The 72089-nt window shown below is 41.3% G+C and overlaps 1 protein-coding gene across 2 annotated transcripts; it reads right to left on the reverse strand.

The window, feature by feature from the left end:
* Positions 1-30886: 30886 nt before the first annotated feature.
* LOC124622656 (glycine-rich cell wall structural protein 1.8-like) lies at positions 30887-54190 on the reverse strand. 2 transcript variants are annotated; one of them, XM_047148448.1, is made up of 2 exons: positions 54046-54190; positions 30887-31895 (listed from the first exon to the last, which is right to left on the reverse strand). In XM_047148448.1, the coding sequence occupies exons 1-2, from the start codon at positions 54145-54147 to the stop codon at positions 31614-31616; spliced, it is 384 nt and encodes a 127-aa protein (XP_047004404.1). In that variant the 5' UTR covers positions 54148-54190; the 3' UTR covers positions 30887-31613. The 2 variants fall into 2 exon arrangements, 1 of the variants encoding a protein (XP_047004404.1); XR_006980669.1 differs by lacking the exon at positions 30887-31895 and adding an exon at positions 37719-37826.
* Between the last annotated feature and the right edge of the window lie 17899 nt (positions 54191-72089).

A 72089-nucleotide genomic window follows, 5' to 3' on the forward strand; every position in this document is an offset into this window, starting at 1 on the left:
CCAGATACTGATTGCTGGGAATGTTCGTTCCTTCGGCTGGCTTCCCGCTACAAGGCAGTGGTACCAACTTCCCCCACGGACATTCCATGTTAAAGCTACGTGCCATGTAGCCTTAGTGTCCGGATAACCCTCGTATAAGCTTCGCTGTTACCGCGAATTGTAGACAACCAGAGCATAACAACATCACGTGACTAGCCCGGTTTGATTTCAGAACATGCGCAGTCCGTAGATCTACATAGTCCATGGGTATAATATCGTATATGTTAAGTTCAATTTAATGTTTATTAGATTGTATGTTTCCTTCATTCTTTTGTACTCTATATTACAGAATATGGACCAAAGATTATCCACATCTGTTCGAAACCGGTCATCACTTATGAATAAATTTTTTTTTATGTGATGAAGACTGTTCTATACAATATTTTATTATTAATGCATTACTATTGCTTCTGTTTCCAATATGTTTCCAAAGATAATTTATTACGCTGTATTTATTTGTTCTTACCACAGCCCTGTCTGACGATGATCTATCGAAATGCGTCAGTAAATTAATTTGCTATCAAGGCTTTTCACCAGTCTTTGTGTGCCAAAACTAATCGTAGGAAATGGAGATGCTACACTGAGTTTCGTTGATCATGTCGTCAGGATGTATGGGTCGTCCATGGAGGATGTAACAAATAAAATGCTCATTTGACCCGTATTTTACTTGCTGTCAGTCTGGGCCCACGTCATGTGGGACTGATAGATAAAACAGAGAAGATTAGAAGAAGACACCGATCGGGGTGGCGCAGTGGTCAGCGCACTGGACTCGCATCCGGGAGGGCAACGGTTCCACGTCCAGCCATTCTGATTTAGTTTTGATATCATTTTCCTTTGAAGGAAATCGGCCGGTTTCCTTCCCCTTTCATAAATCATTCCGAACCTTGGCTCCACCTCTAATAACATCGAAGTTGATGGGTCTTCCTTTCTTTTTACTTCCGAAGAAGACGTTGGAAGCAGAAGATGAAGAGTTAGAGAACGTGTATGAGGATGCAGAAAGAATAATTCTATACGTGGAGGGAGATGGAAATGTAATAGTCATGGAGGGTAGGAATGCGGTTACAGGGAAAGAATGGAAGAAAGGGCTCCGGTATAATGTGGGCTTGGTAGCAAGAATGAGAGAGGTGAAAGACTGAGTTCTGCAATAAATTTTTGAACGGTGTACCAAATAGTACTTTATTCAAGAGTCACAAGAGGAGGAGTAACGGTTGAAAAAGATTCCAGCTGGATTACATCATCTTCAGACACAGATTCCGAAATTAGATATTGGATTCTGTGGCGTACCCTGGTGCACATATAGACTAATATCATAATACAGTAATTATGAAGAATATGTTGAAGTTTAAGAGAATATTCCGGGAGAATTACCGTGGATGGAAATGGGATACGGAAGTACTGAGAAACGCTGGGACGCTTTTGAAGTTCACTACGAATGCGGATTCTGTGATGAGGAATAACAGAGTAGACAGTTCAAATGAAGAAGAGTGGGCATCTATAAAAACGGCAATCACAGATGAGGGACAGACAAAGACTGACACAAGGGAAGTAACTGCGAAGAAACATTGGGTAACAGAAGCAATGCTTTCACTGATCGAAGAAAGAAGGAAGTACAAAAGACCACAGGGAAAGACGGAAATACAGCAATATAAATAGGAAGTGCAGGGACGCCGAGGCTAAATCGCTGCAGGAAAAATGTGAAGAAATCGACAAAAGAAATGATCATCGGAAGGACAGACTCAGTATATATAAAAGTCAAAACTTCCTTTGGTGAAATTAAAAGCATGGGTGGTAATGTTAATAGCGCAATTAAAAATAATTACTTGGGGATCGCAGAGGAGAGAGCGGTTGGTGGATAGAATACACTGAAGGTCTCTATGAGGACAGTGTGATTGTTCGTCGCTAGTTTAATAGATTCTGCACATCAACATGAATAGTCGTTTTGTTGCCTCTTCCTCCAACGATATTTGATATTCTGATAGAATGTTTTCTATCCCTTCTGCGTTACTGCCCTCAAGTTTTCCAGAGCTCTTTTAAGTTCTTACCCAATACTGAATCCGGTATTACTTCCATACGGACTCTCATTTCGTCTTCTATCAAATCGTCAGGCAAGTTCAGACAGGAGAAGGGGAACTGAGAAAGGAAAGATAATCATTTCATGCGGGACTACTTCACAATGAAATATGTCTTATAACTAAGTCTTCGCTTGCTCAGTTCTCCTCTTCCTTTTTCACTAAACTTGTCTGAATATTTGGTACAAGAATAAATGGGAGTGCATACGAAAGACCTAGGGTGTCCAGTGTCAAAATTTAAAAGAGCTCAGAAAGGCTTGATTGCAAATAAGGCAGAAATGAATAGATAGCATTATATCACAATTTCAGAAGTCGTTGGGGGAAGAGCCAACCAAACGACTATTCTTATTAGTCTGCAGAATCTATGAGACTATCGACGTACCATCACACTTTGGTAAAAATATCATCACACAATTCCGAAGATAAGTTGGAGAACTATCGCACAGTCCGTTTAATAGCTCACGCATCCAAGCTGCTGATACGAGCAATATACAGATGAAAGGAAAAGAAAATTGATCCACTAGATGACGATCAGCTTAGGTTTTAGAAAGGTAAAGAAAGAGGATAGGCGTTTCTGATGTTGCCTGCGATAATAGAAGTAAGACTGCAGAAAAATGAAGACACGCTCGCAGAATTTATTTACGTATAAAAAGCTTTCGACAATGTAAAGTGGATTTATAAATTGTAGAGCACAGCACTCAGTCGTCCTTTTTTTGGAGGTAATATTTGGGAAATCCAGATTTCGGCTAGTGCCTAGCCATAATCAATGCACTAAACTCTAGTCACAATGCATGTCAGTTCCCTGTTGCTCGGGTTTCAGTCTCAGTTCTTTGAATACTTTATAAATCATATCACAGTCGCTGAGTGCATCGGCGTGCCTAATGGAAGGTAACCTAATTTAAAGTGGATCAAAATTTTCAAAACTCTGACGAAAACAGGAGTAAGCTATGGGGAAACAATGGTAACATTCGGTATGTACAAGAATCAAGAAGAAACAATACGACTGGATGGCCAACAAGTAAGTGTTCGGATTATAAAGGTTATAAGACAAGGATTCAGCGTTCCGCCCCTTACGTTCAGTCTACACATCGAGAAAGCGACGTTGGAAGTAAAAGAAATGTTCAAGAGTTCTGTTGAAATTCAGGGTGGAAGGCTTTCAGTAACGAGATTCGCTGATGACATTGTTACCCTCAGTAGAAGTGAACAAGAATTGCAGGACCTGTTGAATGGAATGAAAAGTCTTATAAGTACAGAATATTGGTTGAGAATAAAGCGGGAAAAGATGAAAGCGATGAAAAGCAGCAAAAATGAGGGTAAAGAGAATCTTAACATCAAATCTGGTGATCACAAAGTAGACAAAGTTACAGAATTCTGACACATTGTAAGCAAGATAACCCGTGACGGACGAAGCAAGGTGGGCGTAAAACTCTGACAAGCGCAGGCAAAGAGAGCATTCCTGGCCTAGAAAAGGACTACTGAAACTGAGGAAGAAATTTCTGAGGATGTAAGTTTGGAGCACAACATTGTAGGGCTGTGAATCATGGACAGTGGAAAATCCGGAGCAGATGAGAATCGAGGCGTTTGAAAGTAGGTGCTACAGAAGTAAGCTGAAAATCAGGTGGACTCACCGTAAACGGAATGAGAAAGTTTTTCACAGACTCGGTGAAGAGAGGAAGGTAAGAAAACCACTGACAAGAACAAGGGACAGGATGATAAGATACTTGTTAGGGCCTCGGAGAATAACTTCCATGATAATATTAGAAGGAGCTGCAGAGGCCAAACGCTGTAGGGGGGAAGACAGAGAGATGAATTCGTCCATCAATTAACTAATGACGTAGGTTGCAAGTACTACGCAAAGATAAAAGTTTGTGAAGAGGAGGAATAACGTTATAACTATCGAAAGAGAGTTAAGTACAGGTAGAAATTGATTATGCTGCTTCTTTCTCAGCTGGAAGGAGTATATAGTGTGAACCACGGACTCCTGAGATTCGTTAACTGCTTTTCATTTGACTTCTTGCCTCAGTTACCTCTATATCTGTACAGGACTACAAGTAGTGCACAACAGTGCAAATGTTGCAGTGTCTTTTGTTTCCTTTCGCTCAGGATATCTGCTGCTGACAGCCCTAATGCCCTCTTTAACTCGTTACAGTTTTGCCTTCAGTACTGCTCGGTTGTGTCAAGGGTTTTGTTTTTTGGCAGTATTAGTTGCACATTAACATTGATACGTAGCAGTGTATATTTTCGACTTTCAGCGAACTCGGGAGCTACACTACTGTGATTGCAAATCTCGTCTATAGTCACCTGCATTAGTATCGTGAGAACCTTGTGAAAACTAGTGATGAACATGGAGAGCAATTCGGTGGAACACGTCTATTACGTAAAACCGTTACCAAAGATGAAAAGATAGCGACTATGCACTTCGCGTATCGGTTCACTGAATGCGATGGAAGAGCGACACAGAGAGACTATACTCAGCCGTTCCCGCACCGACGGCAACCACATCATCGCACTTTCGCGAACGTTTGTTGTTACAGTATTCTGTGTTTTGCATTGTACGTTTTGGTTATTGCGTATTAAAGGCTTCCTTACAGATGTGAAGCCATTTTGACAGAAAGAAGGTTGAGCGTGATAGTAAACCGAATAAATCTTGATTACATTACTATACTGTAACGAGCCACCGGAGGCCGTGGGTCTGGTATACCAAAATACTAAGACAGTATCCAGTCGGGATATGCATTTTCACTACATAATGAGTGCGTATTTATATAGTGAGGGAGTGATAAGGAATGAGTTATCCAACCTTCTGTAACTGAAAACTGATTTACAACTAACCGTTCTTAAGCAAGTCTCCATGGATGTATCAATTATACAGAACATTCGATTTCACTCCAAGATAACCTTAAATGTGAAACATTTTCGCATGAAATGGTTATCTTTCCTGCTTCTCTTCTCCTCCTCTTCCTTTCTGAGCCATTTTCTCCCTTCACATGCTTTCTTATGCGCCTTACAGTCTCACTCCCTCTCTCCCCTTGCTGCCCTGCCTTCCTCCCTCTAACCCTCTAGGCCCTTCTGTCTCTCTTTTTTTTCCTTTCTCTCTATCCCTTTCACGCACGCGCACACGCACACACACAAACATGCATGCTCGCACGTGTAAAATGAAGGTTTCACAAGCTGCACCAGGCCGCTGGTATGACGACATCAGATGTGATATAATCTCTGGCTTTGGCCGCCACTGCTGTATGTGCTAAGCTATGCTGACATAGAGCTCCTGCCAGTAGCACGGCTTCAGTGTAGAACCTCATCTTCCCTAATGGCTCCAGAATGCTAGTGTGGTACACCCTTCAGCACGAATATTTTGCGGATTACAAATGGGACAGAAATGGAATTTCGTATGATACACTAATTTTTTGTGTTAATGTCAGCTTTTCATACGTTCGGTTGGTATTTAGATACAGTTGCGTGATATCAAGGAGAAGGGATGGATGTTATCAGGAATATTAAGCACATACCCAGGCACAAAAGACTAGAAACTATCTTTCATTGAGATCATCTTTCATTTGAGCTGTTCTGAGCAAAAGGGCAATTGCAATTTCGCCCTGTTATGAATGCAATCAGTTACTTCACACGATCTGCTGACGGCAACCGTAAGTGCTAGTGTAGCTGTTGCCCACATGAATGAAAGGTGAACACTGTGTATGCACACACAAGGTAACTTTGTAAAATTATTAGGCTATAAATACGCACTTGAAAACGCAGCATCGCTAGAATCAGTTGATTGTGTGAAGTAAGTAGCTGTGATCAAATTCTCCAAGATGGAAAATCGACTTTTCTTTTGATAGACTTATTTGATTTGTCGCCCTAGATAAATAAACTTGGTGTTATGAACTACTTTTGGTATGCTCACTGCGGATTAAAGTGGGTTCGCCTCAGTAAATTGTAGTTTGTTAGCAACATTAACATTTAACATTAACTTACACTGTCGATATAAAAGATACCGAAAGGATGTTCCACATTCAACGCTACCTTGGATTCCATCGCAAAAGATATATTTTTTCTTTAAAATTTTAAACCTTTTTACTGGCTGAGATCCAGCAACCGTACGTTACTTTGCTACAGGATGTATATATAGCCACATCGGTTGCACAAAATGTTTATCAAATAGACCATGGTTTCGACTGTACTAGGGCAATCTTCAGCAAAATAAAAATTTACATGCGTTACGTGTAATCACACCATGGGTAAAACTGTCTGAGCAAAAGTGCTCTTTTCAGTTTAAATTAAGCACTTTAGCTCAGACAGTTTTACCTATGATGTGATTACATGTAATCCATGAAATTTTTTTATTCTACTGAAGATTGCCCTAGTGCAGTCGAAACCACGGTCTATTTGACAAACATTTTGTGCAACCGATGTAGCTACATATTTTTTCTTTATTAAAAAAGTGATCAGATCAGTCACAAAAGTGTTACGTAGAAAATTCGGAAGTACATTAATACACGCGTGTGGCACCTCAAATATTAATTAGAAAATTGATGTATAGGTAATATTCTAATGAATATACTGAGAATTTCGATGAATAATATGATTCGTTCCAAAATGAAGGTAGCTTAAAGATATATGGCTGGTATCGTGTGTTCAGAAATATTATATATTGTAGTTGTAGCTTTCAAGTTTGAGTATTTGCAAACGTCAGTTTGTTTGATGTCCCAGATGTTGGCATTTAGCATTTCCATTTTCACTCTGTCTTGATAACACTTTTACGTAGCAGACATGTCTCAGCCAGATCGCTTTCCATGTACTTCAACTGCCTTCCTCAGTTTGCCATGAAACTGATCCAGCTGTCTACAGATGAAATTTGCCCTCGCAATCACGTTTCTCCCGAGATCATGGAAAGCTGAGAATATTCACTTGTATTTGTGTTGGTGGCTGCTTTTTGTTACCTGGCAAGTTTTTTAAAATAACTTCTTTGAAAGATAAATCCTTCCGTTGTGTTATCCATTTTCCTCATTAATTATTCGTCTAGTCCAACTAACATAATTTTCGATTCCATTGACCACCTCCATCTTGATATTATTGAATGACGAAACTGAAAATGCGGAAACTTGGTGAAAGAAGTCGCCATAAGAATGAGGTTTGGTGACTAAATAATAGTTATGTGAGGCACAACAATAATTATAATGACTCAGTTAACTGTTAATTCATTCTCTGCTTTCCAAGTTTCGCATCTGGGTCATCTGTTCTTCGTATAAGGAATACTTTATGAAGCCTCTCTGTTGGTGATAGAGCAAGGTGCAATTTCAGATCCGTACGAATTTTACATGTGTGTGTTAACATCTACATCATTCCTTTTATGTATGAAAGACCATAGTTCAATGACTTTAGGGGCATGACGCCCAACTGGTATTATTTTGTTAAACAGCCGTCCGAAGATCCTACCGACCAAGGCGATTGGTGGCAACAGTGCCGTCTTCTTTCCGCAAACGCATCAGTGCAGTTAGATTGTCGAACGAGGAACGTCGAAAGTATATTTTCCTTGCTCAGCATACTACTGGAAGGTAACGCATTTACTATACAACCAATCACAATGATTAAAGTCGATAGATTAAGGGTGAGTTGACAGTCCATAGATTACGGATTGTGTTGACACTGTGAATGGCGATAAATGTTTAAAACGTTTTAGTAAAAGAACTAAACCGATTTCAGTATGACTCTGGTACACGATGGGCCACTGAAAGAGGGGTACATTGGCCCTTACGGCCCACCTGTCATACTGCCTTTTTTTTAAGTATCGTTGTTAAATTCAATAAGTCTAACATAGTCAAAGTATAGTTCATATACACTGCGATTCGTGTGCAAGCAAATTGTGTCCTGCTTTGCTTTTAAACCGGTAACATCTATGTGATGGTCGACCATTTCTTCCCTAACAAGTAACTCGTGTTTAGTTACTCAGCAAAAAGATTGTAACACAGTAGTGGTAATCAGTATAAAGGCTTGGATATTTGTAGTAACATTAACGCTGTCGGCTGAAATACCTTAGCTGTGCACAGTGCATATGAAATAGTTTGAGATCCAGTATACTGAAAAATGCATTCAAATGGTATCGCATTAAATGTCAGTATAGTAATACATAAAACAAGTCATCAACGATTCAGGTGGTAGAAGGTGGAAATCAGTATAAAGACAGTCATCTCAATGTGGTTCTTAGTATGTGCGTACGTGCCTTTACTGCAGATAGGAAACAGACACTACTAGTGACAGTGCGAGTTGTATACATAGATCACAACCGTGACAATGCCACGCGGCAAACAGTTATCGTGAGATGAAATAGTAAGAATGGGTGCGGACGAGGGAATGGGCCGCGCTAATCGTCAAAACGCCAAGTCGTTGAACCGTTAAACTGCGGTAATTGATAAATTTGTTAGATTTGGCGCACTATGTGGACAGAAAGGAAAATGTGGTCCAAGTAGAAAATTATTTGAGGCATCGAAACGGTTCCTTTTAGGCAACGCAAGGGCCAAAAATGGTTATTCTTCTCAGCTCGTTTTCGCTTTACAATTGTCAGTAACTGCCTCACATGTGCAACGGATTGTGTCAAATGACAAACATCTTGCATTCAAGAAACAGATGCAGATACCTCCTTTAATATCCTAACATAAACAGTCTAGACAGGAGTTTGCTGAAAAATATATGTCCTGGGCTTCAAGATGTTATAAAGTGATCTTTAATGATGAGAATACGTTTGATTTAGATGAGCCAGATGGATTTCAGTATTACTGGTATGATCTGAGGACAGAGCAGCAGATAAGGAAGTGCCGAAATATTGGTGGCATCTTTCTGGATTAAAGGTAAATCGCTCATTCCTTGGCTGAACACTAGAATGAACTCTAACGTGTACACTGAGCTGCTAGAGGCAGAATTGATTAGAATGTATGAGGGTCTACGGGACGAAAGTCTAATGTTTCAACAGGATAAAACTTCAATGTCTATTTCTGCTACTACTAAAAAGTGGTTTAAAGATAACCTGCAGGTAGTCCGAATATGAACGTCATGGAAAACCTTCTTGGAGTACTTGGAAGACGTGTTTATCGCAACGGTAGGCCATTTGAGGTCGTATGTGAGCTGAAAACTGCTATAATGAAGAGTGGGTGATTAATTCACTACACGAACATCAAAGCCTTATAAAATCAATGCCTAAGAGAATTTTTGATGTAATTAGGAAGTTCAGAGGCTAGACAAAGCAATTACAGTGTACTATCACAATTTATACTAATTTCCAGCCTGGAAATGTAAACAACTTATTTTGTTACTCATGTTTGTGAGAAACTATTTAACTTCGTCATTATTGTTTCTGTTTTATGTCTACCTATTACTTTCATAATAATTTCGTTGCACGTTGCAGGCATTGTACTATTACTTTCTTAGGAACCCTGTCCTTGTACTGATTTCGACAAACGAACAATTTGAAATTTTTTGCTTTTGCAGTACTGCAGGACATATGTTTTCAAGTAACAAATCTGCATTTATCATCGAATTTGCTCATGTTTTTACTCATCGCCTTTTTATAAAGATGGTTCGAAATTATAAAAAGGAAACTGAAGGGGATTATGTTTATGAAGCAACTGCAGAATTGGATGCTACAGAAATGAAACCGCATGAAACATCAGATAGGGAAGTGAACAAACAGTTTAAAAGCCCTAGAAAATCTTTAGAGAAGTACTACAACAAATTCATAGATTTAGAATCTTCTGAAACAGCAACAAAATTCTAGGATTGATTTCGCTCCACAGAAAGTATTGTGGTAAAATATTTCATTGCTTTGTAGCGTTGTACTGACTGTTTTCGCTGTATTAATAGTAAAACCACATTTAATGGAAGTAATATACAAAACTAAGTTCTCTAATAAGTTTCTGAAACGTTCATACAAACTTCTTGTATTTTGAAAATAGGTAAAACAGATTTATTTTTCATGAATAGATATTAGTAAAGAGCGAAACACGAGCACACAATGTAACGTTACATGTGAGTCAGTAGGTGTCGAAACGAGAATATTATTGGAATAGCACAACTGAATTAATTAACACAACTTATACTAAAACAATGTTCCAGGGGACAAACCGAAACTCACAAGTAAAAGCCTGCAGTAAGATTGCATCGAATAGCCTACCTCTGAGCACCAGTTCACGACGGCGCCTCGTTTTTGCCGCTCGTCTAGCCAATCGAGTGGATCAGAAAAACCGGGAAAGTTCGGGATCCGTGGCATGCAGATTTGTTGGTCATCTATGGTCGTGCGAACTGAGATGTTGGAATGTAAATTGAGAGGCTGGTACAGTTGCCATCCGAGAGAAACAAACTTCTCTGATCTACATTCAAAAATGTGCATTCAAAAACGTACGTTCACGATTCCGTATCAGGCAGAAAGATAATCAGGATCTGGTAATGGAAAGACAATAGACTTCTGATCTCAAGAGAAATAAAGCTTCTAATGGTATTCTTCTTCCAGCCTTCCTCAGGTGTTCAAAATATGAGACAGAGCAATTTCAAAGAAACAGTTAAGTCACATGTAGTATACTAATACACTATAATAATAGCAATGCTACGAATGTGTTGGTTTTGTAGTGAAAAAAAAAACACGTATATTAAAGTAAGTGACAATAACTGAGTGAATTGAGAAAGATACCAAAAGAAACTACCAACGGAGATGAAAAAAAATATGCTTGTATCTGTGGTGTGGCGGCAAAGCTACGCTTGTGTCACAGGCAACTAGTATAAATTTCAACTCAAGAGAATAGTTTGCCATGGCTAAACTATTCATCTTGTTTACTGATTTAGACATAACAGTACAAATATACATAATTACGTGAAATAAATTATTGTCGTTAATCACAAATACTAACGGAAAACACATTAGAACAGGAATAGAAAGGAAAATAGGAAGTGGTTGGCAATCAGGATGGGCGCAGCTGAATGAGAATTTTAAGTAAAGATTGTTAAAGAAAAGACAGAATAATACATAATTAATCCTAGACCTGAGGTTCGAGAGAACATAAGTTAATATTGAGTCTTTGACAACAGTCAGAACGCATGCAATAATTAAATATTTAGTTTTCATCTGACCATTTAAAATATCACAGAGACACACATGGGATCACAGTTCCATCAATCTATGAATATCTCATTATGGCACTTCACTGGGTAAAGTGACCACACAAAAGGGTTCATAGACTGGGCAGACACCAATGAGTCCATATACTGTCTTGGATGGTGACTGTTGTGTATAGCTTCGCTGCTGAAATTCCCAAAAAGAAACATCCGCAGTTCAACAATGCAACACTGTCCTCCCACTCTGAAGTGTAGCCCGCTCATCAGTCGATCAATTTTATAATCAGTTCCTTTCGGTGACACTCATATGCCACAAAACTATTTTGTGTCCCTAAAAGATAACTCACCATTGATTCCTCAGATAAAATTACACTGGTTCCACTAGTAATATAATGTTTATCATTGATCATAAGTTGTCAGTTCCTGAATAATTCGCTTTGAAGTTCCCAACTACAATGATGAAGAACCCGGATAATAGAAAGAATTTGTGGTCGTTTAGACACCACTTCCGTTTTCATACGGCTGCACCACGCACAGATAGACGTTCTCATTGTCTCGCTCTACTGGGATTGCCCTAGGCTACCCATTGCTACCTAGCATCACATTAGATGGCGTTCCTACAGTTCACAGCATAAAGTCTCGTCAACATGAACCGGAACTGCAACAGACAGTAATAACAACGCTAAGTGACCACACTGGCACAAGGACTCTTCGTCACTATCAAATAAGAAAACATTTACGACATTAAGGTACAAACAAGATTTAAATATATGAAAGCATTTGGTAAGATAAAATGTTACATTACAAATTGCCATGCCTTCATCTAAATATTTTTGAAATTAAGGAATATACAGAATGTGAATGAAAGGATGCATCTCACACAACAGAGTTTAACAGTATTCTGTCAACTGGAAATACCGGGTGGCTATAATTACACTTCCCCTATTTAACACGTTATAACACGGAAATTAACTATCGTAGGAGTACCAGACTTGGTAACATTAATGTCCAGAGAATGGGGTGCATGATTTCCATGCGTCACAGCACCACTGTCCAGTTCCAAACATAGCCACCAAGTGCCATGAACAGCCGTCGTGATCCATAGTCTCACATACTGGACCAGTCGCAGTACTCTTATTGACATGTCAACATGAGCTTGGACAAAAGGAGCAGGTTATTACTGGTGAAGCTCTGTCATAACAGTAATGCTGAAGCTGCAGTTCGAGATTATGGCCGGCTGGAAGGATTACAGAAGGGTCCTCTGTCTCCACCTGCTGCCCCGAACATGATGAAGAAGTTCGAATCAACTGGAGAACTGGGCGTCACTCCGGGAAGTGGCCGACGGCCCATTGCACCACACGTTGTTGATGTAGTCGGTGTTGCGCAATTCCCGAGCGTCAGGCAGTGCCCTTGCTGTGTCACGACAGTTGAACATTCTGTGTCCACTCTACGGTAGGTGCTTCGGACCATTCTCAAATGGTAACCTTATAAGATCCACGTCGTACAGCAGCTTACACTACAGGACGCACAACGACGTGTTGATTCACTCTCCACTTTCTCGCAAGGATTGAAGTTGACGAGGGCTGGCTGGCTCTGCACCATCCTATGGGCAGACGAAACTCATTTTTCCCTGACGAGTAAGTTGAACACACATGCCAATTGTGGGGATATTCACCTCCAGTCTGTATGGTGAACGGGTCGCCATATGATGTGGCTTCACGACTACGTTCGTCAATGGCCCATTTTTTTTGAACAACTTGTCACTCAAGGACCAAAAACGTACAGTATGACTGGCCAGGATTACAGCGATATGCCTCGCCAGCACGTCATACCCGCCTTACAGTTTTCATGCAAGATTGGGCCCCAGCGCACATCACTCGTGAAGGTCACCTGCTTCGCTTAAACATATCTGGAAACGATGGAATTATCAGCCGATCGTTTCCAAATGCGTGGCTGGCACGATCACCTGATCTCACTTTCTGTGATTTGCAGCTGTGGCGCTTCCTGAAAGACAGTGTTTACCAGGGGAAGATTCACACATGTACTGATCTGGATCACTGCGTTTCAAGAGAGGTAGCCAACATACCTACGGACACGCTTCGTTCTGTTGAGCAGAATGTAATCGTGCCCTTTCAGATTCTACTGGACACTGATGCGTGCCGTAATGAGTCCCTTTTAAATGTCGTAATGCTACTGGTATGTAATGGTATGATGTGCCGTAGCAGCACATTAAAAGTGTTTCAGTTGAAGTGATTCTACATTATTTCTCTTGCCCATGTCCTAGACATTAATGCTACCAAGTTTAGTGCTCTTACAGTTATTCGTTTCCGTGTTACAACGTGTTAAATAGGGAAAGTTTAATTGTAATCTCCCCGTGTTACCAGATTTAGCTCTTTTTTACAAAAAAAAAATGTGCCTTATGATTGCACGATATTTCAGCATTAATTCTAACCTCTATCGTTAGCAAAAAACATGATGAATTAGGACAGGTCACGTGGATAGGATAGAGATTCACCAAAATTACAGTTTCCTAGTCATTCCTAAATACATGTCCATCATAATATACTGACTTTTCCATTTTCTTGTGTGCGGTACCAGCCTACACAAAAGTGGACTGCTGCTCGTACCCAGTTATCAATTGTTCTGCTGTGTACATTTACGTCATTCTTCTCCATGTAAGTACTCTTACACCTATACCATGTAACTACTAAGTACACCAGGTATATACCATATACCCATTTAGCTAGTACTCCAATACTTACTCCAGATCCTTATAAGATCTCCTCTTCCTCTCGCGGTTCACTTTCTACGCTAGTCTGATATCATTACTATGTCTGAGCGTCTTCAGGCTGTCTACATGTGACAAGCATTCACTAAATCCACTACCAACTGATTTCGCTCAAATGTCAGACACGCAACTGCCACCACTCTAAATATCTCCCTTGAATTAGAGATCAGAAACATAGCAAGAATTAAAACAGTTCTTCAGCTAAAAATAATAATGCATTACCGTGAACTGTTGTTGGCTGACGAAGAACAAGGAGAGTGTCGACGTAACTTTCTAATTTTGTTGGCCAATGTGAATGATGATTCCATCCCTTCCCCATTCTTCTCTCTTTCTCTTTCTCTTTGGCCTCGATACTACACCCTTATGCTCTGTCAATTTGGATCAGTGTATATTCCATATAGGCAGTCCCTCTATGATATTCTCCCTATTGCAGTTGAAATTATCACTCCTTTATGAAGAAACTTTCTTTACCATAGGTACTTACGCTGTTAATTTCGTACCATTCATTTCCACTTAGAAAGACAGCGCAATTCCATGTCCAGCAATTCAAACAACAACAAAATTCTCCACTCTCACAGAAGTGCAGCCCAACGTGCATGTCTGGCAGAAAAGAAAAAGAAAAGAAAAGGAAAAAATGGCTGTAAATCCTGCTTCTGCATCCACATCTAGTCACTAAAAGGCTTCTTTCAAACTTCCTTACATATGGCTTGATATACTCTCTATCACCAACGAAAATCCTTGGGAGAACTAGCTATATATGGCACTTGTCCGATATTAATGAAATAAGTCCAAATCTCTCACACTGGAGGAGATGCTAATCCGTAATAAAGCAGTTACACAAAGAAATGAAGAGAATTACATCCACAGAGCAGCAAAGAATGAGTATACATATTCACTTATTACTATTCGAAAGGCTCCACAACATTCTTCTACGCCATCATTATATTGGTTACTCTTTAAACTTCTTGACTTAGTGACATGCTGCACTCCTCACACGTTCGTCGTACGTGATTTCCAGCTTGGCAATATTGGGCTGTAATATTCTCCGCACCAAAAGTTGGCCACAATACACTTAAAAGAATTTATTGCAAGGCAAATTTGTTTTTCTTCGATAGTCGAAGCGATTACGTTCTGTACAGTTGCTGTATCCACTTTGTGTAACACACCCTGAGGCGTAGCTTTTATATTTCTAATCGTTAGCAACACAAAATTATAGCCGCATTGAGGACGGGGGCCAGAATATCATTTAGTATACCTTGTAGCTCAACATGACAGAGGCAAATAACATTCATATAATAATTTTTACATCAAAGGCTCCCTCTTCTTATAATTGTATATCAGGCCAGTCAGAAAACTGGATACCACCCTTGTTTGATGGCGGGATCCTACGCTACTGAAGATTGATCTCAGGGACGCTTTAGTTTTATTTAAAGAAATAAGCAATGAGAGAATGTGATGAGCATTTGGTCATTCGCCATCCAACAAATCATCACCAGCTCCCTTATTTGAAGCCCGAAATGCAAAGTTTAGAAACGCAATGAGCGATACGTGCATGAGAAGGATTTGAGTCTTAGAACTGAAGTAACTTAATCAGCAATGTACCAGGCATAACAAGTAATCATTCAAAAAATATAGCGTACAGAATGACTTACATGATGTGCACGAAAAACATCAGAAGGGAGTAAAAGGGAGTAACTGACCACTAGCAATCTGAAAACAGCAGAAGAGCGAGTTTTCTTATTTTTCCTGTGATAGACGTAACTACGGTCTACTGTACTTAGAAGATTCACACAGAGTAAACACTAGCACGCCTTCATAAATTATTACAGATTTTGTCTGTCTTCATCAAGATGAAAACTTAGAAAAGCATGAAATCAAAATACATGTCCTTTCTTAGAACGTACAAAATTTAAATTGACTTTAAAGGTAATATTCCGCAGCCCCCTTGAATCCTTGGAGCTATTCTGTGTCGTGACCGGGAAAAACTTCAATCATGCGGCAAAAACAGGGGGTTCTCGGATAGCTCTGGGAGACGGGTCATTCTAATCATAACAGGTGAATTAATAGTGCACCGTATTACATAAACGAATAAAAAGAATTACTTGAGATAGTACTTTGCCACAGGAAAACATAGAATATTTAGATGTGTTTACTGACCGTGATAGCATCACTTGATGCACCCAATCACAAGCTGTTCTCCTGAAGTTCAATTTTAACACAAGTACATGTTCTACTGAGATTTCCAGTAATACCACTAGATGATGTTGATTGCTGAAGCTCAGATCACACAGTGAGCTGCGTTATTACATGCTCGGGACTATATTAACTTCTGCGTGAGGGCGCTGCTCTGCTGCGAGGGAAGGAGTGGTCTCCAGTAGCGCCTCCCATATGTCGTTGTGGGTTGCAGCGAGACCCTCTCTAACGTCTATGGCATCGATATGTGCTGCTGACTTTGGTGCCATACCGCGTTCTCTGGACGATACCACACTCCAGATCGGAAATACAGTGCACAACAGAATTAAAGGACCACTTTTTTTTCGAACACCATAATTGTCTCCCATTACAACGTGTAATATCGAAATTAGGCTCAATGGTGCCTACAACCTTCCCCTGAAATGGCGAAAAAGATTGGTACCCTGCGACGGCACCCTCAGACTCGAAAACTCATCAAACAGGAAGGTGTCGACAAATGTGGAAAAAAGGCTAGACCTCAGAAGTTCATGTGACACGTAAAGTGGATTTATTATTGGCACCATATTTCACTACAATCCTGCTCACCGCTACGGCTGACATGGCACACGACAGAAATGTCGTCACAGCTCTTCTTACCTACGTTTCGCCCTTTCCTTTAACACTCCTGCAACGGGGGTATAACCGCGACGCGCATTGTTCAAACCATGCTGTTTTCTTACGGTTGGCTGCGGAAAACAGACAAACAACTGCTCAGCATCGAAATGAAAAGACTTCATTGCGTCAATGAAACAACTCCTAGCTTTGGGGCGTTAATTCCCACACATTTCGCCGCGCAGAGCGGCACGCCAGGAATTCCTCTCCTGTGCTAAACCCTTCATCTCAGAGAAGCACTTGCAACCTACGTCCTCACTTATTTGCTGTATGTTTTCCAATCTCTGTCTTCCTCTACAGGTTTTGCCCTCTACAGATCCCTTTGGTACCACGGAGGTCATTCCCTCATGTCTTAACAGGTGTCCTATCATCCTTTCCCTTCTCCTTCTCAGTGTTTTCCATATATTCCTTTCGTCTCCGATTCTGCGCAAAGCCTCCTCATTCTTTATCTTATCAGTCCACCTCATTTTCAACATTCGCATGTAACACCACGTCTCCAGTGCTTCGATTCTCTTCTGTTTCGGTTTTTCCACATTCCATGTTTGACTGCCATACAATGCTGTCCTCCAGACGTACATTCTCAGAAATTTCTTCATTATATTAAGGTCGATATTTGAAATTAGTAGAATTCTGTTGGCCAGGAATGCCCTTTTTGGCATTGCTAGTCTCCTTTTTAATGTCCTCCTTGCTCCGTCCGTCATTGGTTATTTTACTGCCTAGGTAGCAGAATTCCTTAACTTCATCTACTTCGTGACCATCAATCTTAACGTTAACTTTCTCGCTGTTCTCATTTCTACTACTTCTTCGATTTACTCTCAATCCATATTCTGTACCCATTAGGCTGTTCATTCCGTTCAGCAGACATGTAATTCTTCTTCACTTTCGCTCAGAATAGCAATGTCGTAACAATGACATCCTTTCACCTTGAATTTTAATTCCATTCCTAAACCTTTCTTTTTTTCCATAATTGTTTCCTCAATGTACAGGTTGAACAGAAGGAACGAGAGTCTGCATCCTTCTCTTACACCCTTTTTAATATGAACACTTCTTTCTTAGTCGTCCAATCTTATTATTCCCTCTCGGCTGTTGTACGTATTGTATATGACCCGTCGCTTCCTATACCTTACCCCAAATTTTCTCAGATTTTCGAAAACCTTGCACCATTTTACATTGTCGAGCGCTTTTTACAGGTCGATAAATCCTATGAACGTGTCTTGTTCTTTCTTTAGTGTTGCTTCCATTATTAACCGCAACGTCAGAATTGGCTCTCTCATGCCGTTAGCTTTCCCAAAGTCTAACAGATCGTCAACTAGCACATTATCAGTTTTCTTTTCCATTCTTCTGTATATTATTCTTGTAATCAAGTGTTAAGCTGATTTTGCGGTAATTATCGCAATTGTTTGCTCTTGACGTCTTCGCAGTTGTGTAGATGACGCTTTTCTAAAATTCAGATGGCGTGGCACCAGACTCTTACACTATGTGATCAAAAGTATCCTGACACCCCCAAAAAACATATGTTTTTCATATTAAGTGCATTGTGCTGTCACCTTCTGCCAGGTACTCCATATCAGCGACTCAGTAGTCATTAGACATTGTGAGAGAGCAGAATGGGGGGCTCCGCGGAACCCACAGACTTCGAACGTGGTTAGGTGATTGGCTGTCACTTGCGTCACACGTCCGTACGCGAGATTTCCTCACTCCTAAACATCCCTAGATCTACTGTTTCCGATGTCATAGTGAGGTGGAAACGTGAAGAGACATGTACAGCACAAAAGCGTACAGGCCGACATCGTCTGGTGCGGTCAACAAGGAGCGCAGACATTTGAAGAGGGTCGTCGTGCGTAATAGGCAGAGAAAACTTGAATTGCATCGTCGAGCGGCTGCTCATTAGCCATACATCACGCCGGTAAATGCCAAACGACGCCTCGATTGGTGTAAGGATCGTAAACATTGGACGATTGAACAGTGGAAAAACGTTGTGTGGAGTGACGAATCACGGCACAGAATATGGCGATGCGATGGCAGGATGTGGCTGTAGAGAATGCTAGTTGAATGTCATCTGCCAGCATGTGTAGTGCCAACAGTAGAATTCGGAGGCGGTGGTGTTATGGTGTTGTCGTGTTTTTCATGAAGGGGGCTTCCACCCGTTGCTGTTTTGCGTGGCACTACCACAGCACAGGCCTACATTAACGTTTTAAGCACCTTTTTGTTTCCCACTGTTGAACAGCAATTCGGGGATGCCGATTGTATCTTTCAACACGATCGAGCACCTATTCATAATGCACGGCATGTGGCGGAATGGTTACACGACATTAACATCCCGGCAATGCATTGGACTGCACAGAGTCCTGCCCTTAATCCTGTAGAACATCTTTGGGATGTTTTGGAACGCCGACTTCGTGCCAGGCCTCGCCGACCGAAATCGATACCTCTAGTCAGTGCAGCACACTGTGAAGAATGGGCTTGCCATTCCCCAAGAAGCCTTCCAGTACCTGATTAAACGTATGCATGCGATTGTGGAAGCTGTACAGCATACTGAATTCCGGGATTACCGATGGAGGGCGCCACGAACTTGTAAGTCATTTTCAGCCATGTGTCCGGATACTTTTGATGACAAAAAGCACATTCTACACACCAAAATGAATAGTCGTTTTGTTGCCAATTCCCGCAATTATTTTAAAAATTCTGATGGACTGTTATGTATCCCTTCTGCCTTATTTTATCTTAAGTTCTCCAAAGTTCTTTTAAATTCTGATTCTTATACTGTATCACCTAAATGAACTCCTGTTTCTTCTTCTACCACATCAGACAAATCTTCTCTTTAAAAAGAGGCGTTCAATGTATTCTTTCCACCTCTCCGCTCTCCCCTCTGCGTTTAACAGTGGAGTTCCTGTTACACTCTTAACTTTATCACCGTTCCTTTTAATGTCACCGAAGGTTGTTTTCACTTTCCTGTATGCTGATTCTGTCCTTCCGACAATAATTTCTCTTTCGATGTCTTCACATTTTTCTTCCAGCCATTTCGTCTTAGCTTCCCTGTGCTACCTATTTATTTCATTCCTCAGCGACTTATGTTTCTGTATTCCTGAGATTCCTGGAACATTTTTGTACTTCTTCCTTTCATCGATCAGTTGAAGTATTTCTTCTGTTACCCAAGGTTTCTTCGTAGTTAACTTCTTTGTACTTATGTTTTCCTTCCCAACTTCTGTGGTTGCCCTTTTTAGAGATGTCCATTCCTCTTCAACTTTACTGCCTACTGAGCTAGTCCTTTTTAATGCATCTATAGACTTAAAGAACTTCAATCGTATCAGGTCATTCCTTAGTACTTCTTTGCGTATTAATTCTTCCTGACTAATATATTAATCTTCAGTTTCTCTTCATCACTACTATATTGTGATCTATGTCTGCTCATGGGTACACCTTACAGTCCAGTATATGATTTCGAATCTCTGTCTGACCGTGATGTAATCTAACAGAAATCTTCCCATATCACTCGGCCTTTTCCAAGTATACATCCTCCTGCTGTGATTCTCGAACAGAGTATTCGCTATTACTTGCTGAAACTTGTTACAGAACTCAATTAGTCTTTCTCCTCCCTCATTTCTTGTACCAAGCCCATATTCTCATGTAACTTTTTCTTCTACTCCTTCTCCCACAACTGCATTCCAGTCACCTATGACTATTAGATTTTCATATCCCTTTACGTACTGTATTACCCTTTCAATATCCTCATACACATTCTCTAACTCTTCATCTTCAGCTTGCGACGTCGGCATGTATATCGTCGGTGTTGGTTTGTGTCGATTCTGGTAAGAACAAGCCTATCACTGAACTGTTCACAGTGACACACTTTCTGCCCTACCTACCTATTCGTGACGAATGCTACTCCCGTTATACCTTTTCATTCTGCTGTTGATATTACCCAATACTAATGTGAGCCGAAATCCTTGTATTCTTTTCACTTCCCTTTAGTGACCCCTACCATATCCAGGCTCAGCCTTTGCATCTGCCTTTTCAGATTTTCTAGTTTCCCTACCACGTTCGAGCTTCTGACATTCTACGCCCCGACTCGTAGAACGTTATACTTACGTTGATTAGGGACCGATGACCATGGCAGTCTGTTCCCTTTAATCCCCCAAACCAACCAACCAACTTACGTTGATTGTTGAATCTTTTTCTCATGGTAGCCTTCCCTTTGGCAGGCTCCCCGCGGAGGTCCGAATGGGGGACTATTCCGGAATCTTTTCCACTGGAGAGATCATCATGACACTTCTTCAATTACAGGCCACATGTCCTGTGGATACACGTTACGTGTCTTTATCGCAGTGGTCTCCATTGCCTTCTGCATCCTCATGCCGTTGATCATTGCTAATTCTACCGCGTTTAGGGAGTTTCCCATCCCTAGGACAATAGAGTGCCCTGAACATCTGTCCGCTCCTCCGCCCTCTTTGACAATGCCGTTGGCAGAGTGAGGGGTGACTTCTTTTCCCGGAAGTCTTCGGCTCTTGACAACCCTTATCACTGTTGACGCCTCACCTCGCAGGCGACTCAATCCTTCTCGACGGCTTCAAAGCTATTGAATGTGATCTCGTCAGTTTGGAGTGCAACTCAAAGCTGTGCGATCGCTTTCAATGTGGATGCAGCCCCACAATGTCCAGAGATAAGTGCTGAAACATCCGAGGCGTCAGCAGTGTCAAATGTTGTCAAGAGCGTCTTCCTTTTGCTCATCACACTGAGAATAGTGTTTCAACTTCGAATTGTGCTCTTATCAAGGTCCCGAGGTAGGAGGTTGTTTCATTGGCGCCCTGTGTGCGATCCCCTGAGGCCTTTTCGTTCCGGTTTTGAGAGGCGGTGTCTGAAATGATTTCCTCGACCGCCAACAAGAACACCGCGTGATTTTAGTAAATTTGGAAATTTGTGGTAAGTTCCTATGGGACCAAACTGCTAAGGTCATCGGTCCTAGGCTTACACACTACTTAATCAAATTCACTTCTGCAATGGACAACACACACACCCATGCCCGAGGGAGGACTCGAACCTCCGACAGGGGAAGTCTCCCGGACTGTGGCAAGACGCCTTACACCGTACGGCTAGTGATTTCAGTTCTGGGCGTCGCGGTTCTGATGTCAATCTTAGCAGCGTCAAAAGAAAGGGTGAAATGTGGCTGAAAGGGAGCTATGACAACGTTACGATCGTTTGACACTTCCACCGTGGCGTTCGGCAGAACGTTTGCGAATGTGGCAAAATTAAACCACATTACAAGCTAAATGGACTTCTTGGCTTTGACCCTTTTTCCGCATGTGTCGACACATTTGTGTTTGACGAGTCGTGGACCTGAGGATGCAATCGCAGGGTTCCAGACTTTTTCGCCATTAAAGAGGAAAGTTGTAGACTGCCTTGAGCCAAATTTCAAACAATTGCGTCACTTTCAAAAAGTGATCCCTTGATTCCGCTGCACAGTGTACGTCCCTTATAATAGAGAAGTTAAATTACATTTATAGTATTTACAGGATCAGTTTTGTGCTCACAGGTATCCTTTTTACCATCTACATGGCCGCATTTTTGGGTGTGTTACTCGTCAGTTGCGTGGTACTTATAAATGAAATTAATATTTTACCTATGATGATTGTATGGTGATCCTAGGTTACCATTGTTCTACTTTCGCAAGTTAGCAACATCCTCTGGTCTAACGACGCATCGAATAAAAGGCAAACAAAATCACATACGCGACGGTGGTGTGCACAAAATGGCGTGAAGATGAGAAAATACCCATCCCGACGTTAGAATGCAATATCTCTTGTTTAATACGTGGTCCGACATTATGTCTAGTGTTATTCACAAATAAATGATTAGTTAATTTATTATTCTGGAGGATCAAAGTAAATTCTCCAAACATATACAGTCAGTTCCTCAAGAAAGTGTACGCCCTAACATTAAACGTAACGTCCGCAGCGACATCTCTGGTAGTGTTCTCGAACCTGTGATCAGTGCGCTTTTGCATAGTTTATAGATAAATCCAACCCCCATTAACCATGGACCTTGCCGTAGGTGGGGAGGCTTGCGTGCCTCAGCATACAGATGGCCGTACCGTAGGTGCAACCACAATGGAGGGGTATCTGTTGAGAGGCCAGACAAACTTGTGGTTCCTGAAGAGGGGCAGCAGCCTTTTCAGTAGTTGCTGGGGCAACAGTCTGGATGCGGTTCTGGCGCTGCAGTCCGGAACCGCGGGACTGCTACGGTCGCAGGTTCGAATCCTGCCTCGGGCATGGGTGTGTGTGATGTCCTTAGGTTAGTTAGGTTTAAGTAGTTCTAAGTTCTAGGGGACTTATGACCTAAGATGTTGAGTCCCATAGTGCTCAGAGCCATTTGAACCATTTTTGAACAGTCTGGATGATTGACTGATCTGTCCTTGCAACACTAACCAAAACGGCCTTGCTGTGCTGGTACTGCGAACGGCTGAAAGCAAGGGGAAACTACAGCCGTATTTTTTCCCGAGGGCATGCAGCTTTACTGTATGGTTATATGATGATAGCGTCCTCTTGGGTAAAATATTCCGGAGGTAAAATAGTCCCCCATTCGGATGTCTGGGCGGGGACTACTCAAGAGGACGTCGTTATCAGGAGAAAGAAAACTGGCGTAGAGAGGATATAAAATGTAGACTGGCAATGGCAAGGAAAGCATTTCTGAAGAAGAGAAATTTGTTAACATCGAGTATAGGTTTAAGTGTCAGGAAGTCGTTTCTGAAAGTATTTGTATGATGTGTAGCCATGTATGGAAGTGAAACATGGACGATAAATAGTTTGGACAAGAAGAGAATAGAAGCTTTAGAAATGTGGTGCTACAGAAGAATGCTGAAGATTACATGGGTAGATCACATAACTAATGAGGAGGTATTGAACAGAATTGGGGAGAAGAGGAGTTTGTGGCACAACTTGACAAGAAGAAGGGACCGGTTGGTAGGACATGTCTGAGGCATCACGGGATCACAAATTTAGCATTGGATGGCAGCGTGGAGGGTAAAAATCGTAGAGGGAGACCAAGAGACGAATACACTAAGCAGATTCACAAGGACGTAGGTTGCAGTAAGTACTGGGAGATGAAGAAGCTTGCACAGGATGGAGTAGCATGGAGAGCTGCATCAAACCAGTCTCAGGACTGAAGACAACAACAACAACATAGATAAACAGTGTGAAAGTTGAATTTCTTTTTGTCGCTTGAAATTTGAACTAATTTCAAAATATCTGAAGCGTTACGAGGCAGTTTACCTTGTATATCATCCAAAGAGACTAAAATTTTCACATGGATCTGCTGCTAAAACTCTTAAAAAGTCAAAGGCATTCGTCACGAAGTTGGTCAAACGGTATTTAGAGGTTGTGGATGATTTACCGGAGAGAGGGCAAAGATACCAAGTCACAATCGATAATGGCAAAGTGCAACAATTGGATTAAGTTTTAGGTAATTGTGCAATTATTAATAACATGTATTTTCATGTGAACATATATTTATAATAGTGTCTTTTATTTCATACAGGTAACGGCGAACACTTTCTTGAGCTACTGACTACGTACAATACCATGAAACATAATTCAAGTAGCGTATCAAATTTTAAACATAATTTTGCCTTGGCCTCACCATAGCTTGGCACTAAAAGTATCCGTCTTGTGATATTTATGTATTTACAACGAGTAAACAGGCAAGACATGACTTGAGGTCACACCGTTATTTTATTGTTTCATAGCCTCTACTTGACCTGCATGTCATAGGTATTCTTTTGCTTCTCACATGAATGACATCTTTTTAATTACAGTTACTCGACAATTACAGACATGCACGTGTGGTGTTTTCTACTAAAATTCAGTAATATTTTACTCTCTATATTTGTCAGATGTTCAGTGCAATTAAAACAAATGTTTTTCCTTAATAAACAGTAGGATAGCTATCTACAAATCAGGCATTGTTACTTATTTACAATGAGTCTGTTCGCAGAAAATAAGTATATCGTCGTTTGCTAAATTTATTTTAGCCACACATAAAAAAACAGTTATTCACGTCATGCCAATATAGATTACTCAACGTAGACTTAGCTTAACATTATCAATCAATAAGTGGATGTACATAGTGATGTAAATTATTAATCACGAGTTGTTTGGTTTCGAGCAGTAATCAATATTCCTTCAAATCCAAACTCCCGAGATTCCCAGTGAAACATCTGTATTTCTCTTCTAACGATTTCCCTTAGAGCCCGTTTCCCCTTCGAGCCCACGAAACGGAATACGTCTAGTGACGATAAGTCTGGTAGGGGGTCAGTTCCATATCATACTTATACCCATTTATTATACCCAGTTTCTGGGGAAAGACATCTCCACGCTGAAGCTACGAGATGGGGGACCACTTCCATTATACCCAGTTTCTGGAAACAATCTCCACACTGAAACAACGAGTTAGCTAATTCCTTTCTCTCTTCTTCCGTTTAAGTTTCAGCTTCCATGGTTTTATTTTGTGTTATGCTGTTTTTCGTTTTAATTTTTAAGTTTTATGACACTATGATTCACAAAGGTACCACTTCCTCAGATCTTTTCCAACAAATTGTCTTGTAAATATTACAGTATAGCCTCAGAATTAACAGAAACAAATCTATATAAGCATTTTAACACACTGATATTTAATGAATATTTGTGTTGCTTTTTTCACTGAAAAAAATTACCCCAGTTAGTAAGTTTGTTATACATACTGCAAAAGTATTGCCAAAAATCATGCCTGCATCGTTTCTAGTGTGTGAGAAAACTACCCGAACAATGAAAAAGATTTTGTGAGAAAATTCCCTTCAAAACTGAACATTTTCTCCTTGCCATTCCCTGCATTAAACGCTCCAGAGCTGTACAAAGTGTCCTCCTTTTCTTCAAGGCCTCTCTTCCGGCCTCTTCTTTTCTGTCTCGTAGTCTTTGCTAGATCTTCAATTAATTTCTCAGCAGCAGTTATACGTTGTTTGTTAATTCTCTTCAAGATGTCTCGAGTGAATGCTCCAACCTTGATACGTATTCCCTGAAAGAACTTAGTTGCTACCATTAAATACATGACTGCATTATAAACCGATATTTTAACCATTTTGGCAGAGCAAAATGTTGTTTTATGTCAACTTTTCCACACAAGAGGGTTCCTAGACTTATTTGGACTCCTTTGGAATCTCAGGGTGGGACAGATATCTAAATGTTGAATTGATGATGTTCAGAATTGATTTAGGTGGACCATCCTTGTGAGTTTAAGGTATGCCATCCCTCTGGGCGTGCTTATAACGACACGAACGAATAAAGCAAAATGTGCACAGGCCGCTCATCTGTGGATAACATATGAAAATAGCGTGCCTACAATTTAATAAAGCATACTCACATTTCTGCCACATCTTTGCAAACAAAGGCATGATTAAAAACCAGAACAGAATTCGTTCAAAGTTATTCAAATAACGTAAGTAAATGCAAGTAACCACAGTTTGTAAGTAAGGATTGTGATTCCCTATTTGTTTCGAAGAAGACTATCCAACAATCAACCGTCAACAGATGACCTCAAAAGAAGCAGTGAGTTTGGGTTAAGCAAGTGCTCAGAAACTCTGACTGCATTAGCAATACCAAAAGTAATACTGAAGAGTCTCTTCGCTAAGTTGAGTGGCAGGATAAACATGTTGGGCATTTAATTTTTTATGCACTTAGGATGCACTTTAGATTAAGAAATTTCAGTGAAGTATATGCAATGATTTGTTCTACTGAAAAAATTTTTACGAGCGTCTTGCCTTAGGAAAATAAAAATTAATTAAAGCAAAGTAGTGTACTATGGAACCGCTACTCTCAGAAAAATGTGTTGTCAACTATGGATCCACACGCAAAATCTCCTAAAATAATGGAGTAGGCCAGGAAGAACTGTTTGATACTTGACTGTCACAAATTGCTAGGAAGGAACTGCGTTAAGAACAAAGTTAAATTCTTTGATGGGAACATAAAATAATCTTTAGAGGAAATGAGTGGATCAACAGTATGAATTTAGAAAACTCGGTTCATAAGCGGAATGCTATTATTTACTATTGAACGCGTAGCTAGTGTTGTGGCTGACTTGTTTAATCGCATGTTAATTGTCACTTTGATTACATGTGAATAAGTGAACATGAAAGTCTAACAGAAATAATTGTAATGACAAGCAAGTAGCAGCACTACAACACATCAACTTCTGGGTAACTAGAGACATATTTCGCACAGGTGATGTTTCAGCAATTTTTTAAAGTCCCGACATGTATTGGGGTATTCGTCTTCATCTTTGGTCTGTCAATTGGAGTTTTTCTGGCCAGAGGGTATCACTCGGATGCTCTCCTCTTAGATTCGTATGGAGCAACAGGTCACGTGTCCCGCTTAAGCGTCGTCAGTTTGGACGTGATTCTTTTTTTTTTTTTTTTTTTTTTCGCGGGGGCGCCTAGAGGGCAAACAGCTAACATAGACACACTAGTTTCTGGCTTGGTGGGAACCGCACATAGCCAGGGTAAGCTCTGCTGTCGTTCCGATGGTTGATCTGAACCAAAGCTGAAAAAATGAAGTTAGGTACCAATTGTTTTTTCTGGTCCTTAACGCTGATATTTCATTTGAATTCGTAGCACATTATTAATTTTTGGCAGTTTGCAAGTAAATTTTACCACAGTTTCTCGATGAGTCTTTGTGAACCTGCTCACACGTGGTCATTAGGAAAGTTCCGACACCCCTTTCTTAGTTTGGAATGAATTATCCATACATTAACTAACTTCTTGGGGTTCACTACATACTGTGATAAATTTCCTAGAGATTCATTGTGCATTCGAAAGACGTAGAACAATTACTTTATTGCAGTCAATAGCATTTGGAGGCAAGAGTTTACTTACTCAACAGTTTTAAAATTATTATCGGGGCTGTGAAGAATAATCACACCAAGATTTAATGTACATTGCGACATTGGTTTTTGTTCCTGTCGTGCTATCCCCATGTTGGTTGTACGAAGTGATTGCCCATTACGCTGCCAATAGATCACTTTTAACTCATTTTTCATGTCCGTCCAGAGCCAACGGGATGGTCAATGCAGATTTTTTTTTGTTTTACAGATGACAGTAGATTTGAGAGTCAGACATTTCTGCGATGTTTCCGTTCGTTCCGTCGTACACTGCTGCTAACTTGTAAGTGTTTTAAAATCCGATTTATATATGACGGGAAGTGCAAAATGGGTAAGCAAAAATGGCTAGAGGACGAATGTTAAGATTTTAAAGCATGTTTCACTAGGGAAAGACAGAAACCGCCTACTAGAAAATTAAAGAGACCGTTGCAGAAAAGAGAAGCAGCTGTCTAAATATCAAGAGCTCAAATGAAAAATCATTCTAAGCAAAAGGGGGAAACCTGAAAGCTAAAAGAAATATATAGAGGTTCTATACAAGGGAGATGAAATTGAAGGCAATATTATAGAAAGAGAATTGGACGTGCATGAAGAGAAAATGAGAGGTATGATACGGTGAGAAGAATGTGACAGAACTCTGAAAGATCTAACTCGAAACGGGACCCCAGGGTAGAGGAATTCCTTCAGAGTTAGCCCAGGGAGAGCCAGCCATGACAAATCTCTTCCATCTGGCGTGCAAGGTATATGAAACAGCCGAACTAGCATTAGACGCCAATAACAATGTAGTAATTGAAATTCCAAAGAACACAGTAGCTCCAATGTGTGAAAATCATCGAACTGTTCATTTAATAAGTCATGGTTGCAAAATAATAGCACGAATTCTTTCCAGAAGAATGGAAAAACTGGTTGAGGCCGACTCTGGGAAAGATCAGTTTGGATTCCAGAGAAATGTAGGAACACCTGAGGTAATACTGACACTAGAACTTATCTTAGAAGATAGAGTAAGGAAAGACAAACGTACGTTTATAGCAGTTGTAGACTTAGAGAAAGAATTTGACAATATTGACTCTGACGATAGCAGGAGTAATTTTCAGGGAGCGAAAGGCTGTTTGAAACTTGTACAGATACCAGACGGCAGTTATAAAAGTCGAAGGGCATGAAAAGGAAAGAGGGGTTGAGAAGAGAGTGAGACAGTGTTGTGGCCGATCCTCGATGTTGTTCAATATGTAACGAGCACAAGCAGTACCGGAAACCAAAGAAAAAAACTGGAGCAGGAATTAAAGATCAGGGAGAAGAACTAAAAACATTAAGGTTTGCCAACGACATTTCATTCTGCCGGAGACAGTGAAGGGCTTGGAACAGCAGTACAACGTAATGGACAGTGTTTTAAAAGGAGGCTATCATCAACGAAAGCAAAATACGGATAATTGAAGGTAGTCAAATTAAACGAGGTGATGCTAAGAGAATTAGATTAGTGAAGGAGACTTTTATTGTGGTAGATGAGATCTGTTATTTGGGCCACAAAATTACTGGTGATGGCCGAAGCAGAGAAGATACCGACATAGACTGACAATGCTAAGAAAAGCATTTCTGAAGAAAAGAAATTTCTTATCATCGAATATAGATTTAAGCGTTAGGAAGCCTTTTCGGAAGTTATGTGTCTGGAATGTAGCAAGCATGGAAGCGAAGCTTGGACGAAAAGTAGTTGAGACAAATGTTGAGGATTAAATAGATCGATCACGTAACTCATGAAGAGGTACTTAACATAACTGGGAGACAAAAATTTGTGTCACAACTTTGACCAAAAGAAGGGGTCGGTTGACGGGACACATCCGAAACATCAACGAATCACGAGTCTAGTATTGAAGGGAAGAGCAGGGGGAGAAATCATAGAGCGAGACCAAAACATGAATGTAGTAAGCAGAATCCGATGAATGTAAGTTGCAGTTGTCATTCGTAGATGAATTGGCTCGCACAGAAAGGACTAACACGGAGAGCTGCATCAAACCAAGTCTTTGGACTGAAAACCACAACAACAATAATAACAACAGTTGGATAATGCTTGCCCCCGACATCTTTGATGTTGCCATTTGCGAGGGCTTCTTCCTTTATCATCTGTTGCACAGTCTTACAATTTAAATTACGTACCTGAATGAGTGGCGAGCGTTGTGGCTCCCAGGAGGTACAGCCGGAACCGATGACAAATTTCGCCAGTTGATGCGCGGCCTCTTGCAACAATGCTCAATTTGACGTTATGGAAAGTATGTGCTCGGATTTATGACGTTACGTAAGACATATTCCTTCGGTTATGTGAGATGTAATTTTAGTAATACTTCGCTGTCACTATGATGGAGATGCATTTATTTTTTCTTATGTAGCAGGATAAATATTGTATTCTAAGAAATGAGATCCTTTATTAGCCTGTGCAGGAACTTAGTTGAACACGGGTATGGGCAGCAATCAACTGTGAGCTATTTGCTTAGACCCGTAACTAGGAGTTACATAGAAAACTCAATGACAATCCAAACTAAAATTTTCTAAAGGTTACTAAATTCAGCTTTCCGAAAACCACTACTGACTGGTCTTACAAGAAAGCGACAGCAAGGATGGAGAATATTTATTGAGAGAACATTTTTACATTCAGTGTGATTTCCTTTTTCTGCATTGTAAAATGAATAAATTTTCCTCCATTGTAGATGCAGATTTAAGACTGTCAGCAAAGACACCGTATCTGTGATCTATAAACGATGTTGTGTAACTAATAAGTGGTACGTTAGTCAAAGTGAGAACTGCGTTTTTGAACATTATGACAGTACTTGGCCAATAATCTGTTATTAATTTACAAAATCAATTGTGTGTGCAACAGAAATGCTTGCTATAGAATTCCAAAATAATTTTTTGGTGATATTTACCTACTTCTCTGTTTTTGAAGTTTTTAATAGTCAAACGCTGAAGCGTCTGTAAAATGCGGTAATGTGTGCCTAATATACTATTGACTTTCTATCTTCACTATTTCTAATACTGTAAACTTTGATAGAGGAAATGAATGTAGACACCATGATCTTATTTTTAAAGTTTATTAGTAACAGATAACAATTTAATAACAAACAACATTATTGTTAAGAGACCGTACTTAAATACTACTCCAGAAACGTCAACTAAATTTGAAAGTTACTTCAGTACTGCAAGAAGTGAAGCTAGATTTGTGGGGCCACTCTGGTGTAACATTTTCGATGAAACGCATTAATTCGTTGAGTTTGTGTAAATCAGGGACTAGAGCAAAAGATAAATAACGAGAAAATGTTGTCAGCTGCCAGCATTGGGAGGGATTTGGAAGAGATCCAAGCTTTGGTGTTATGCAAATTCACTTACATAAATATCAGAACGAGACCGTAGACCACGAAGAGAATAGCCCATTCTGAAACTAGACTTCCAAAAGGAGGAGAATAGAATGTTTGTGATAAATTTAATATGGAGCTTAATTGTCCGAATAGAGAGGAAGATGTGGTGGATTTTGTGTTGTTTTCTTAAGCTGAGATCGAATCCCACATTCTGGTTCTGTAGTAGCGCGTGTAGTTAGCTTTAAAAATTTCCGCAGCTGAACAAGTCCGAATTTGTTAGTTAACTTGGTGAACAGCGTCTCTAAGAGCTTAGAGTGTTTTACTGCTTCACAACTAGCATGCTGTGACAATAGCCGTCGATTCTCGTTGGAACCATATTTTAAAAGTGCTTTCCTAGTAAGTTGGCTGCTGTATAAGTTACAGGAAAGTCCACTGCCCCACGAGGTTATTTAGAGAAACACTCGGCGTGGAGTAGTACTGCGTGGCGCCGGTAGATGGCGGTAGGTGGCGCGAGGTGTCGCGGATCGCTAGCGACGCTCAGTAGTGGCCGCCTTCTCCGCCTGTGTAGTGACCGCCGTCGTCACCGCTGGAGTAGTAGTGCTCGCTGTAGTGGTGGCCACCGTCGCCGTCGCCGCCGGACTCGTAGTGACCGGCGCCGCCGTAGTGACCCTCGCTGCCGCCGCCGCTGCTGTAGTGGGCCGAGTGGCCGCCGCCGTAGTCGCCGCCGAGGGACTCGTAGTGCTCGCCGCCGTGGTCGTACGAATCGCCGCCGTCGATGGCGCGCAGGTAGTGCTCCGATCCGGCACCGTGGTGGTCACCCTGTGAGCATGCATGCACTGGCTAAGAGCGCTGTCGCCTCGTTATAGAAGCAACTGTAAATCTGTACTTGCAAGAACTGTCCGAGACAGAGAAACTGTGAGGTTAAGTCCGAAAACTCCACGCGTTTCAACTTAATATTCACACGGCTTGTGCTATTGACAATCATCAGTTTAAAATTGCCTGTTCATTTAATTTATCTTCAACGTCATCAAGTATACACCGGCCTGAAATATTCCTTTGTAGAACACCTAAAAAGAATGGTAAAGTTTTGCAAATGTCGAGAAAAAAAACAACTCTAAACGTTTTGTAATTGTCGATAATATATTGATAAAGGATCTCTTCACACTGATTATCAATGCAACGATGTCATCAATAACTCAACCTCTGACAACGTAAAATAAAATTTAAAAAGTGTGTTTGGGCATGTGTTGTTAACATTTCTGTCGCAGTTTCCTGTGAGCAACTCGGCGCTTAAATTTTTCCAATTAACTTCGTAGTCTCTTCCTGTTAAAATAATACTAAAATAAGACCTGAAGTTAAATGAATGAGAAGTTTCATCCCACAAAAAACAAGGCAAATGGGAAGAGACAGTCCAATAATGTATATAAATGATAGTAATGAAACAGCCACGATTAACTTAGGTAAGAGTCTAGTCTATATACAAAAGCATCATATTGAAGATGTATGTACACAAAGGCCACAGCAAGCTTCGTGTAAGCTCCAGGAACGAATCGAAAATTTTATATTTGATAGTGGAAATGCACTGAAAGGGACCTAAAAATAACGTTGAAAATATTGGCGAGGGAATATTTGTATCACCATTAGTTTGTTTGAGATAAGTTAATACATGCAGTAGAATATAATGTTAGAAAGGAATTAGCTTTCGAGAGTGATCTGGTAGATATTTTGCTGTGATTCATTTCCATCCCTAAAACTGTAGGTGTATTCAGGTGTATGTATTATTCTTGGATAATTTATTCAGCTGTTTAATTGATGGCATATAAATGTCATGATAGAGTTTGAAGTTAAACGATTTCGTTTTTAGATATGCGTGTGACAGATCAGATGGATCAATAAACCACACTATATAACAAACAAACTATATATATGATAGTTAAACGTGGTACAGAAAATGTTGTAATTAAATTTGTGGTTTGATATCTGACAGGTCAGCAACATGTTAGGATGAAAAATAATGCAATCTGACTCTGGACTCTGTAATATTGCGCTGGCATGACTTACGACCAAACACGGCAATAAGCAGAAAAACCCAACAGAGAGAGAATCACTTTGTATGTAACTAAGAAACGAAACCCCAGTAGCATCAGACTCATCTACGAAATCTAAAAACTGTAAAGATCCACATAGTGCCTCATACAGATCCCAACAAGAGTTATGGAAGATAATATATATTTTAATTGGACGTATCATATTGATTAAGAGTACCTGTCTATAAGCAGGTGTCGATACCAACAATTATTTACAAAACAACTGCACTGCGCTCAACATAAATCAGATGCCTCTTCGTTGAAAACAAACAATGAAAAATATTTATGATAACATTACATATAAATCTGTACAGCATTTGTTGTAGCACTTAGTGTACATCACGTTGATTGCTGTTATCCCAGTAACAAATGAAACAGATAATTCTCAGTTTTTGGATAAAATATTGTAAGGTATACTAGATAAATCACAACTAATTGCAGTTACTGTAGAATGTGTATGTGGGTTATTGTGAAAAGAATAATATAAATTCTAGTGTAAATAATGGCAGATTTTTCGGTCAATTGTTAATGACTTCAACAGAATATTTCGAATTATGAATTCTAGTCATACTGATTCTGTTTCGTACGTTTTATATTTTCTGACTGAACAGAATCTTTCTATATTCATGCGAAGCAAATATGCAAGTCTCATAACTGAGCAAAATGTAAATATGAGGCATCACAGATTGTTCTTTTGGCAAACTCCTACTGGAAATATTTTTGCAACGTCTTCCTGCAGCACATTGATGACGTGTGAGATGTGTCATACAAATGTGATACGTAATTGGAGATTGTGTCGCTGAGTTTGTGCTACAAGTGGTCTTACATCCCACCACTACATCCGTATGAAAACTGACCAAAAGTGTCAGCGATAGCACCGATTTAGCAATCATTTCCGGTATATACGACCGTGACCGCAAGAGTCGCTGCGGATCACGCTCCGTGTTATCACTGTTGGTCAACTGCAGCACGTTCTGGTGGCTGCATCTGCAGCTGGTATCTTGATGTTGAGGTTTCAGTGTGACGATTGGCAAATGCAGCTATAGCTTCTCTTCATGGACTAAATCTTCGAATCTGGAACTCTAATTGTGGAAGCTACTGTTTGCAATGATTCTGGCTTTGATTGTCGGTGTTTATCGGTTCTTGCTCGTCGTCGTAATGAGCATTCCGTTGTGTCAATCCCGATTTCCTTAAGCTACAATGTTATTTTCAGCTATCCGACAGAGACTGGCTACTGTACAAAAAATAGAAATCAGAGAAGGGAAGAGGTGGAACTGCAGGAGACAGAACAATCTGCCCGAAGGTAGTGTACAGCTTCAGAGGACGATCAAAACAACTTGGGAGCCTGGCACTGACATTTGATTGATGAATAATAACCAAAATGGACAAATGTCATGATATGATACGTAATTGGTAAGAGATTAAGGATGAAGCCCTGGATTTGAGTTCACATTCTGTTCGTCAAAACGCTTACAGAGGTATTCCTGATATTCATCTCAGCCAGCGAGGTGATGAAAACTTCTCCATGCGCCAGAAATCTAGGCAGGTATTTCCACATTAAAGTGCACTAGATAATGGTTTTGACGACTTATGTTGTCTCGGGAAAGAATCACTACTTCGTTAACCGCAGGTTGTGTTTCTGTCCCTACTTGAGTATGGGTAGCGTTTTAAGCTCGTCAATACTTTTTAGCGTGTACATGAAAACTGATATCGTAGGAAACTTTAAATTCAGTATATACTTACAAAGGATGAGAGAGATTCCTATACAATACTAATCCACCACACACTAGGAATATACTGAATGTGTTATTAGTGATAAAGAGTTTATAAAGGGCTTCACTGTATCAACTACAATTCTTGTAAAAACGTTACACAATTCCTAATATGCATTTCTGGAGGAGATGTTGAAAAGAGAATTTAGTAGATAACGCATTACTTAGAAACATCCCATGAAATGGTCAATTTCTGGAATTTACTAAACTCGCCTCCAGTTTCTCTCACTACAATATTAAGGCTTCGTAGTGGCCTAACTACAAAGACTCACGTATCTGTTCGTTAGAGAACTCCTGCTCCGTCATTTCCGATTCACGCTGGCACATATTTCCACTGTACCGGAACAAGACTTTCTTTACACATTCCATGTCGTATGATACAGCTCAGCGCTTCAGTGCCGACTTTGTATTCTGCGCCATTCGCCACATTGCTGATTTGCCATTGGGTTTCCTTTTTTGAGTTATGTAGCTTTTTTAATTCCAGCTGCATTGCAACCTCAATAAACCATCTTTCTTCTGATCAACCCGGGTTTTCTATTGTCAGCAGTACCCTTTGATTGACGTGTAATTCTTATCACGTGTTTGTATTAAGCCTAGCCACCACGTTCTGTGTATGGATTTCCTTGTTGCTTCAGAGATATCATTAATTGTTTTCGGCAATAGAGCCATGTGTTTTCCGTATTATACTTGAAAACTTCCTTCGATAGCTTAGGACAACTTCGAAGCTTTCACCCTTTTGTGAACACACTAACAGTTTCCGTCTTTAAAATACGAACTCGTAAATAAGTAAATAAGGTTCTCGAGAAAAATTGGAAATTCTTTGATCTTCACGCTCAGTTTTGTGATCCAGTTCGACTTATCGCTGACAGAGGCACACAGTAGAAGCTGTTCTAGAAAACTGAAAAGGAAAGTTGTACAACATTTAGAAACATTGAAGGGCAATCAAACTGATTGGAGAGGTGCAAGAAGAACTATAAGAAATTGACATAAATAAATAGTAAGGTGAAGACGGTACAAAATACAAAAATAAAAGTAAGAAGTGGGGATATATCGATGGCAAGACAGTTCCAGGACTGCTCAGAACAAAATGAACACTTGGACTCATCTTAACTACGCTTATTCCATAGTCCTAACTGGAACATACAAACTACCTTAGTGTCATCAGATAGTGACCTGTGAAGGGTCACGTGACCGCCTGATACAAGTTATACAATATTCCTTTATAATTCTCCTGATTAGTTAGCTACAGCCCGCCACGAATTTCGCTCCTGAAATAAGCGCGACATGTCAGAGTAGAACTTGCACCCAACATACGCAATTATTTGTTTCATTTACTCAGATCTCTGTCTTTTCTATAGTTTTATCCCCTTCAGCTTTCTCAGGCAACACGGAAGTCATTTCTTGAAGTATTAACGCGTTACTACCACCCTGTCCCTTCTAGTTTTCGTTATTTTCCACGCGTTACTCTCTTTGCCGATTCAGTGTATAACATTCTAATTCATTATCTAATCAGTTGACATTATTTTCAACAACCTCCTATAGCACCATATCTGAAACGCTTCGATTCCTTCCGTTTCAATTTTCTCCACAGCCAATGACGCACTACCATTCACTACCGTACAGCAGTCAGCACCAGAGGTGCAAGCTCAGCAAAGCTCAGCAAGGAAAGGCTGACGTTTGATGCTTATAGGCGTCTTGTGATAGCATTTACTTTTTTCTCCTTGCTTTGTCTGTCATGTGTTATTTTGCTTCCAACGTAGTAGAACTCATTCTTTCGTCCACTTCATAGTCCTCGATTTCGATATTAATTTTATTGCTAATTTCGATTCCACTACTCCTCAACACTTCCATCTTCCTTCAGTTTACTACAGATCCGTAGAGTGTGCTCTTAGACCGTTCATTCCATTTCAAAGGTCCTGCAGTGTCCGCAGCTCGTGGACGTGCGGTAGCGTTCTCGCTTCCCACGCCCGGGTTCCCGGGTTCGATTCCCGGCGGGGTCAGGGATTTTCTCTGCCTCGTGATGACTGGGTGTTGTGTGATGTCCTTAGGTTAGTTAGGTTTAAGTAGTTCTAAGTTCTAGGGGACTGATGACCATAGATGTTAAGTCCCATAGTGCTCAGAGCCATTTGAACCATTTGGTCCTGCAGTTTTTCCTGAGTTTTAGTGAGGATAGCATTACACTGATATCCTTCCACACTGAATTTTAATCTCACTGTGACTGTTTCATTTGTTTCCATCATTGCTTCTTCCATGCACAGACTGAACTGGACGGTAGGGTCTTAAATCGTTTCTAATTGGAGGAACTGGTCCCTGGTCCTCCGTTCTTACATTTCCCTCTCGGATCTTTTACATGATGTATATTATCCGGTCATCCACTCCTTCTCTTTTTAGTTTTGCACATTTTTTGTATTACTCTTCTTCCCCTATAGCTTTCTCTAGAGAATATACGCTGTTCGAAAACGGCCAGTACGACATTAAAATGCTGACTAATATTTCGTTTGCTGAGCTGATGTTGTGAACAGCAATTTCGCTGTAAGGTCCGCAGTGGTATACCCACAAAGCTACTTTTATGCTTGATGTCTTTCAGTTACACCGACGGCCACAGCGCCAGAAAACGCCAGCTCCTGCCGTGGGTTTTGGGTGGATGGTGAGGGGAATACCTGGCTGTAGGAGCCGCTGTCGCCGTGCGAGCCGCCCGACTCCCCGCCGCCCGCCTTGCCGTACGATGTGTGGTGCTCGTAGCCGTACGAGTCGCCGTCCTTCTTGTGGAAGCTGTCGAACTTCTTGTAGCCGTCGTCGCCGCGGCTGTCTTTGGTGCGCAGGTATCCGACGGTGCCGTGGTCGCCGCCGTCCTTGTGCACGTAGTGCTCCCGCTGTCCCGACGACACCATCTGCAGCCGCCGGAAACCAACACCGCCACCCATGAGCGCGCTCTCCTGGTCGGTACTCCTCCTCCCACTACTTGTATTGGTGTACCTCGCCCTCTCCCATCCCCACCCCTGCTACCCGGCTTTCCCAAACAAGTGGATCTCAACGAAAGTGATGACGGCCCATGTGGCCTTGCAAGCATCTATCTCGATCCTACTTCCCGGCGTTATTCTGACAGCTAATTTGAATAGGAAAGGCAATACCACAATCATATTAATTGGAGTAATCCTAATTCGACTCATTAATTTAACTTGAAACTTCTGTTCTCTCAGCCACACCTCTTACAGGGTAAAAATTGCCTTATGCCTTCCATTACTATATCATTTTCAAAGGCTACCAAAAAGTGTATACAAGTTGCCACAAATAGGTAATGGGTACATTAATGTCATAATGAATCTGCTAAGGTATATGGGGATACATAACCAAATATTAGAAATAAAAAATCTTCAGGTTAATATAGTGTTGACAATACTGACATATGGGTACATTTTGCCACGTCATCTGGCGTGTACCACAGTCAAGTGCAAACTGACTTAGTGCTACGTGGTCTTAATTGTAGCCTGTCACAAGCGGGTGCTAGTGTTTTTATATGTCAACCAATTGCTTATAGATTTGTGCAACGAAATTTCAATAAATTTTAAAAAGTTAACGAAGTAATGACAAGACTGATAAATTGTCTATCACATTCTTCCAACATGTAAAAGCATTTTAAAAGAATTAAGGGAGAAAAGTACTAAGCAGAGTTACATCACAAAACGATAGACAAAGTTCAGCGTGTACGTATAAGGCAATACAAACTCATAACAATCTCCCAGTCGAGCGTATTTACAAAAGCAAGTAACAGAATTCGAATGCAAAAAGCACCTTGATGAAATGAGAAAATTACTTTACATGCTCTTTAACAGATCGACGTAACAGCGTAGCTCTTCACACGACGTACATGGGTTTAATATCGTAGTAGATACAAAGTTGTTGACTTATGAACTCTATGTGACAGTAGCCTTAAGGTAAATACTGACTACTACAGTATGTAGTTCGTCATGGACGATGTTATGAACCTACTTGAATTACATGAAGTTCGTTAATTAACAATACAAGTTGCGTACCTCCCAGTGGGTGTGCATTAAACGCTATATAAACTTTCATACTATTTTTCATGTGCATTTGAAATGGAAAGAAAGAAGTTACGAAAAAGTCGCTATAACGCACAAAGGTAAAGGAACAAAGAAAAGGGTCGGTTGGGAGAGGGAAGAGAACAGCGATGAAGTGGATGTAGGGAAGACGAGAGGATAGTATATATTTAAGATACGTTGTATACCCTTCTTTGTAGCCTTTAAAAATGATATCAAAACGCATAGGTCAATTTTCGTTCAACAAAAATGCTTGAGTGAGAAAAGTCAAGTTTCAAGTGCAAAAAATAACCAAGGAGTCTTATGCTGCGTTTCTGCACACTATCAAAATCTATAACTTTAATTTATTCCACATTAAGCATTTACTGACAAACGGGAAAGCGATATTGAGCCCTAATATTCTTTATCACGTTTCACATTTCATTAAACATCAGCTACAAATAAAAGTTAAAAATGAAATGAGGGACGCCTGTGTAGTCATCAGGGAAGTGACAGATATATATGTGGAGCAACACCCTGGAGCATGATGGCTTGTTACCCAGGACGACCGACAATGATTTGAAACTCAGCAACCAAGAGTTTGATCACATTACTGCAGACGTCCTCTTCGTCTGGACTGCGTATATCAGCTCATTTGCGAACGATACTGCGCTTTCGATATCAAAGATATGTTCAGCTATATTTATTACATCTGTTTAGCAGTGGCGTTCCTGCTATCTAAGAATCAACATCTCCAGTAAATGTCACTTCAACATGGACTTCAGTGATTATTGACTCCCCACTTTCCCTAGTATCCTCTTCAGGTGTTAAAGAAGATGAATTTAAAAAAGATGAACGCCACGGGCTGCATTTCAATGGACCCAACACCCTACCCTCTAGAATAGAAAATAGTGCTTGAAGAGCCAAGTAGTAGAGTCATTAGCTGACTTCCGTGAGTCCATTGTTGGGCTGTATTCGAACAGGGCAGTGGTCGTTCAAGTTTGAAATGAGATTCTCAAGTTTTTTCCTCACCAGGCAAGTCTCGTTAGAACTGTTCAGATAATGCTAGTATCATAGTAAATACCCAGAAATTTATCAGTCATTGACTCGGGTGCAGCATTCATTCAATAGTCAGTAGCTTTCAGTTTAGACTGCTTCCATACGCTTTCAGTATACCGGGTGATCAAAAAGTCAGTATAATTTTGAAAACTGAATAAATCACGGAATAATGTAGATAGAGAGGTACAAATTGACACAAATGCTTGGAAAGACATGAGGTTTCATTACAACCAAAAAAAATACACCGTTCAAGAAACGTCCGACAGATGGCGCTTTATCTGATCAGAATACCAAGAATTAGCATAACAAAGTAAGACAAAGTAAAGATGTTGTTCTTTACAGGAAATGCTCAATATGTCCACCATCATTCGTCAACTGTAGCTGTAGTCGAGGAATAATGTTGTGAACAACACTGTAAAGCATGTCCGGAGTTATTGTGAGGCATTGGCGTCGGATGTTGTCTTTCAGCATCCATAGATGTGTCGGTCGATCACGTTAGACTTGCGGCTTCAGGTAACCCCAAAGCCAACAATCGCACGGACTGAGGTCTGGGGACCTGGGAGGCCAAGAATGACGGCTGAGCACACGATCATCACCAAACGACGCGCGCAAGACATCTTTCACGCGTCTAGCAATACTTTTCTTCGGTTCTAATAAAACCCTATGTCATTCCAAGCACGTGTGTCAATTTTTATCTCTCTATCTACATTATTCCGTGATTTATTCAGTTTTCAAATTTATACTGACTTTTTGATCACCCGGTATATCAAATGTCTTAGCTAATTGACGACGAATGTTGTTAATTGGTCGATGCATTTAATGTTTTCTTCTTTACTCATTGGATTGTGGTCTATATATGACTGAGTTCTAATAATTTATTCACAGTGTTCATTTCTCACAGTAGGCACCTCCCGTCGTCTTTAGAGGGGGCTACGCCCCAGGGATTCTGTGGCTTACCATTGCATGTTTTACATAAGTACAGAAATTATTTACTACATGAATCATTCACTTCCCTGCACCGCCGCAATATGACGTATAGTTGTGTGCGTGCAATCTGCACAAACTTGGTTTTCGTTTTCTCTTTCAAAAACGGTCAAATAATCGAATAATACTATTACCAGACGTTTAAACTTATTTTCATATTATTACTATTAACTATGAACCGTTGTTATTAAAACTTATTTTCAAGTGTTTTGTAACGGAGCAAGCAAGATGGCCCAGCGAACTTGGGGAGAGAGAGTTTCAAAACGGTTCGGAAATTGTTATCCGGAGTTACTCGGTTTCCCTGTATCAGTATAGGTGAGTACTGGTGTTGTTCCGTCAGTAGGAGCTGGGTCAATTTACTTTCTCTACCTTGTCGATGTAAACTTGTACTTTCTCTGTGAATTCACTCTCCTCTTTTCTGAATTGCAAGCATTTACTCTTTGCTTCACTGTGCCTGTCACTTTAAGTATGAAAGCTACAAAATGCTGCCACCTGAAAATATGTTGAATTGGTTTTACCAGGATGCAGGGGAGATACAGTGAAGAACGTCGTTGTACGTGTCGACTGCTTGGATGTGGAAACATCGACAGTTAGAGTGTTAGGGAGCAGGAAGTACGATCCAGCAAGGCGTGAGCTAGAAGTCAAGCATGACTGGGCAGCGCCTCTGTTCATTGTGCCTTTTTTGCTCGATTTCCTTTCAATTACACCTCGCCATTTAAAGCCAAATCCTTTCTATACCTAATTTCCTATCAGGACGGTTCGGGACTCGATTTATGCAGTGAAATTACCTACATGTATCCTTAAAAAGAATGTTGTCGTCATTTCTACTTGTCAACGACAATTCAGCTACATAAAAGAAGACAAAATTCCAATAAGGCATTTTATGGCTGTTGTGTTACTCATTAAATGGGATTTATCGCACGCCCACAGTAACAGTTAGGTGTCAAAATGTCAACGCTCTATAATGCATTTCAAATTTCTAGGGTCACATAATCCAAACTACTGTGGTTCCCACGAACTCTGTTAGTCTTTTACAGGTCTCAAAATGCTCACTTTCATGTTATGTTTATTATGCAATTCACTTTTCACCATTACTGTGAACACTCTTTTCTGTAATACTGTGGTATTTCAAAGTGATAACGACTACAAATTTTTGTCCCTGGCCGTTGGGAATCACATTATTTAATTTCTCGAGTCCATGAAAAACAATACTTTTGGTAGTTCTCAATGTCTCAGTTAGTTCATCTAAACCCTTGGTATTTTCGGAAGCGCTGCGTAATGCACTGTGTTCTCTGTATAGTGCTAATACTACTACTGTCACCTCTAATTCCGAATGCCAATAACGATATATGTGTGCATGATCATTTTTCTAAATAACCTTTCGAGAGTCTATGATAATTATGTCATCAGTCTTGATGGTCGGCCTCGCCGCAGAGGTAACACGGTTCTTGTCAGATCACCGAAGTTACGCGCTGGGCTAGCACTTGGATGGGTGAGCATCCGGTCTGCCGAGTGCTGTTGGCAAATGGGCTGCACTTAGCTCTTGTGAGGCAAACTGAGGAGCTACTTCATTGAGAAATAGCGGCTGTGGTCTCGTAAACTGACATACGGCTGGTAGAGCGGTGTGCTGACCACATGCTCCTCCACATACGTATCCAGTGACGCCTGGGGTCTCAGCATGACACGGTGGCCCTACGACCTGTTGGACCTTCATGGCTTGTTCGGGCGAAATTTAATTCTTTGTCTTGTCGGTAGAATTTCATTTACCACTTCTCTGTAATGATAACACCTTACCCGATAGGATTTCGTTTTTTGATATTTGTTGTCGATAAATCACTGTTTACTTTTCTTGAATTTTGTTCAATGTATCAGAAATTGCATTCTCAGTTCTTTGTCAATATTTAATATTAGACGTACTTTTTCCTTGGGGATATATGTCTTGCTCTTTACCAGTCTGCTGATGCTAAGGTTTCTTCGTTTGTCTAACTTCTGCAACATTTGTTATCTTCAATATTGGATTAAAAAATGAGCTCTAAGCACTATGGGACTTAACATCTGAGGTCATCAGTCCCCTAAACTTAGAACTAGTTAAACTTAACTAACTTAAGGACATCACACACATCCATTCCCGAGGCAGGATTCGAACCTGCGACCGTAGTAGGCGAGTGGTTCCGGACTGAAGCGCCTAGAACCGCTCGGCCACCGCGGCAGGCTTGGATTTAAAAAAAAGAAAATTAAGATGATAATGGAAGCAACAGCCAGGTGACGAAAAGTAATGGCAGTAAGAACAATGAAGTCTAATATATATTCAAATAGGGGAATATGTTATACATATACGTATCACTTGAGGTTTTATGAGAGGTCTGTTTATTTCTTTCACTTATTTCACTACCTTTTTTTAGTAAAATTGAAACCATGCCTTTCTACTTCTTTAGCTTCACGAATATAAGCAATATACATAAGCAAAATAAATAAATGGGAGCGTTGTATGTCCAGTTATGCACTTTATCGGGAACAGTATTCCTGATTGTGGTAATTTTTTGCAATATTTTATTTTTCAGTGTCGTTGGAAACATTTCTATAGAATGCGTTACGGTTTTTTAATATATTTTTATGAAGTTGGAAGGCAGAGGAAACGTAGAGGCAGACTCAGTGAAATTAATGTTTTAGCAGGAAGGAAAACATATATGATAGCAACTACGTTTTGCTGAAGAAAATTTATTCTGAAATTAAATGTATTGAATGAACAGTTCCGTAGCAGCTAAGGTCGGAGTATACTGTGCAGAGTTACATGCTTAAGGGACGTAATATTAATCTGCCCCATGATGGAGCTCACCGGTCGCTTTAGAGCGACGAAGAAGGTTTAGAAACCAAGCGGTCATGTAACTAGTCAATACCGATGTGATGTATCTGTGCCAGGCGGTAGTATGGAATCAACACAATAAGATGGTTCGACATGCAGACGTAATAGCAGCACCGAAAGGAGCCATCGCTTGCGAACGCTCCCGTGATCACAACCTAAATCAACTGTCCCAGGCATCAACAAAATGGTTATCCCTCGCAGCCATGCTACACATTGTACGGATAGCCATTGTAAAAAGGTGTTAACTGACAGCGAATGGAAATGGTGGCCGCGCATTGTCGGTAACAATCCGTTTCTAACTACACAGGATTTGCTGCTGTCAGATAATGGAGGTGGATCTAACCCAGTTTCCAAACGAATGTTACGAAGTACATGCAACTGACATTTGGAGTCGAGTTTCTCTGATATAGCTTTTGGAAACTGCGGGACATACAGGTGTTAGGGGTATAAGAGCTGACATTGTAGTCATTTGTCTCTTAACATGTATGCACTAAAATATGTTAGTTGTTTTCTCTCTGCCTCTAAAAGTATCCCTGCGAAAGTGTCACATAATTTACTACCTAATGTTTTTTGCACGGTGGTAGCTGCACTAAGTGGACTAATCTTGTCGCTGTAGACGAAACATTTTGTTTTCGAATTTGCACACGTGTACACCTGACCTTCTGCTCAGGGTACGTAAAATAAGCATTAATGGCTTTCTCTTGCCCCATGTACTTGGAGGTACTTAACCAACCTAATAACATACTACGGCTAATAGCTATAATGATCACTCTGAAAATGAAGTAAATAATGATGCAAGGTTGTTCAAATGGTTCAAATGGCTCTGAGCACTATGGGACTAACAGCTGTGGCCATCAGTCCCCTAGAACTTAGAACTACTTAAACCTAACTAACCTAAGGACATCACACAACACCCAGTCATCACGAGGCAGAGAAAATCCCTGCTATGTTGTTCAGAACACTGTCCTCACTCAACAATACAAATGTCAGCACTTATGACGTAACACCCTGTATAGTTGCACATTTTTCAGTGCGTCAGACAACATGGACTGTTGCTGACTGGAGGCGCGTGGTATGATTCAACGAATCGTTATTTTGCCTCTTTATAAATCACAGATGACGATCAGTTTGGCTTTAGGAAAAGAAAATCCGCCAGAGAGGCGGTTCTGATGTTGCGGTTGATAACGCAAGAATAGAGAAACATCAAAATACGTTCAAAGCATATGTCGACCTGGAAAAGCGTTCTATAGTGGAAAATGGTGCAACATGATCGAAATTATGAGAAAAATGAAGGTAAGCTACTGGACAGTAACCATGATTAACTGTCTGGGGGTAACGCTGCAAAGCGATATGAAATGAAACGATCGTGTGAAATCGTTTGAGGGAACGTGGATGGTCGACTTCGAATTACAGGGAGAACTCTAGAAATGTGTAGCCCATCTGTAAAGGACGTCGTTTTCTGAACACCTGTGCGACCGACACTTGAGTGTTGCTCTAGTGTTTGGGCTTGTCACCAGGTCAGATGAGAGGAATACATCTAAGCAGTCCCTAGAGTAATTAGCCACGGGTAGGTTCGACCAACGCAAGAGTATTCCCGAGAGACTGGACGGAAGAAGAAGTTCTTTTTGCGAAACACTTCTGAGGAGGTTTGGAGAAACGAAATTTGCGACAGTTTACAGGACGATTTTACTACCAATTACGAACATCTCGCGTAGGAACGGCGAAGGCGAGATAAAGGAAATCAAGGCCCGTACGAACACGTATAGATAATCGTTCTTTGCATGTTCCATTTCTGAATAGAATAGCAAAGGGAATAGCTAGAAGTGTTATACGTACAGACCACCGTGTAGCGTGTGGTTGTATGAAGCATAGCCCTGTGTAACAGTGAAAAGTGGACGATGAGCAGTTAAGACAAAATGAGAACAGAAGTTTTTGAAATGTGACGCTACAGATAAATGTTGCAAATTGTATGGCCAGATGAAATAACAAATGAGGAGTTAATTAATAGCCCGCATCTCGTGGTCGTGCGGTAGCGTTCTCGCTTCCCACGCCCGGGTTCCCGGGTTCGATTCCCGGCGGGGTCAGGGATTTTCTCTGCCTCGTGATGGCTGGGTGTTGTGTGCTGTCCTTAGGTTAGTTAGGTTTAAGTAGTTCTAAGTTCTAGGGGACTGATGACCATAGATGTTAAGTCCCATAGTGCTCAGAGCCATTTGAACCATTTTTTTAAGTTAATTAATAAAGGAAGTAAATTTGTTGGAGAGGTTCTACATCTACATCTACATTCATACTACGCAAGCCACCCAACGGTGTGTGGCGGAGGGCACTTTACGTGCCACGGTCATTACCTCCCTATTCTGTTCCAGTCGCGTATGGTTCGCGGGAAGAACGACTGTCTGAAAGCCTCCGTACGCGCTCGAATCTCTCTAATTTTACATTTGTGATCTCCTCGGGAGGTATAAGTAGGGGGAAGCAATATATTCGATACCTCATCCAGAAACGCACCCTCTCGACACCAAACCTGGCGAGCAAGCTACACCGCGATGCAGAGTGCCTCTCTTGCAGAGTCTGCCACTTGAGTTTGCTAAATATCTCCGTAACGCTATCACGGTTACCAAATAACCCTGTGACGAAACGCGCCGCTCTTCTTTGGATCTTCTCTATCTCCTCCGTCAACCCGATCTGGTACGGATGCCAAACTGATGAGCAATACTCAAGTATAGGTCGAACGAGTGTTTTGTAAGCCACCTCCTTTGTTGATGGACTACATTTCCTAAGGACTCTTCCAATGAATCTCAACCAGGCACCCGCCTTACCAACAATTAATTTTATATGATCATTCCACTTCAAATCGTTCCGCACGCATACTCCCAGATATTTTACAGAAGTAACTGCTACCAGTGTTTGTTCCGCTGTCATATAATCATACAGTAAAGAATCCTTCTTTCTATGTATTCGCAATAAATTACATTTGTCTATGTTAAGGGTCAGTTGCCACTCCCTGCACCAAGTGCCTATCCGCTGCACATCTTCCTGCTTTTCGCTACAATTTTCTAATGCTGCAACTTCACTGTATACTACAGCATCATCCGCGAAAAGCCGCATGGAGCTTCCGACACTATCTACTAGGTCATTTATGTATATTGTGAAAATTAATGGCCGGCCGCGGTGGCCGTGCGATTCTGGCGCTGCAGTCCGGAACCGCGGGACTGCTACGGTCGCAAGTTCGAATCCTGCCTCGGGCATGGGTGTGTGTGATGTCCTTAGGTTAGTTAGGTTTAAGTAGTTCTAAGTTCTAGGGGACTTATGACCTAAGGTGTTGTGTCCCATAGTGCTCCTAGCCATATGAAAGGCAATGGTCCGATAACACTCCCCTGTGGCACGCCAGAGGTTGCTTTAACGTCTGTAGACGTCTCCCCATTGATAGCAACATACTGTGTTGTGCCGTCATTCTCGATTTATTGTAAACAGAGCCGTCTAGTTCGCTGAATGCGTAACTTTATTTATAACGTTGTTTTACAAACTTCTGTCATCAGATCCAGACACCGCTCAGTCTTAGTGAACGGAACCTGTATTTAGGTGTTATGTTAACTGTCAACAGCTGACGCCCATTGAGAAAAAGATTTTACTGACTGACAGTGAACGTTGTTTTACAAGATCTACATTTTGATTTGACGATGGAAGTTATTACTAAATGTTGCTAAGCTGTATAGACGGTTTTCTTTTCGAAATCATCAGGAAATACTAGATCTTATTGAGGAGAAAGGAATTTGTCGCCCAAATTGGCTAAAAGGAAGGACTTGTTGTCCAGGACACATCATGACACATGAAGGAATCGTCAGTTTGCTGGCGGTAGGAAGTGTATTAGTTTAAAATTGTACCGGGGCACGGGGAATTGACTACAGAAACTAGATTCATATGGGTGCAGACGACGAAAGCAACACATACTTTTGTAACAGGAATTACGCTTTTCAATCTGCCATTGGTCATTAAAAGAAAACCACAGTGTAAATAACATACGTTTTATTTGAAACATTTAGATACACCTCCCAGCTACTTCTCAACAAAGTCCCCACTCCAACTTTGACATTTGTCTTAGTGTGGTACCAACTTTCCAATATCCTCGTCACATGAGGCCTGTTTGGAAGTAAGGTCCGATCGGTCACGAAATGAAAACCACAGCGAAAATCAAAAATATTTTATTTGCTACAGTTAGCTACGCCTTCCAGCTACTTCCTTATGCAGTCACCGCTCCTGCTTAGACATTTGCCGTAGTGTTGTGCCAACTTTCAAATGCCCACATCGTAGAAGACAGCCACTTGTGCTTTCTTCCAGTCTCTACACTGGTCTATAGCTCATTGTCTGCGCCAGAATGCTGTACTTATGGCCAGCAGTTCATGTGATCGAAGAGATGAAAATCCTGCAGGAGCGTCTTCATTGCAAGAAGAACGAGACACAAGACAGCTACGTTACGTGGGTTGCTTGAAATCAGGCGAAACTTCTCAGCAGACACTTCGCACTTGCGTGAGACTATTTTTTGGAGGCATATTTAAGCACTCACTGTGAGCTCAGAATTGAAAAGTGCAATGTGATGTGATAGATGGGTGTAATAGAGACACTGCGCAACACTTATGCACAAGGCATCAGCGGATGTTCCCTGTAGTTGTAATGTCATGACAGATCGGAGGTTTAAAACAAAAAATTGACCTCTCAGGTAGGTCAGAACGTAAGGACAAACTTGTCGGCTGGTAGACACGGCTGTGAGCATATTGCGAGAACTAAGGAAAGCAAGAAACATAGTGAAATGGTGCGCCATGGCGAGGGCGACGTCGTGCCCATTAGAAGCTGTTGCTCCGCACTGCTCTGCAGGAGAGGAGGAGGCCGACCATTACGGGAGCAGACCTTCTCTCCCACCCTCCCTTCCTCTCGCCTCCTTCCAGCCCTCCTATTCTCGGTGGCGGTCTCGGCCATCTCGTCCCGTCCCGTCTCGTCTCTTTTGCTCAGCGTGGAGCCTCAGCACGCCTGGAGAGCGAAGGGCCAGGCTGCCGCGGGGGGCGGGAAACGGTACGCCAAAGTAATTACGGTGCGCCGCGGCGCTCTGGCCAGATGAGAGCAGCGGATGTTGCGGCAGCGGCTACGGCGCTGTTTGCCAGTAAATAAGGCGCCGCCCGTCGGCCATTTAGGCGTCGCGGCGCTGCCATTCGTGCTGTGGCCTCCTCGGGAGGTAATCCGTAATTACGGGGCGCGGCGCACTGTGAAAGCCAGCCGTCATTAACACCGCTGCTGCTGGAACCACACCGTGACCGGCAGGAGCTACTGCCACTGTGCGACAGCGTCTCCGAGAATGACCCTTCCTAGTCACAACTGCTCTGCTCGTCTTCTCTCCGTCGCCGCTTCTGAATGCTCTATGAAGGACACCAGATGATACCTCCAGAATGTTTTCGCCGTAACTGCGACGGAATTTAAAAACGGCCTGTTTCTGCCTGTTAGTGGATGAGTCCAATTTCGACAAGACTACAACTCTTCCTTAAATTTCAGCTGCTGGCCGTAGAAATTACCACCCACAAAGGTGGCATTCAACAAACATCTGCTTGTCATGCTCGGATGTCACAGTAATTAGCATTGAGTGCAACCACGCAAGGTAGGTAACAGCATCGTCAGCTACATTGTTCTCTTATAAGCCAAAACCCTATCGTAAAAGTAAAATCTGAAGCACAAGAATGTGGTCAGGCTATTGGCTAATAACATAGTGCTACACTTTTTCGCTGCAGCACTAGGAGTGGAATGGTGACGGGCCACTTTTTACTCCTGGGTAAGGTGGATGGTTCTCTGTGGATCTGGAGCCGTCCTGGAGGGATTGGATGGAGGAAAGATCTATCTGGCATTGACCCCGGGAGCTCCACGTCTATTAGTCCACCGACTACATGGCGACAAAATTCTATGGTCTGTGACTAATAGGGCGTTGGTCTACAGTTGTAAGGCAATACAGTATAGATTCTGCGTGGATTCGACAAGACATTCGTTGCATCTCACACCAGATGTTTACGCACAGATCCTTTAACTCCTGTAAGTTGCGGGCTCGCCGTTCGTGGTCATGGGGCTGGCCCCACTATTGTCGCAGGTGTTCAAATGGCTCTGAGCACTATGGGACTTAACATCTGAGGTCATCAGTCACCTTGAACTTACAACTACTTAAACCTAACTGACCTAAGAACACCACACACATCCATGCCCGAGGCCGGATTCGAACCTGCGACCGTAACAGTCGCGTGGTTCCGGACTGGAGCGCCTAGAACCGCACGGCCACCGCGGCCGGCTCTCAGGTGTTGTTTCGTTGGGGTGAGATTAGGCGAAGTTGATAGACAAGACTTCAGGAGTTAACTATCAGGCTCCTCAAAACATTATATCGCAACTGTGGTCTTGTGGTGTGGACAGTATTCCTCCTCTGTCTTTGGAGAAGACATCAAGCATGAAGATTGTGGGTGGTCAACAATTTTTACAGATGCCAAGGACGCCATGCTGAATGTTCTCCATACCATCACATTGCCATCATCAGCATGAATCCATGGTGAACCGCATGTTCCGAAGAGTGTTCGCCTGACTGACAGTGCATTTGGACATGACCATAGATCTGGTACAACTCGAAATTTGATTCATCTGACAACGAGACATATTTCCATCAATCCACGGTCCATTGCTGATGACCTCATATCACCGCAGTTGTAGATGACGACGTCGCTGGTTCATCGTGGGTAGGTCTCCGCAGATCCGCAAGTTCTATAAGGTGTGCTAAATAGTGTGCTACGAAGCACTTGTGTTTTATATCTGCCAAAGATCGATGTCTATTCCACTTTGTGGGCCGAAAAAGCTTCCAAACTTTATGTCCTGTGAACAGCGTGGATGTCCACCACCTTGGCTCCTCCTCATACTTCCACAATCCTTCATCCACTTTCCGTAGATGTTCACTACAGTACGACACGAGTCAATTCCGAGATGCTCACTTGCAGACATTGGGTCGTAGCAACTTGTGCTGGTGATAGTCACTTATGTCAATGGATTTTGCCTGTTTGCCACTCATGCTGTTGACCGAGTCTACACTCTTCCACTTATCTATGCACGAAACGACACTTGATGCTGTGCAACACCACTAGGTAGCATTCGACCTACCAGTGGATAGTGAATAGTGATCATAATATTTGACCCTTATATATAGGATTGTGGCATATGAGACAGGTTTGAAGAACTCCTGTCCAGTCCTTGAAGGCCCAAGGGGTGTCTACTCGCTCCTATGTCATCAACTACCTTGCAGAATCATGCATATGCGGCATGGACGGCCATGTGGCTGTGTTTTAGACTTCTCGTGGCCGTTTTCTTAGACTTCCTAGACCATGGAGCCGTTACTATTCGGTGAAGCAGCTCCTCAATTTGCATCATGAGGGTGAGTGCACCCCATATCATTCCACCCGCCAAGCAAAAATCGTTGGTAGTACTGGGAATCGAACATTATATCGCAGCCATCTAAGCTGACTACTCCGACATGGAGGCAGACAGATTACTATGTAGCATTCCACGATGGTTTATTCACAGTCTAGAATCAATGACAATCATGCAAACATTGAAGGCCATAATTTCACGATGGTTCTCAAACGCCCATGTGGTTAACACCCGAGGAGACCAAGATATTGTTGGTGCGACCATGTAGGATCGTACAACCACTTCTCATCTGCCAAAATAGAATGGATTTGATTGCAGCTAGGAAACAATCCATATGGGCAATGCGGTTACATCTAGAGTGCTGCTGATTCTCAGCCCAGTGTGTGTTGTTGCAGCTTCCCTCGACACGGCAGTCGATAGTGTTGCACCTATTGACAATAATGAACGTAGAAGTAGCAGCCTTTCATCTTTTCAGAAGGGTACCATTTCTTTCTGCAGCATCACGAAGTATATACCAGTGTGTGGATACTGTGAGGAGAGCGAATGTTGCCAGATTGCTTTAGTTATTTCCACACCGGTCCAATACCTGTCATGACAATGTGGTATGCTACTGTGTATACAACCCGATCACCTATGGTCTACATAGCTGGTAATTTGGACCACAACCTTGATATTTATGACGTGGTGAAGCCGACTCTGTGCTATAACTTCGACGTGCCCATGACATAATCCAGCGAGATACGTGCAGACAATGTGATGTCTGTGGTGTGGTGCCCTGACATAGGTAAACAGGGAGTATGGGCACTGTACTTGCCAGCCCGTTCTGCAGCTCTCTCGACCACGCCCACTGATTTGATGTCGTCACGGTTTGCCGAGAGAGTGGCTCACCATCACTTCCCATGCACTACAAATGATGTTCCCTGGAATGATACCGAAGCAGCATGGAATGATATATCCATATCTGTCAATCAAGCTCAGTTCGACTAGATTCCGAGGTTGGTTATTGATGTGATTGCTATCAGAAATGGAAGTGAATAATCTATCCTTCGTATTATCCTGTAAATGGACAAAACGTAAATTTTCTCATAATGAAATACATGTTTATGTACACCACTGGCTGCTTTATAAACGTTATTGGTCTGTGCTATACTAGTATGGCTATTTGGGCCATCTTCTGTCACTCGACAGTGCCTGGATATGGTTCATGTAGGGAAAACCTCTAGCGCATTTCAGTAGAGTTTATATAGCAGCTGATGTAGATAAATCCTATTAGGCATATTAGAGCTGTCAAAAACCACCTTCCCTAAAACAAATCAAAGACAAACAAATCAGTGCGCCGTTGTGACACCACCAATTTGCTGTTAAGGGAAGTAACTTCCATAATAAGATACCACCAGCATTGTTTCATAGTTTGCACTACATCGTTGTATGTGTTAGACAATACTAGACTAACTTTGTTTATTACTTTTGATTCTGATACGTTGGCTAAATATTAAGGTAACACGGAGTTAGCAAAAAAAAATAGGCTTGTAAAATATTTCACTCACCTTAAGATAAATAGCCCAGCTTACATCATCCTCCCTAGCTGCTTATGCTGGGCTGCCTATCATAAGGTGAGAGAAATATCGTTTGCCACCCTGCATAAGGCTTCACCTATTTTAATTATTTCTGGAAATGGTCATTATAGACTGCAACCGATAGACAGGTGACCTTTTTTTTTTTACCATCGACTGGAATTAAAGAAATGTTTGCTCGGCAGCGTGGAGTGGAATTAAAATGGGTTGCCTTAGTTCATCAAGCTTCCAGTTTCTCCCTACCATTGCACCTGTCAATTGTCCGCCCCCGGTAGCTGAGTGGCGGCGGCACGGTAGCTCAGCGTGTTCGGTCAGAAGGTTAGCAGCCCTCCATAATAAAAAAAAATGAGTCAATCGATCAACAACGAACTTAAACGGATGTCTTACGACGTCCGCCCCTAGCAGACACAAGGAACGAAAGAGAACAAAATGAGATTTAAAAAAAAAATTAGAAAGAAAGTGGTCAGCACAACAGAATGTCAGTTCTAATGGCTCGGGTTCGATTCCCGGCGAGGTCGGAGATTTTCTCCGCTCAGGGACTGCGTGTTGTGCTGTCCTAATCGTCATCATTTTATCCGCATCGACGCGCAAGTCGCCGAAGTGGCGTCAAATCGAAAGACTTGCACAGAGCGGACGGCCCTAGTCACACGACATTTTTTAACCTGTCCATTTCTTTGCATTTTAAATTTCTCGCATTATTGCTGACTAGCTGTGAAAGGAAATCGGTCTTAAATTTTCAGAAATTTGAGTTCCTCTTCTTACACTTCATAGCGCAATAAGATTACCTACGTTAGGATAACTACTTGAAAAGTCCACAAGGGGAACAAACAGGTTAGAGACAAGCACCACAGACACCGATTGTGATGATCTTGCTTGTATAATGGACGCTTTCCTGTGTAATACGAGAAGTTAACAGTGGTAAAATCTGTGGATAGCTGGACGCGTTTTCATAACCGACATTTAACGTTGGTGCAGAGAACACAATCGCTATTAAGATATAACCGCGATCACGTGACCCTGAGTTATGTTGCAATAATCGATGTTGGTGCAGTCGGCCCTTAGGAGAGAGAGTGTATACGTGAAAAATGGGCAAGGCTGGTAAGCGTTCTGACGGTCAGTGGATGTATTGGTGAGTGTAGGGTGGCCGTATGCACAGACGCACCTGCATGTCCTCGACCAGCTCCTGCGCAGCTGCTGCACAGCTCAGCAGCAGCACAAGTGCCGCTGTCGCAGCAGCGACTCTGGTTGCCGTAGCAGCCGCCATCTCCGTGTGTCTCGCTGGGTCTTGTGGCGTCGTACCGTCGAGCGCAAGCTGTCGCCGCTGCCGGTGGCCGGGCGCCGCCGCGCTTTATAGCGGCGCGTTCCTCTCCAGCGGCGCCGCTTCCTCTGCTGGAGGCTTTCCAGCGCGCCGTGGGACCGGAAAGACCCGAGGAGGAAAGCCGTGGCCCGTGGGGCGGGCGGCTGGGCGCAGCGCGCTGCAAAAACCCGGCGCCGCGCCGCTCCCTGGGGCGGACCGCTCGGCCGCTCACCTCCACGGCGACACGGCGCGACATGTGCGTGGCTGGCGCTGGCGGAAGAGAGAGCCGCCGTGAGAACACCGCTATTTTTGTCGCCTCACCCTCTGCCGAAATGAAGGGGGGAATGCGGATCACTACTGTCAATCGCAAGAGCCTGTACCGCCAGCGCAGCAAAACAATGCGGTTTTAGGCTCGACTGACCATTCGCGTAACATGAATCTACAAATAGTGTGACGCTTACAATGGAATTAAGCGGTTCCTTAACTCAGACTATTCTCCGTCAAATTATGGTACCTTGTGCTCATCGACACTTTAATCTATAACACTGTTACTGGATGAAGACAAAAGTAGTGAAAATAACGAAAGTTCCAAATAAAGGAAATACAGGTAATTCTGAACCTGCTAGAAATGCTCCCTCAGGAGCACAAAAAGGCTAATATATTCCTGCTTATTAAAAAAATGAAAAGTGGGATATTAGCTGCTTCGTTCTACCTTCATCAGCACGTTCAATATTTTGCCATGTGAACATATCCACGCGCTTTTAAACATCTACATCTGCACTACTGCCCATTAAAAGTGCTACACCAAGAAGAAATGCAGATGAGAAACGGGTATTCATTGGACACGTATATTATACTAGAACAGACATGTGATTACATTTTCACGCACTTTGGGTGCATAGATCCTGAGAAATCAGTACCCAGAACAACCGCCTCTGGCCGTAATAACGGCCTTGATACGCCTGGGCATTGAGTCAAACAGAGCTTCGATGGTGTGTACAGTTACACCTTCCCATGCAGCCTCAACACGATGCCACCGTTCATCAAGAGTAGTGACTAGCGTATTGTGACGAGCCAGTTGCTCGGCCACCATTGACCAGACGTCTTCAATTGGTGAGAGATCTGGAGAATGTGCCACGATTCGAAACATATCCGAAAAGTAACGTCCACTGTTCAGAGTGCCGTCAATGCGAACAAGAGGTGACCGAGACGTGTAACCAATAGCACGCCGTACCATCACGCCGGGTGATACGCCATTATGGCGATGACGAATACACCCGTCCAATGTGCGTTCAACGCGATGTCGCCAAACACGGATGCGACCATCATGATGCTGTAAACAGAACCTGGATTCATCCGAAAAAATGACGTTTTGCAATTCGTGCACCCTGGTTCGTCGTTGAGTACACCATCGCACGCTCTCCTGTCTGTGATGCAGCGTCGTGGGTAACCGCAGCCATTGTCTCTGAGCTGATAGTCCATGCTGCTGCGAACGTCGTCGAACTGTTCGTGCAGATGGTTGTTGTCTTGCAAACGTCCCCATCTGTTGACTCAGGGATCTATACGTGACTGCACGATCCGTTACAGCCATCCGGATAAGATGCCTGTCATCTCGACTGCTAGTGATACGAGGCCGTTGGGATCCAGCACGCCGTTCCGTATTACCCTCCTGAACCCATCGATTCCATATTCTACTAACAGTCATTGGATATCGACTAAAGCGAGCACCAATGTCGCGATACGATAAATTGCAATCGCGACAGGCTACAATCCGACCTTTATCAAAGTCGGAAACGTGACGGTAGGCATTTCTCCTCATTACACGAAGCATCACAACAACGTTTCACCAGGCAACGCCGATCAACTGCCGTTTGTGTATGAGAAATCGCCCGGACCTTTCCTCATGTCAGCACATTGTAGGTGTCACCACCGGCGCCAACCTTGTGTGAATGCTCTGAAAAGCTAATCATTTGCATATCACAGCATCTTCTTCCTGTCAGTTAAAATTCGCGTCTGTAGCAGGTCACCTTCGTGGTGTAACAATTTTAATGGCCAGTAGTGTAGCTCCCACAAACTGCCATAACTGTTACTCGTTCACACCCATTACTTCATCGCTGTAAGTCACCCGCCGGCTGTTGTAGCCGAGCGGTTCTAGGCGCTTCAGTCCGGAACCGCGTAACTGCTACGGTCGCAGGTTCGGATCTTGCCTCTGGCCTGGATGTGTGTGATGTCCTTAGGTTTTAGTAGTTCTAAGTTATAGGGGACAGATTCCCTGAGATGTTAAGTACCATAGTGTTCAGAGCCATTTGAAACATTTTGTAAGTCTCCCACACCCATTCTCCCTCACTCACTCAGCACAGTTCATTGTCACTATACTTTTGTGTCTCTCTAACGACAGTCTTTCCTATCTCACAGCCAGAATCTCCTTGGTTCTGCCTCACTAGCACTGTCTCCCAGTCACTTTCTCTTAGTGTTTCTATGTAATTCACTCCTTCCGACTGCTGCTGTCTCTTCTCACTGTGAATATCACTCTCTTCCTCGTTGGCATCTTCACAGAGTCCGTACTGTTCTGCCAGTGCCAAGTATGTTCCACTACCACTGTCTCTTCCTTTCACACTGTCATTGACTCCTTCGCTCTTTCCATAACACAACAACTGTCTACTATCTTCCAGTATTTACTACTTTTCCCTCTCTTTGCCGCTGTCACTGTCTCTTTCTCCCTCCACGAATAATGGCGCAAACAAGCTCACTTGCCAAACTCTTTGGGGCAATTTTAAAGGCCACGAGGAAGACAGAAGAGGCAACTGGTGCTCCAACTTTCAGCTGGTACGTTGATTTAGGGGAAGGGAACCAAACAGCGAGGTCGTCGGTCCTTACGGATTGGGGAAGGACGGGGAAGGTACTCGACCGTGGCTTTTCAAAGGAATCAGCCAGGCCTTTGCATGACGCTATTTAAGGAAATCACGGAAAACCTAAATCAAAATGGCAGGACGCGGGTTTGAACTGTCGTCCTTCCGATTGCGACTGCAGTGGGACAAACACTGCGCCACATCACTCGGTCCACTTTTCAGTCAGTGTCTTTCAAGCTGGAGGATATTAGCCCGTTTTGTCTGATAGGAGACTTTTCCACTGGTTCCCGCCGTTTCTTTGCTACAACAGGGCATGTCACTCATATGAAAACAATTTAATGGATCAGTAAAATATTGATAGATTACTTATGTGAAACTGAAACAACGCGAAACTAATTTTACACAACATATTGGATGTTATGTGCACAAAAATTCTGCATGTGCTTCATTGCTACAAAACCTGGTTTCCAGAACACTTATGATGGTAAAGGAGACACAGCATGCTTCTCCGTGCTATCTTATAAATTTCTTTTCCACCTCACACCAGATATTACGTGTGTATTTTACGTGTCCAGCAGAGTAACTTCGAACCTCTCTATCTTGGAAAAAGATAAAGGTGTCAATAAAATTTTCAAGTTTGTTCGAGATCGGTATCTTAGAAATATACTACAAAGATTTCAGAAATTTGCTGTGCATAACCGACTTGGAATCCGCGGTTCGGTTATTGTACCCAAGAACCATGTTTTTCAGGTTTTCTCAGGAACTGCCCACGAAGAAAAATATACCTCCAGAAGCCACTTAAGGCAAACCAGATACGACATAAAATAGACAAATAAGTAACCGATTTCATCCATTTATCTAAGTTGGAGACTTCGACCCTGTACTGCAGGACAGTTACAGTAGAAGGATCCCTCTGGTGCGTACACATATGGTCCCTAGCCCAAACGCTGTCCATCACCATTGAACCTATCTTTCTATCACCAACAGAACCCGAGGTGTAAGCCACGGAAAAATCCTGTTTTAATGTGCGGCTCTTTGGAACATGGAAGGTAGCCTATGTTGTCGCACGAGTATCCATTAATGGGATGGCAGAGAAATCTTTTTTAGAACTATTTCTGATATTCGTTATCCAGTAACGAGGACACAAAGCCAAACGTATCAGAATTAGGTGACAATACAAATCCACTAGAAACAGAAAAACTCTTAAAGTCATTGACATGATCAAAAACAGGAAGACGTCTAACGACTGTTGTGTTCTTCAATAATCACAATGCATGGTACTGGCTGCTTGTTTTTGTTCCAGATAATAATTATTTCATTCCGTCGTAATCACGAATGCAGATAATGGCCTATTGAATCAGATTACTCTATTAATGCTAATCGTCTGGAACTTGTCACATCGTATCACATACTACGAAGTGACTAAAGGATAGTGAATACTTCCAATGTGTTGAAGCGACGGAAAACAGAAGCTATACATGTTTCAATCATCTTGGGAGGTAGGCACCTATTAAAGAAACACCACGAAAGACTGGAACGTGAGCTGTTCTAATTCCAGAAATTGTGGGGCTTATGAAACACGTCTGAAACAAATATCAAAGGAACTTTCTTTGCTTTGTTCTGAGACATCAGTCTTCTTACTGTTTTGATCCATCCGACAACGAATTCTTCTCCAGCGGCAAACTCTTCATCTCAGACTAGTATTTGCAACCAACATCCTAAATTATATGGTTGATATAATACAATCTCTGTCTTCCCCTACAGTTTTCACCCTCTAGTACCTTGACGCCTTAACACTTGTCCTATCGCCATGCTCCCTCTTGTTAGTGTTTTCCATATCGACCTTTCTTTGGCGATCCTACGGAGAACCTCCTCATTCCTTATCATATTAGTCCATCTGATATTAAACGTTCTTCTGTAGCACTACATCTCAAAAGGTTCGATTATCTTCTGTTCTGGTTTTCTACGTTCGCGACCCACTACCATACGACGCACTGCTCTAAACGTACGCTGTCAGAAATTTTTCTTAAATTAAGGCTTATGATTGATAGCAGTAGATCTCACATGGGCAGGAATCCCCACTTTACCCGCGCTAGTCTCCGTTTATGTCTTTCTGCTCCATCCGTCATGCGTTACTTGGCTTCCAAAGAAGCAGAATTCCATAAATTCGTCTGCTCCGTGACTAATATTGATATTAGGTTTAGCGTTGTTTTTATTTCGACAGCTGCTCATTACTTTGGTCTTTCTCCGGTTTTCTCTCAGTCCAGATTCTGTACTTAGTCGACTGTTAATTCCGTTCAATAGATCACGTCGTTCTTCTTCAGATCCACTGAGTTTAGCAAATTCACTAGTGAATCAAACCATTGATACCTAACACCCTCAATTTTAATCACACTCCATAACTTTTCTTGATTTTCGTCACTGTTTCTTCGATGTATAGGTTGCACACTTGGTGTGAAACATGTATCTGCCTCCAACCCTTTTTAATTCGAGCACTCCGTTCGTGTCCTTTCAGTCGTACTGTTCCCTCTTGGTTCTTGTATACGCATATTGCATATCACCCATCTTCCCCGCTAGCTTACACCTATTTCTCTCAGAATACCTAACATCCTGAAGCATTATATATTATCAAACCCTTTTTTTAGGTCTAAGTATTCTATGATCGTGTCTTGATTTTCCCTTAAAACTTGCTTTCAGTGCAACATGCGAACTTCTCCTTTGGTTCCTTTACCTCTCCTAAAGCCAAATTGAATGTCTTCTAACACATCCTCAGTTTTCTTTTCCATTCTTCTGTATATTATTCTGGTCATCAGCTCATATGCATCAGCTGTTATTCTGATTATGAGATAGTTTTCGCACTTATCTCTACTTGCTATCTTCCGAAGAGTGTGAGTGATATCTTTCCGAAAGTCTGATAGTACGTTGCCAGTCCCATAGATTGTACACACCACTTCTCCCCAATGATTTTAGAAACTCTGATGGAATTTTATCCGTCCCTTCTTCGTTATTTGATCTCAAGTCTCCCAGTGTCCTTTTAAATTCTGACTCCTATACTGGATCCCCTACCTCTTCTTTATCCACCGCAATTTCATTTCGTATCAAGTTTCCAGCAAGTTCTCCTCCTCAATATACTCGTTCCATCTATCCGCTCTTTCCTCTTCGTTAAACCGTGGAATTCCCATTGCAACCTGAAATTTGCCATCCCTACTTTTAACTTCAAAAAAGATTAACTTCTCTTTTTATATACTGACTCGGTCCTCCCGACAGTCATTTCGATTTCTACTTCCCGCAGCTAGTTCGCCTTGGGTGACTTGCTCTTTCCACTTATTTCATTCTTTAGTCTTTTATATTTCAGTATTCCATTATATTTTGAATACCTCTTTACCTCTCAGTTGAAGCATGTCATCTGTTAGCTAAGCTTCTTGTCGGAGTTGCCTTCCTTGTCACTCTGGATATCGACCAGATGCGACTTCCATTTCTACAGATGTCCACTCCTGTTCCAGCTAGCATCTTACCCTTAACTTCTTACCCCGATATTCCTTATCGTTGTATCACATTCTTAGAGAACTTCAAACGCGTCTATCTTTCCTCAGTACTTCAGTATCCTACTTCCATGCACACCGATTCTTCTGGACACTTCTCTTGAACTTCAGTCTACTCTGATTGTCTATATAAGCACAAGGATACGCCTTACAGTCCACTACCTGATTTCGGAAACACAGTCTGACGATGATGTAATCCAGCTGGAATCTTCCTCTGCCTGTAGGTACTGCCCAAATGTACCTCCTTGTGATTCTTCAAAAGAGTATTCGCTATTATCGTGTATATACAGACTCAGTTAGTCGTTCTCCACTGTCATTGATACTGCCTAGTCCATATTCTCACATAAGCTATTCCTCCAGTCCTTCCCAACAAGCTAATTTTAGTCACCCATGATTACTTAATTTTCATTTTCCTTTGCATACTGCTTTGCCCGTTCAATATCTCCATATTTTTATTCATTTTATATACACGTCTAGATCCGCAGGACCAAACTGAGGAGTATATCTCCAAGGTCATGGAACGTTCAGTACATGAAATTACAACATAAAAGTAATAACAGATAAAATATTTATGAACCCAAAAAAGTCAAGCCATAAGTTGAAGTAAACGCAATCAACAAAATAACATAAGAATCAGCTTAATTTTTCAAGGAACTTCTCATCAGAATACAAGGAGGATCTATGAGGAAACTCTTCAGTTTCGATTTGAAAGCGCTTGGATTACTGATAATATTTTTGAATTTTTGTGGTACCTTATTGTAAATGAATGCAGCACTATATTGCACACCTTTCTGCACAAATGTTAACGAAGTGTGATCCAAATGAAGATTGGATTTCTGCCGAATATTAACTGAGTGAAAGCTGCTAATTCTTGGGAATAAGATGATATTGTTAACATGAAACGACAGTAAAGAATATATATATATGTATTGAGAGGCCGACGTCAAAATATCGACTAGTGAACAGGGGTCGACAAGACGTTCTCGAACTTACACCACTTATTGCCCGAACTGCCTGTTTCGTAGCAAAAAAATATCCTTTTAGAATGGGAATGGTTACCCCAAAATATAATATCATACGACATTAGCCAATGAAAATAAGCAAGGTAGAATAATTTCCGTGTCGAACGATCACTTACTACAGACACCGTTCGAATAGTAAAAATGGTAGCACTAAGTCTTTGAACAAGATCCTGAAAACGGCTTTCCACGACAGTTAGCTGTCTATCTGAACACCTAGAAATTTGGACTGTTCAGTTTCGTTAACGGTATGCCAACTCTGCGAAATTAAAACGTTGGGTTTGTTGAACTGGATATTACAAATTGTAAAAACTGAGCTTTACTGTAATTTAGCCTTAGTTTATTTTCTACAAGCCATGAAGTTATGTCATGAACTGCACTATTTGAAACCGAGCGAATGTTTCACACAACATCCTTTACTACCAAGCTAGTGTCATCAGGAAACAGATATATTTTGGAATTACGCGTAATACTAGAGGGCATATCGGTTATATCAATAAAGAACAGGAGTGGCCGCAACACTGATCCCTGGGACACCTCCCATTTGACTGTATCCCACTCAGACCCCACATCACAGCCATTTTCAACACTATGAATAATGACCTTTTGTTGTCTGTTGTTAAAGTAAAAGGTGAACCAACAGTGAGCTACTCCCTGTATTCCGTAATGGTCAAACTTCTGGAGCAATATTTTGTGATCAACACAATCAAATGTCTTACTTAAATCAAATAATATGCCCATCATTCGAAACCTTTTGTTTAATCCATCCAGTACCTCACAGAGAAAAGAGAACATAGCATTTTCAGTTGATAAAGACTTCTAAAACCGAACTGTACTTTTGATAGCACATTGTGTAATATAAAGAGATCAATTATCCTTAAATAACAGCCTTTTTAATGACTTTATCAAACACTGATGCCATAGAAATAGATCCAAAATTGTCTACATTATCACTTTCTCCCTTTCTTAAAGCGGCTTTAGTACTAAGTACTTCAGTCATTCGGAAAACTAAACAATCTTAAATGAAAAATAACAAAAAATGTAAGTACAGGTCTAATATGTGCTGCGCAGTCCTTTAACATTCTGTTATTCCCTCTACCTTATCCATGACAGTCCTTAGTCTTCATCGGCCGCTATGCCCCCCCCCCCTCCCTATAATCTTAAAAGTCTTCACTCCTTTGAAAGTGTTCCCATTCTCGGCAGTCTGTCTGCTCTTAATCCATTTACGAAGAACAATAGCACTTCGAATGTTCTCTGGCGCACTCTTTAATCATGTGGGTTTAAACAGCGGATCACAGCATATACGACAATACAGTGGCATTTACAAGTAACATTTACAAGTATCAGAAATACTTAAACTATTAATTAAACTAAGGAAAACTTGATATTTTACTTTGGGTAACTTTCGTACCATATAACGCGTGCTAACAATGACGCGACGTTGATAATTCTCATACCACAGTACAGCATGCCACAACGCCGCTTAGGAGACGTTAGCGTTACTCATCAGCGAGTTGCGCCACTTGTCACCTAGATGGCTCCTGTGTATCGACTGAGATATTTATTGCTCAAAGCAACCGTTACGCATGGAACTCATGGAACTACATTAACTGTAATTTGTCAGTGCAAATGACACTCGCGCTCACTTAAGGATACTCCATTCCATTAATCTTACAATAAAAAAATAAAAGATGACTTGTAGATACGTTACAATAAGTTTCTGATCATTTGCATCTTGGCTGTCTTCCCGTGCTCACAGTGCAGTCTCTTTATATCAGTGTCGCATTTTGGTGTAGCATGTGTTAGATTCATATTTCAGAGTTCGCATTCCGAGCAGCTCGCATTTATCTGGTTGTTCGTTCATTTTATTAGGTCTACAACTTTGCTTCCGCCATTTTGCAGCAGACGGCAGTACTGGCAAGTGGGGTAGGGTAGTTGGTCATAGGTGTAACAGGCATCTGTAAACATAATGACATAATAACATTAGTCGATTTGTGATTGCATCATAAGGTTATTCTCGATTAAGTACGTCAACTTACGTGCCCATTTCTCGCCATTTGCAGGAAGTTTAAATTTTCTGTTTAACATGAAGAAATCTCCGGCTGTGGCTCTTAAAATGCTGGGGAAGACCATTCATGAGAGAACTATTAGTGGAAGAACTTGCAGAGAATGTTTTCAACGACTTAAGAACGGTGATTTTGATGCCGAACAGGCATATGGGTGGAAGACAGAATGTTTCCGTAGCTACTGAAACAGACGAAGATAATCACAGGACATCATTATCGAAAGAAATTGATCCGTTTGAGCCCAGCACTGAAGCACAAACGGCCGCAATACAGCGATAGACACGTAAAGGTAATTTTGCAGAAGGTCAGTGCTCGACCCAATGTCGCAAAACTCGTCAAAATGTACATGGAAACGTTGAAATGAGAGGTCCTATCCCTCCCGCCGTATTCTCCATGCGTTACTCTGCCTGACTACCACCTTTTTCGATAGGTGGCACAGGGTCTGGCTGACGAGCACTTCCGATCATATGAACAAGTGCAAAATTGAATCGATTCATGGATCCCCACAAAAGACGTGCAATTCTACCGCCACGGGATTCGTATGCTATCCGAAAGAGGGGAGGATTTAGTGGCCAGCGATGGCCAACACTATGAATTATAATTTTACTATAAGTTTTTCACAATAAAGCCCCGAACTTCGAGAAAAAACGGCGGAAGCAAAGTTGTACACCTAGTAGATGCGGGGTTCATTGCGTTATTTCTCTTGTTTATTTGAATATACGAATTGTGCGGATGAGGATCTCTGAATTTATTCTTCCTTCAGTCTTCCTAACGATATCCAAGTCCTACATAATTAACTTCAGTATTTCAGAGAAGTTTTCTGTGTATGTTGTTCAAAAGCCACATTGCTATAAGGCTCCATGTAGTTTTAATCTGAATAAAAATTGTTTTTTGAAGTAGTTTCATTTATCACCCCTACCTCTTACAACATCTCCGACGATTTGACGACCATTATTTACCAAATGTACTTAGAAATACACTAAGGTATAGATTCAATATGTTAGTGTTTTCGTTGTGTGCAGTGGCCAAATTATGTTTCATAACATGCAAAGTTGTTTATTGTGGCGGCGGATAGGTAGTGCCCGCAGGTTTTTATTTCGGAGCTCAAACTGTTACTAATGCAGATTAGTAGCACAAATATAACTCGTTTCAACTTTCACTCATTTGCATTAAATTTTCTTTGCAATAATTATAATACATTCAAGGTCAATCTCTTCTCTGATATTGACGTTTCTGTCTCGTCTATTAATTGCCATCATGCGTCTCTCCACTGGTCGAAGAGCAGGTCTAACGGAAGTTTGCGAAGGATCCACATTAAAATATCACCTATTACGTTAATGAGCCAGAACTGGTACCACAAACTGATTTTAATGAGTCCTCTTTCAGACTTTTTGGAATCTTTAGAATCCTAGATTGTGGAAACATTTTCTGGTTTACCAAACAAAACTCATAAATATATATATACATATCCTCAATTCTATTACTTTATATGATTTTATTTTCTATCTGTTGATGTTAATTTACACACGTTTTGCTTAGTTTTCAGACCTTTACTTACACAAATTCTATTAAACTTTTTCATTAATTGTACATCTGGATAATAAAGAAAGACCACATACTTAAAAGAAAATTGAAGGTGATTCAAGTAGGATCCATTAAGATGTTTTCCTTCAGCAATTAACCAGTGTAATGATATCAAAAGTTCTTCTAAGGCACTTAGTTTCGACATTCCTAGACGTGAATTGCCCAGTTTATCTTAGTTCGGACTGAGGCATGGCCTGTCCCTCAAGGACTACTAAAACAGAATTTAATGGACCTGAGGCAAAATCTTTGTCATTCTTGATGAATCCCAGACATAGAAATGATACATAATTATTGTTCTAAAATTTTCGTCAGACTTCGTAAATCTGTTGTGTAACAATTATTTCGATAGCCACTTTATAATCTTACTTTTTTGCTATTTAGTTGTTGATAATATTCGTGAGAATTTTGTATATTAGACGAGGATGACATACAGCAGTGGAAATCTGTACAATAGTAGGGTTTCTACGAAAGTACTAGTACAATGCCTGAAGCATACATATATCGAATTTATAAGAATGTAATAGAGACATATAAGACATAACCAATCATGACAAAATACGCAGTTCCTTTTATAGCACGAGTAACATAATAAGGCATTTGCACTCACCACGTCTCTTCAACATTGATTTTTTTAGGATTTGTAGTTATTGCAGAGAAATGGTCGCCCACTCTTCTTCTTTCACTGTTTACAGCTCACATACGCCCTCAAATGGCGTTTCGTTGCGAAAAACAAGCTTTCCAAATAGTCTCAAAGGCTTTCCGTGGGGTTCGAATCCGGGCAACGTGCAGGCCAGGGCAAGACTTCAATATCTTTATTTTCATATCACATTTTGGTTGTAATAGAAACATTCACAGATGTTTTATCTTGTTGAAATACTAGACTTTCGTCCCCTAGGTCCTCATATATTATAATGAGTTGTGTCACTGCAGTCTTGGTGCACATGTTAGATTTCGTTCCAGTGTTCAAACGAGTAATGCGTGATTTACCTTTAGCGCAGAGGGCCGTCCAAATCATAACTCATCCACCACCAAAATTACTGCTTCTTCTGACCTGCTAATCCGTTTTCAGATCATGCCAGTTATATTGAAAACCATCCCCTCCATCAAAATTAGACTTCTTCTCATAACTGAAGATCACTGTATCCCACCGCGTAACTGCTACGGTCGCTGGTTCGAATCCTGCCTCGAGCAAGGATGTGTGTGATGTCCTTAGGTTAGTTAGGTTTAAGTAGTTCTAAGTTCTATGGGACTGATGACCTCAGAAGTTAAGTCCCATAGTGCTCAGAGCCATTTGAACCATTTGAACTGTATCCCATTATGAAGTCCTTGAGTACGTTTTCCAGCAAACTTCAGTATGGCATGTTTATGTTTGGGTGTTAGAACAGGTTTCTGTAATCTTTTCTTGAATGCAAGACGCTTGTCATTTGATGTAATTTGTCGTTCACGTATGGCAGGTATGGGTCACTGTAAATCAGCAGTAATTTGATAAGCATGTTTGTAACCTTTGCTTTGCGAAAAAGTAACCGTTTCCACGGTATGATGGATCTCATACTGTTGTACAGTCCACAACTACTCTAACCGAGAACGTCAAATTTCATACAAATCTCTATGCCTTTATGCTGATTTCCACTAGTGCCTATAATTCTGTGTCTTCTCTGGATTCCTTATTGTGAAGTAGAACGAGGAAAGAAGTAAGAGTTCGACGTCTCGTCGACGAGAAGGTCATTACAAGCGTGGGGACGGAAGTCTGCTACGTCCTCTCAATGGAGCCATCCCGGCTTTCGCCTTACGTGATTCGAGGAAATCATGGAAAATTTAAGTCTGGACGGGTTGGTAAGGATAAAGTACAACTCACGTATCGTTGTTCTTATTTTGCGGTATTGTCTTCCTCTATAGACATTCTGAAAATAATTTTTCAACTTCCATTTGTATTATTATGCCTCGAGCATGAACTACTACCATTAAATCATCAATTTCACCACAATTCTTTCTTTTTAGATTGCTACTCAGTTATTTGTGTTTTTTCCACCATCTCGCGAACTTTTATTGCAAGGTAGTTTTAATTCATGCGCTATATTCCACTGTGACCCAATTGTAGTTTGCTTAAACTCCCCTCTTTTCTCTAACAATTTGCTGGTTTCATCTGACATTTTCTTTTCTTTTGAAATCCTTATGCATCTTCCAGTCTTCGTCATTTGCTTATGTACTTTTGTATGTAGCTGCCCCTTTCGTCTGGATAAAAATATTCAGCCCTTCTGCGTATAAAGTAAGATTTTCGGCGTGTGTTCTTTTCGTCTGTATTGTGTGCTTTTGCTCTGTTTTGATTTTATTTCCATACATGCGTTAGTGAGGAAACTTACACTTCTTAAAGAAACGGAATTATTGAAAATGTCTCCCACCTCAAGCACTCTTATTGAGCAAGAAAAGTTACGTCAGAGCCGTATATGTAGCGCAGATCAAGTACTGTAGCTCTTAGCAATAGCACATGGAATTCGTGTGCCCCCAACCACTTAATGCGACATCTCACAGCCCTTGTGTTGCGGCCTGCCTATCGAGAGGGATACGCAGGGGCTCTCCTGTCAGTGAATGCCTGTGGCAGAGATCGACTGTCAGCCACGTACTTTGTTGTGTCAGTGGTTAGCGATTGCAGCGAAGTGGAGTGCTGGCTGTGACGTGTGAAGTGTTGTTTATATATGAGCGCCGTCGGGGATGATATACAAGCTACGCTCATCTCGGTTGGATCTAAACTTCTCCATGTAGCGCGTACTGATCTTACGTTATCGTCTTGAACTGAGAAAAAACAGTTTGTACAGGCATTTAAGTACACATAGAATAAATATTACTTCATTCATCTGCACAACTTAGCTCTAGGTTAACCAACACGCATACAGATATTATGACTAATAGAGCAAAAGTCTTCCGCTTTTAATATTCAGTTGTGTTTCAAATAGGCGATGCTTTTGAATTGGTAGTGAAGCTCGCATAAACACATGCCCATGTACATACATTACAGATACAGAAGTGATGTTCGTATCTTTAAGCTGATCATTATTCTGTCTACAGCTGAAAAGGTTTCAAATTATTAAACGTGGCCCTAACTCTAACGTGTGGTGTGCATGTCATTGGAGACCGCCAAAGAACTAAAACTCTCTGCTAACGTTCTTTACCAGTTTGTTTACATTATCCTTTATGACATTACAAAACCGTTGGACATGCATACAAATGACAGGGAAATCACACGACATTTTAAACTCTGTAGCATTTCTCTTCTGTAAAACGAAACTGCTTAGGAAAAAGGAATGAAGCATTAGATATACTTCCCTGTATATATCTCGTTCAAGTATCATCTGATGGAATTTGTAACAGCAGGTAAATATACTTGTGAAATGAATAGGTGCTATTTCCTTTGAAGAAGCTGTGTCTGGAATTATGTGTCAAAAATATTTCGCCACGAAAGAAACTTTCCGACTAAATCATGTTTTATGTTAGGAGTGTCTGGCGAGCAGATACCAAAAAAGTCGTTGGACCTCACGCAAAGAGATATTGCACCTTAAAAATGTACCATGTCAGACACTAAGACAAAACTGAATTCTTAAGGGTTTGTAGTGCAGACAATATGGTCTTCAGATGCTGGAATAAAACAGCTGTTCCAGGTAAAACTGGACAGTTATTTGAAAAATATGGGTTAAGACGTACTCACTACAAGATTTAACAACTATCCTGGAAATATTTGTTTTATTGCGTGTCCAGTCACGGATTGCAAAAAATTATTAACCTAGTAATTAATTTCGGTTAATAATGACCCTCTTACGACTTCAAAATACCACTTAATCATAACTTTCAGTACCATGCACATCAACATGCCTTACATATTGACATTTTAAGGACATTAAGTGTACTGCCATACAGCGAAGAACGATGTGCCTGCTCTCTGGCAGTTTAACCGTCTCTGCTGCATATCAGTTCACATAACTTCAAAGAAATATTCTATTTGATTAAGTCTACAAAATCTTCCCCACAGAATCAGCTCAATTTTATCTCAAAACTTAGGTCACTGTGCTTATATATTCTGTAATAAAACCTAAAGACAGAAGAGGCTTTTTGAAAAATACCATGTGTTACAAATTACGTATTATCATTTTACAATTTAATCGTTCATTGGAACAAAATCGAAAACACGCTAATGTAACAAATCAAAAAACACTTCATCCAAGTGCACGCAATGCGCCCACAAAATACATCTGCCAAACAAGATCCGACCAACTGGCTATGAACTACATTCAAGGAAACCAATAAAAATGTCACTGGACATAATCAACACTATTGTCCCACAGCATTTATTTGCTGCAACTAACACAATTTGTAACAAAAGAGGCTTTATTAAACGTGTGAAATTACGTTACAGAAGTGATTTTGTGACGAAGCTTGCATCGCTGATTAATGTGACTGTACCAAACACGGTTAGTGTAGAACAATGGATTTGCTCAGGTACAGAGATCTTGCCCTGTTTGCTAATAATGGTTTCTGATTCCACATGTAATTTGGAAATATTGTACATCAAGCTAACTCTGCATATTTCTTTAAGTCTGAAGATGGTCATCGCTGATCGAAATTAATTATCTGATTAATAAACTTTTGTTGTCTGTGACTGGATTTACAATGTAATAAATATCTGAGAAATCGCCTGTGTAAACTGACTGCATTTTCCCATTATAATAATGAAACGAAGTCTGATAGAACGTGTGTTTTCTGCATTCCATAATATCACAAACTGCTGGAACCAAATATTTGTATGAGTTTACAGATTTCAAATGTGACTCACTGATAACCTGTGGCTACTGTGATTTGCGTTTCATGAAGTAATCAACCTAAACAATTTTCACGTTTAAGCAAGTTGTTAATCTTTGGACGACTTCAATCCCTTGTCAAGATCTCATTAGTAATTTGATCAAGTTTTTTGTTATTGTATCATTATATATTGGCTGTATCACCTGCGAAGAGTCTGCGGTTACTATTAATACAGTAAAAAAATATGAAACAGTATCTGTGTAAGTCGTGCACCAGTCTACAGGGTAGTGAAACCTTTCACTTAAATTTTAGTTTCCATTGTGGCCTGAGGGCCGAGTAGGATCATCGATTCAGCAAAAGTTGTTTGTTTCTGTGGAACCTGCTGACAAACAAGCCTCAATGCACCATTTCGAATAGCCAGTAGAGGGTGTAGGAGAGATGTTACGTATTTTCTGCAGTCCATAGGTGGAGTCTCGGTTCCATTTTGAACGCTGTCTCCGGCACAGGCTTTCAGCCAGTAACAACCAGAACCAAGTCCGCCCTCCCCTTATTTTCGGACTTCGTTCCGACACTACACCTAAGATCTGACTGGCTGACGGCCTCATAGGGCAACTCAGGAGCACCCATATTCTGTCTACTGAATACAATCAGAAAATATTTTGGAGACCACTTTTGTTTAAAGAACACCCTTGGACACCCACAGCCCTAAATACCCTGTCCAGGAGTCACTCGGGCCGTACAAAGCTCCCATAACGCTTTCCGGGCTCTCACTTGACGATCTACATGTGTCCAAGACTCTTCATCCCAGATATTGTAACGGTACTGTCATTTATGATCAGTGATGCAAGTCTCTGAGAATTTGAGAGAGTGTTATTTATATGAGTCGCAAGGAATCTCTGTCATTTATTACTATCATGAGTCTCCAGAGGAAATATGAGCGGAAAAATATGTTTACTTATGGTGCGTTGGTGCTCCGTTAACCAACGTTCCTTCCAGTCTACCAGAAAGTAAAACAGAGCTGTAGCAGCTTAACTGCATTCTAGTAACTGTAAGTTTGCGGTAAACAAATGAACAAACATGTAACTTTTGCCTCTGTGTAACGGTCCACTTTGCCCCCACTACATCCTGGGGAAGACGACAAGCCGAAATTGCGAACTGCAAAACACGTTTGCTCCGGAGATGCGTAAGTAGAATGGCAATCTTTTCAAGCCTACTGGTGTATTAGGAATTACCTAACAGCTGGTTTCATTTTTAACATGGACTCAGTTTCGACCTGATTCGGTGAGGAGTGCTATCCAGTAGATAGTTCCGCGATTATAATTATTGCTTTGATTTATTCAGATTTTACGAGCAGGGCGAGGTTTAATGTCGAATCATATGTCCATGAAGAGATGTAAACAACTGCGTCCATAGATTCACTTTGCTAGCTCCTCATGAAATGTTTCATTCCTAAATTAAATATCGATTTCTTCGTGAATCATTCAGAGATATTTCTTGCAATATCCGGGTAATTTTAACGTGATAAACAGTGGCTTTGATGTCGTTTCTTCGGCTGTAGTAAAGTTACACGGTGTCGCACTCAATCTAAAAAGATTTCGAGTTCGTTAAATGAAACAACTATCGCCTTCAGCGACGAAATTTAATTATTTCGCGTACCTCCTCTAATGTGGATTTAACCAGAGTTAGCCTACTCTTTCCAGTGTTGAACATAGCCGTGGAGAAAAGAACATCCCACGTGTCCTTTATCGTGCATCTTATGAGTAGTAATGTGTGTGTTATATGCGGTATGTGAGATTACCGGTATACTTAGTACTGACACATGTAAAGAATTCCTTCTCATTTACCATTTACAGATTTTAATGTTTTCCCTTGTCCCCACAGTATGTGGTCGGTTACTTGCTAGTGCCTGCCCTGCTCTGAGTCTAGCTGTTTTATAATAGTTCAGTATCGATAGACTCTCAGCAGGTGTATTGCTGTGATCCTAATTCCATATCATCCTTCATATCTGCCACATATATGATACATACTATGCCTGTAACTGTAGTCCCATACCCATAGTCT

This window comes from Schistocerca americana, chromosome 7 (assembly GCF_021461395.2).
Source record: "Schistocerca americana isolate TAMUIC-IGC-003095 chromosome 7, iqSchAmer2.1, whole genome shotgun sequence".
NCBI classification, from domain to species: Eukaryota; Metazoa; Arthropoda; class Insecta; order Orthoptera; family Acrididae; genus Schistocerca; species Schistocerca americana.

Bases quoted from the DNA above. Each gene is read 5' to 3' on its own strand.
- LOC124622656 (XM_047148448.1), bottom strand. From the start codon at position 54,147: ATGGCGGCTGCTACGGCAACCAGAGTCGCTGCTGCGACAGCGGCACTT. The intron at 31,896-54,045 runs GTGCGTCTGTGC...GCATGCTCACAG, and splicing joins AGCTGGTCGAGGACATGCAG to GGTGACCACCACGGTGCCGG.